At 46.8% G+C, this 72,089-nt stretch overlaps 1 long non-coding RNA gene and 1 pseudogene across 2 annotated transcripts; both read left to right on the top strand.

Annotated features, from left to right (window-relative positions):
* The first annotated feature begins 7,074 nt into the window (after positions 1-7,074).
* LOC144116197 (uncharacterized) lies at positions 7,075-23,322 on the top strand. 2 transcript variants are annotated; one of them, XR_013311777.1, is made up of 3 exons: positions 7,075-11,378; positions 17,977-18,087; positions 18,238-23,322. It is a non-coding gene; the product is annotated as an uncharacterized LOC144116197 (long non-coding RNA). The 2 variants fall into 2 exon arrangements; XR_013311778.1 differs by lacking the exon at positions 7,075-11,378 and adding an exon at positions 12,811-13,079.
* LOC144116613 (U2 spliceosomal RNA) lies at positions 17,236-17,415 on the top strand (annotated as a pseudogene).
* Positions 23,323-72,089: the final 48,767 nt, after the last annotated feature.

Consider the following 72,089-nt stretch of genomic DNA (forward strand, 5'->3'; position numbering starts at 1 on the left):
CTTGTCAGTGGCGGTCGAAACATTTTTTCTGTATCGTCTAGAAAATTTCACCGTGATTTTTAGCGAGAATCATTAACCTGTTTTCAAAAACTACAGACGGAGAAAAATTGAACATCGGCAGCACTACACAAAGGCTGGTATAAAAAGGCAAACCCGTGATCTCACACCACGAATCAGCCACTCAGCTCCAAGGCTTTCTACTAAAAATGGGAAACACATTGCAAAGTATCCCCCCGGTAACATTCACGAGTAAAAAAAACTTCCAGCTTACCCAAATCTAAATAAACTTCAAGCCTTATGCAGAATCATTTTTTTCTTCCTTTCTCTTTCCGCCTCCCCGGTTATCAGTGGTGTTTCTAGTGTGCACTATTTTTTTTGCTAATTTTCATTCTGCATGTATGCAGTTCCCTTTGCCTCAAACGATGTGTAAAACAGGCCGCTAGCTACTTTCCCTCTCTCCCCTTTATTTCCTTCTCCACCTGTGCTCGAATCGCTACGGACCCTCCTTCGACGGAGGCAGACTTCAACAACTGCCGGGGGTGCCCTGACATCGCGCAGTACAAGAGCTTCTAGTATTTCACCTCCATTATATTGCGACCGCGGCGACCAGGATCGCATCCGCGTCTTTCGATCGGGTCAGCCGCCGAGCACCGTAACCACTGAGCCACAGCGGCGGCCAGTCATTAATTGAGCTACTACTACCTGTCGTGGTGGGCGTTTTGCTAGCAATCCGGTGGGCAGCCTGCCACAAAGCACGTTTAATAAACAAACAAGCACGCACGCCACAACTAAATGTGGGGAATGGCCAATATAAGTTCTAGTGCATTAATTTTTTAAAATGAAATCTGACATGCAGTACGTTTTAGTACTGCGTCGGTAGATACTAGACATATGGTAGACAGCGCTTGTCGAGCCCATGTTCTGACTCCATGGAGTGCTGTTGTCACTGAAAACTTTTTTTCAATAAAAGGGGAGAGTTAAGGTAGGGACCCCTATTTCGGGATCACACTGGCTTGGGCTGCTCGCTTGATCCTGTCGGCCAGTCATTTGAGGCTGGGTATCTGCGTTGGGTTCACAGCCCCCCCCCCCCCCCCCTCTCACACACAGACACTCACTCTCTCTCAAAAGCAATGAGGAATCTTAGCGCCTTGGATTAGCGAGCTGTTTCGTTTTCAGCAGCGGGGCCGACCATGCCTCGAGAGTTGTCTGACTGGTCCCGCCGGTGATTCCTCAGCTCGGAAGGTGTCCACTTCCACCACCAGCCGCTCCAGAGCAAGCGGCCTGTGTCGTCCCTGCCGCCGCTGCCGCTGCTGCTCGGGTGACTCATCCGCTGACGCTCAGAGCGCCAAAACCGCCACATTCCGCACCGCAGTGGAGAACTCCCAAGCGCGGATCGCAGTCGGGAAGGAAGGAGAGGGCGCTTCGTGCGCAGCGATCCTCCGTCCAGCCATGGGCTAGCGGCCACCTGCTCTCGACGCAATGTTTTACAATCAATCAATCCGGGCACCAAGGCGCACTTGTTTCACACACAGGGCATAGCGAGAAAGGTCAAACAGGTCAAACTCAAACAGGTCATTCGCCTTTCAATCCTCAAAAACAAATTTTGTTCTTCATAGCCGCCCGAGAAAATCGCGACAAAATGACCTCCTGCAAAGACCAGAATGAAATTATTTTCAAAGTTGGCGGTTGCCGACATTTTGTAGATTCGCGATTCCTTTCCCTCCGAAGCCGCGCCAAGCCGGACGCTGCTATCGCGTCTACATCGCCCGTGAAACGGCGATTTTCCAAGGGTCACGCGTCCTCAAGTCCCGTGGCGCGCCGCCTTCCCCATTCGTCGCACCAGGGCGATGACCGGCAGGCGCCAGGGTGTCTGCAGAGGCGCCACGGTGACGGGGTCCCCCGCAGACAGCGCTTTCTCCACGCCTGCTTCGGCGCAGTGAGGGAGACGGTGGGAGGGCTGGAGTCAGTGGGCAAGGGGGTAGCAACGCAGTTTTCCGCCGAGAGTGGAAAAGCTAAGAAAAATTAAGGAGAGAGGGCGACGGGGTATACAACAGAGTCTGCCGGAGTGGCGCCCTCCGGGCGGCTCCGCTTTGAGGGGTGGCCAGTAGCGAAACACCCGAGCATTTCGATTGCTTGACTGGCATTTTTTTTTTTTAGCGCGATAGCTTTAAAAACCCTGTTGAGCAGAAAATCCGGCGTCGACGCTGGGTGAGCGAAAAACTACAGGCATGGGTCTCCGGCAGTTGGTCCTCAGAGAGCAACCAAGGAGGCAGGTAGGCCACCTACAACACGTGGCCTTGCGGCGTCATCGCAATCTGCCCACCTGATAGTGAGCAAACTGCCCACCGTGGCAGGTGGCAGATAAATTAATGATTGGTCGCTCGGGAAGAGCAACCTGGGACACACACCAGGGACCTCAGAACAAAGGGAGCAAGGAGGGCTGTCGCCCCAACATTTTTCCAGAGGGGGCAGTGCACCCCCCCCCCCCCCCCCCATTCTTCAACTGCTTGCACTTCGATCAGACTTCAATTCTAGGACTCTTTAAATGCAAATCACTCTTGGGCTGAGCTACCTAAAGCAGTCATGTCCCAACAGAAGTCGACTGTCTGACCCGTCTACATGATCATGATAAGCAGAATTTTAACTATGCACAATTTTTTAAATGCAATTGATCACTTCGTGCGTAAAGCTCCCCATCTATAAATCTCCCATTTCAATTCGTTTTATATTACAGTGTATCTTTGCACCGTTTATTCGTTCGCACCGAGAAAAACCGCCGGCACGCGGCTTTATCACTTTGTCTTGTAATGCGAGATGCCACCAGACTTGAGATATCTCGATTGATCGTGGCCACGTGCAAATGCTTCCACATTTTCCCAGATTGTAGTAGTAGCTTTTGGTTCTTTATCTCGAAGGTTCCTTGCCGTCTTTAAATTGAGCGCGGCCAAGGACTGCAGGCATTCAGTTCGATGACCGCCGAGCACGCTTGCGGCTATCGCCGCCTCCGAGTCATTCAGTTCTTATTGGGCGCGAGTCAGCCCCTTACACATTTTCTTCTGAAAGCATTTTGTCTTCCTGACTGCTGGAGCATCGTCACCACAATGTGACAGTTTGCATCAACCGTTGAACAATTGAAAAAATAAAATACGGTTTGGTTTAGGTTTGGTTTATGGGGGTTTAACGTCCCAAAGCGACTCATGCCATGAGGGACGCCGTAGTGAAGGGCTCCGGAACTTTCGACCACCTGGGGTTCTTTAACGTGCACTGACATCGCACAGTACACGGGCCTCTAGAATTTTGCCTCCATCGAAATTCGACCGCCGCGGCCAGGATCGAACCCGCGTCTTTCGGGCCAGCAGCCGAGCGCCGTAACCACTCAGCCACCGTGGCGGCTCCTTGAAAAAAAATATATATAGAATTTATGATGTAAATGAGCATTAAATAAATAAATATATAAAAGCTCGAAGTTCTCCCCCCCTTCAAAAAATAAAAAAAAGGTCCGGAGTCCCTGGCACACACGGTAGTGGCACATCCCAGCCCTGAAAATGTGAAGTTCGATGAACTTTCTGTGGAGCCGGTCGGTCTTGTGTTCGCGAGGAATGCCGCACCAGTGAAGTCACTAGAGGGACGCCCGACGGGGACTCAGCGGCGGTTGTCGCCGACAAAGGGACCCGTCCCTTCCTCCCCTTCTTGCAGCGGATGTCTGTGTGTTCTTCGCGCCGCCGTCTTGAAGAAGCTTAGGCGGGTGCGGCGGACGAGATGTGTGCGGCGTCAAGGGGTTGCCGAGGCTTCGGAAATGCAGGAGATACGTCTGGGTACGACCAAGTGACCACGAAGGGCATTCTTCCCTGGACGACTGTCTTTTTTTTTTTTCTGTAAAGAACATCGAGTGATCGTCTCTTCGGCATATGTTTGTCTCGCATGCACGTGTGCGAAAGAGAAGACAGATGAAAATGTTAGGAATGTAGTAACTGCTGTGCCGTGGGAAATGGCAGTCGTGTATGTACTGTTTGTGAGCTTGGTTGCAACATCTCCTTTCCTAAGTGTCTGGCTGCGCGAGAGTTTTTGCCTTCCTTTCCTCGACCGTTTAATCAGTGTTTTTCCCCAATCTGTCATTAGTTGGCGGAAACCTTAATTTCCTTCCCTAACCACTGATTGGTGAGGAGGGTCGCTTGTTACCTTATTGGTTGCTGTCCCCGCTAAGGGCGGAGACAGGGGTTAAAAGTAAGCGCTCCGGGTTGAACCAGGGCTGAATTTGTCTGATCAACGGTTTAGTCATGTTGTAAATAGTTTTCTCCTTGCTCGGTTCTTCTTGTTTTATTTAAGCTGTAAATAAATAGTTAACGTTCTCTCTTCCTCGAGTGACGTGCATGTTTGCGAGTTAGAACCACCGGGTCATCAAGAAACCCCGATTTCACCATCAACAAGGTGTTTCCTCTCATCGCCACCTGAAGGGGATTGCAAGTGGCGAAGTCGCGACAAGATTGCAACTGGCGCAGTCTGGGAAACCCAACTGAGAATGACCTGCATGTATGAGAATTGATCCATTACGCTATCACATCATACACTTAAGGCGGAACTTAAGTGTCTCTTCGCATTCTTTTTTTTTTTAAGAAGCAAAGTCTGCGGCGTCTGCACTGATTGGACAAGAGGAGAATGGCTGGACTTTATTAAGGCGTGAGCCTTCCGCTGCTCATGAGTGGCGTGGACAACAGTTGCAGACGGAAGTTGTCCGCGCGAACTGTCAATCATAAGTTGTATGGAAAAATGCATAAGTTCATTAAGCAACATATTCGTAATGAAATAAAAAGCAGAACTAAGAATAATGCTAAAAATATAAAAGGAAGCAAATAATAAGAGCAGAAAAAGGAACACAAATTTGAAGCAAAAAAAGAAAAGTAGGGGGACAAACAGGACAGGGAAAGGCTCTCGCATTTCCGCTCATGAGCAGACTCAAGTGCAATCCTGTAATTTTTTGCCTGCTGTCTTTGTGCCCAATATGTTCATAAGGCTTGCTGTATTTATTTATTTAGTTATTTATTTGCAGAATAGTGCAGGCCCTTAAGCAGGCCTTGACAGGAGGGGCACGAGTAACAAGAGTTGTGTACAGAATACAATAATGAACGGGTCAAGGGTAACAGTAATCAGCTCACATTTCAAAGCAGTAAAATGGAATACATCAGTCATAACAGAAATCAAGAAAAGGAAAAATTTTTAATTGCGAAAAATCCGGAAATACCGTTCAAAGTGGCAAGTGCATCAAGCAGCTCGTCAAAATTCATTTAGGTCAATGAAGTCCATGCTATTATTTGTCAGGTGAGGTGGCAGTCGGTTCCCTATTCTTCTATTGTATGTGAAAAATGAAAGAAAGAATATTTAAAAGCATTAATTCTCGAACTATAAGGAGTGTTACGTTGTTCGCGCTGATGACTCGTCAGACGGGTATCAAGTGGTTTCAGGCAGGGAAGGGGGCTCCTATTAACAGCTTGTTTTGTTTTAGCAAAAACAGGAATGTTAGTCTTTGGACCTTACGCCGCGGTGGTGGAACATAGTGCTTCTTCATAACAATTGTCAGTTGGCGAATCTTCAGGCCCCTACCGCCATCATGCACTTGCTTCGCGAGTTTCACCAACAGCGCACTGAAAAACGGCATGAAAGATAGCAGAAGGATCGAGGATGTCTGTCGCTCCCGGCCTACGTCACCAGCGAACGTGTTTTCTGGTTCGGCGGGCAAAAAACGCGACTTCTGGCAGCGTGGTCCAGCAGAATGCGACGCGAACCTAGCCGTCTCTTCTCTAATCGGGTGACGAAAGACGGTGGGGAAACGGAGATTAGCCTATCGGGCCACGCCCCTTTAACGACACGTTGCTTGCACCAGGGTGGGGGCCGCGTTTACATAAATGCGACAGCAGCGCATCGCATTCATGTTCTAGGAAAGCGCGTCGCATCAATGCGCCACATGGTGGTAGAACGAGAATGGCAAGTCGACCTTAGCCGTGAATGGAAGCAGATTGGGAGGTGTCCCTTCTTCTCTCTTTCGTAGCTATGCAATAACCCCCTCCCACCCCACCAGCCGGATAACAAAGCAGACTTCGCTCAAGATGGCGGCGACTGGACCCCTCTGCCGCGTGCAATGGGCGAAAGGTCCCTATCCCGCCAGACTTGATGCGGTAGTGTAAAGAGTAGACTCCTCGAGAACGCTAGGAAATGCGATGTGCTACTGTCGCATTCATGTAAACGAGTATTTTAAGAGACATCTGCTGACATATGGTGCCCAAAAATAGGAGAGGTGTCTGCGAAACCCCTGCATTTTTTTTAATGCGAGAGCATTACTAATACCGGCGACGTGTGTGTGTGTACTCGCAGATGGTGCAGAAAATAAAAAAAAAATGGCAAGAAAAATATGGTAATGTCATCAAGCGGCCGTATGACGCGCACAGCAAGGCAAACACCGCCACTTCACACAATCCTATGTATGTCGTTCCTCACTGGCCACTGGCCGGCCTCCATGTGGCGCCAGTTTTCCGACAACATTCGTACGAAAATTGTTTGTCGTACAACGTTCCGGGCAGTTCCGGGTGGTGTTATACATGCGTGTGCGTGGGTGTCGATGCACCAGGGGGTAGTAATGATTTCGCATTCCCACACATGAGCAGTTTCTGGCAATTTTTTTTTATTTATTTCACCGCGTTCACTTTTCGTTTGCTGTTCGTGTCTGCGGTGGAGGGAAAGGCGCTCCCGCACGCTACTGGTCTACCTTCGCATCAGAGTCTTGTTTCCTGCTGGAGCTGCGAAAGAAAAAAGAGGTGCGTCACTCCCCCCCCCCCCCCCCCCCCCTCCCTTGTTCACGTGCAAGCAGTTTTCGTATCGGGACGAAGGCGCACCGACAAGCGGTCGCGCACTTTCGGACTTGCCGAGGAAAGTCGCCGCATTGTTGCAGGGAGCGGAGGGCGCAAGGGACAGAGGAGGCTTCGGGGAGGGAGACAACTATCCACAGGCATTTTTCGCCGAACGCTCGAGCTGGCTTTGATGAACTCGCCCATCAGCACAAAGCCGGCGCCGGCGCTTTCCGAAGGCTGAAACATGAACATTAGATACGCCCGGTCGCGGGGCGAATCGGGAGAAAAGACTGTCTGGTGAGAGAGACGGGCCCGTCCAAGTGTTTCCCCAAAATCCGCACCGGCCAGAAACCGAACGGACTCATTGAAAGAGGGCTGTCACATCTTCGCAGATGTCGTTAGCGAAGAGCAGATTTCAGTCACTCCAGGGGACGTAGATTGGCATCATGCAGGTGACCGCCCGTCGGCTATCGGGGGAAGAAGTACCGCAGTCGGCAGGCCGGTGGTGCGTTGCGAATGTTACGAAACCGACTTACCCAACTTCGGTTGATTGCACAAGCCAACCGGCATGCTTGTTAACTGGCGATTGCGCGTTATATTTAGTAGTAGTAGTAGTAGTGGTTTATTTAAAATAACATAAAAGGAAGGTAAAAGATTTTTGCTAGCCCCGGCATCTGCCATCACGTGCGGCGGCCCCTGAGCTGGGGCAGCGGAAAGAAAGGATAGCAGGCAGGTGGGAGAAATGAAATAAAAGAGGTGAGGGGACAGAAGAAAGACATGGGGGGAGGTAAATAGTACACTACATAAAATAAATATACACTGCATAAAAACATTAAAAGTGAACACTAAGTTATATTTACGGCGCTTCCTTTTTCGGGCAAGACCCCATTTTTGCACCCCGAAAACATCTTAAAAACGGGTGAAACTGGGGTGCCTCGATGCCAGCTCCGCGGCGGAGCGTTGCATCGAGTCACCCCAGGTTAAACCCGATCTCTGCTCCGCATTTCGGCGCATTTTCATGCTCGCCAGTAAAAGATAGCCCTTCATTGCAGACAGGCCTGGTGGTTGCCAGGCAACAATGCTGCCTCGAAGAGGAGAGCTGTCGAAAGGGTACAACGTTTTTTTTTTTCGTAAGGGTGAGGCGATCCCCCCCTCCCTAAATTTGCCACTGTCCCCGCTAGCCAGAAGGGTCATTCGTTGTTGATGCGGAATGCATGCCCGTATTTGGACATACTATCGATAAGCACTTATAATAAACTGCACATCTCCAACCAAAAACTTTAATTTTAACCAAACGTTTCGAAGCCGGCTCGGCTCCTTCATCATGGATGACTGAGGGCAGTAGCTAGCATCTTTAAGTATGGAGGGAAGAAGGGGTCAAAGGAAGAAAAGCTGTGATGCGAAAGGTGTGGGGTAGGGGGGGGGGGGGGCTGGGGGGAGTGGGGGGGGGGTAAAGCATTTAGTCACGTCGCACTGTGGGCAGGTGGTGAATGGCGACTTTTTTTCGTTGAGTAGAAGAGCGAAGTCCCCGGGCATATACCGGGGGCAGGTTTCCTTTTGTGCGGTTGATGTTGTTCGGAGTGGTTTGAATGTGCCAGGATTCCAGAAGGAGCCTTTTGTGGTAATTTGTTTCGGTTCCGAGGATGCTGGTTTCTTCGAAGTTGACTCGATGGTCGGAGTCCTCGGAATGTTCGGCTACTGGATTGCGCTCTTTTGCGAAGTTGCGGACGTCGTTTTTATGTTGCCGAATTCTTTCTTTGAGATTTTTGGTTTCGCCGATGTAGCCTGCGTCGCAGTCGGCGCATGGAATTTTGCAGACAATGCCTTGGGCTCTTTCTCTCGGCGGCTGGTCTTTGGGAACAGGCAGGCCAAGCGAAACAGTGTTTTGGGCTTGTGCGCAATCTAGGGAGACCTTTTTTTCAGGATTCGGGAGATGGTTTCGCTGGCACCTCCCACATAAGGTAGTGCGACGTATTTTGGTGGCGCTGCTATTTGTGCGTTGATTTCTTGGCGCATGTTGTGTTTTTGACGTCGAATGGTTTTCTGAATAAAGTCTTTTGGGTAGCCGTTCAAGATGAGTTCTTCGAATACCATGCGTTGATCTTTTTTTCTGTCAAGTTCTGTGCTGCAGTGTGTCTCAACTATTCTGAACAGCGTCTTCACCACTGATGATTTATGGACTGCCGGGTGGTTCGAAGAGAAGTGGAGATACCGGCCTGAGTGGGTTGGTTTGCGGTATACGGATAATTGAAGGGTACTGTTGTTTCGGGACACGAGGACGTCCAAAAACGGCAGGGAGATTTCTTGTTACACTTGTAGCGTGAACTGAATATCAGGTTCTACGGGGTTTAAATGAGAAAGGAAATTTTGAATCTCAGATCTTTTGATGACGGCGAAGCAGTCGTCGACATACCTGAGGAAAATCTTTGGTTTCGGGTGGAATGAGTTGAGGGCTCGTTGTTCATGTGTTCCATGGTTAAATTGGCCATGACGACTGAGATGGATGCTCCCATTGGTGTTCCTTTCACTTGTCGATAAAATTCCCCGTTTGACGAGAAGTATGTGTTTGGTAGGCACAGCTGGATACAGGAGGCGGCACACATCATTTACACTCAGCGGGGTTCGTGCGCTGAGTGTGTCGCCGCGTTGTAGGGCGTCTCGGGCAGCGGTCACCGCAAGCTTCACGGGGATGTTTGTGAAAAGGGACACCACGTCGAAGGAGACAAGGCATTCGTCGGCCTCAAGGGTGGCTTCGGACACCAGTTCGATGAAGTGACTGGAATGACGGATATGGGTCGCTGTTTTTCCTGCGATTGGGGATATGAGCCGATGAAGGTATTCCGACAACGAAGGAGGGGGGGAACACCGAAAGTCAACAATCGGGCGCAAAGGGATGCCAGGCTTGTGGACTTTGGGCAGGCCGTAGAATGGTGGAGCCGTTTCGTTGGTGCTCGATAAGTGGAGGTAACAGGTTTCGGAAGTTGGGGTGCTTTTGGAAGACTTGTTTCATCTCCAACCAAAAATTGTTTTTTTTTTTGGTTGGAGATGTGCAGTTTATTGTAAGTCTTGAAACCCAACCAGACAGGCAAATTTGTCGAAATGTTTAGCTTTCTTTCGATAAGCAGGCACAGCTCTTTTCATAAAGAAGTGCATAAAGAAAATGTGCGGTCATTCAGACGCGCTTTATAGTTGCAAAGCACCAACTGCCGACATGCGTGAATTTTTGCAAGATCGGATGACCTTGGCAGACAGATAAACAGAGGAGGCGTGTTCGCACAAGCTCTTATCGATCCTGCTAACTCTTTGAGCTTGGACAGTTTTACGTGCACACATGCATGCCTTTGCTGGCGATTTAGAAACACAAGTGGAAGAGCCGCTTCCATTTATACGCGCCGCAGTGCACACTGGGAGGATTCCTGGCAAATATCGCGAAACACGTGCTCGTTTAAAGGAACTTAGAAAGCGCTGTTACATAAAAGAGTGCCTCGCTTGCAACATGCCCTCAGCAGTTGATTTAGGCCCTCTAGTGAAATAATTGAAAAAAGTAGCATTCCTATTTTCGATCCGTAAACACAAATTAGAACGCTCAATAACGAGAGGATGTTTGCGCTCAGCACTGGTTTTATGCCCCGACAAACGCTGTCCAAAACATGCATCGGAGCCAAGCAGCGCTGAGAGGGCTTGCACGATGTATGCTCATGCTTTCCACATCGCTTTCCGCCCCTTCCCTACAGGATCCCTTACAGAAAACAGAAGCGCTCCACGCACATATGCCAAACAAACGGCGGCGCGGTAGCTCCGCTGTTTTTTCACTCACTCGTTTGTTCTCAGTCGGCTAGAGCGCGGAGCACACGAGCCGGCAGGACTTTCGTCTTTTCCGAGGCCTCCGCCAGGCCCCTCGAATCCTCGTCGATTCCCTGACAGGCTCTCGCAAGCGCCTTCTGAAAGGGCCCGCCAACTAACACTCCGTCTCTGATGAGTGGCCAAAGCTGGCGACAGCTCGGCGTCGCGATCGCATTTTGTTGGCGGCCCCTATTTCCCTTCAGCAGTACTAGGGTGTTGGTGGGGGAGGGGGGGGAGGGGAGAAGAAAGAGATGGAAAGAAGACACTTGTTGCCGGCAGGTGGCCGCAGCGCATTAAGCCGAGCGCTTCCATTCGTCTGTAGGATGGGGGCTGGGCTGGGGAGAAATGGGACTCCGCGCTCTGCGGCTCAGTCGGGTTTCGCCGTGTACTGCTTGTCTGTGGCACTGTGGTTAATCACCCTTGTCGCTTTGGCGAGGTGATGGTGATGTGGTCACAGCTGTTAGCCGTGTTTGAGGTGCCTCCAAGACGCGCTAGTCGACGTTTGAGCCGTACGCTGTGTTGCCGGCTGCCAACGTCGGCGCAGAACCCAATCGACGTCCGCCATGCTCGACTGGTTGCTACAAGTTGCGTCGCCGTCGCAGCAGCTCTTTGAAGAACCTTCGGCGGAGCCGAACGTAGAGCTGCATTGCATCCAGCACCATATTTTGGAGCTGTCGGAGCCATGCCGGCTGTCGGGTGAGCGTGCTATTATGTATTTCACTTGGGTTGTCACTGTCGAGCTCGCAGCGCAGGGAAGGCAGCACGGCCGCTGCTGCCTGCGCATTGAATGGCATATATGCATCGCTTCTGCTATAGTTTAGCGAAATGTCATGATGCACGACGCGTGTTACGTGTCCATTTTGATAGTACTATGGCATCGTGATTGCAGTATATTTCTTCGGGGAAGATGGCCGACCGCGCCATGCACGGAGTGACATGTCACATGACAGCCTCTTGTTTTCCTCTTGCTCACGCATTCTCTTTGCGTTTCAGTGAACGTTTGTGAAGATGTGTCGTTTGGTTTTAAAGGTGGTTGCAGTTTCAGGCGGTTCACGTTTCGCTCCTCCTTGGCCTTCGACGTTTTATTTTCCCCGGACGGGGCGATTCGCGGTATCGTGGCGCCATCTGCGGGCCAAGCGGCCAACTGGCATATCCACTGACTGGCTCTCGCCTGGCGACTCGGTTCCCTTGGCGACCTAATTTTAAAATCGCTAGTTCGCCGATCCTTGCATTTTCATTTCTTTGCTTCAGCAAGGCTGATGCGTTTGGTACCGCGGCTTAGTTAAATAGTACAGGATATGTGCGTTGGGCAGCACGGTGCATCCGTCCGCCGCGGATCTACGGATCAGCTGTGCTGAGCGAATGTAAAATGACTAGCAAGCATTCCTTGAATAAAGAGCCACTCACACTACCCACACAAGGTTCTGGCTCTAGATTGTCGTTGTGTTGCACTCGGGATGGTAGGGCATAAATCCAAAGTGACGAGCTGCGCCCAAATGGATGGTATATGGCTCCTTGCTCACCGTGATTGATTCCATGCGTCCGCTTGAAGATCGTAGATGCGAGTTTGCCTATGAGTTTGCCCTTTGCCAATCAGTTCACTAAATTTGTTCAGTAAACCACAGATACGCGCTTGGGAGTGCTAGGAAGCTCACATTTAGAGGCCTATTAGCGCTGGAACTCGGGTACGTGGACGGCGACGTGCCTACACAGGGGCGCGGCCATACTGGATGTGGTTTCGCTTGTTATTTTAATTGTTGATATGAGTTTGAGATGCTGTTTTTGTAGGTTGAGGCATATATTACAAGCTAAATTATTTTCTTAGAGGAAATAATACACCATTTTCGTGTTTCCCTAGTGCAATTTTTCTGGACGACTTCGCGACCGCTGTAGCAGCGTTGTGCTCGGGTCCTGAGGGTTCTTAATCGAATTTTGAATTTGTTAGGCTTTAATTAGCTGCTTTTAAGTAGCGTAAACGTGCCCGAGCGACCGCAGTGCGCCGCCGGAGCGATCGCCTCGGAGGAGTGGCGGAAATCGTGGCGCTCGCCGCCGTGAGCTCACCTGGGTCTTAGGTCGGGTCTGGTGGTGGACCAGGATGACTTGGACCCCTGATTAACGCTTTATCGCTTCTCGGCCTTTTGGCTAAGATCAAAGTGTAGTGCTGGGGGCACGCCTTGCTACATCTTGCGATTTCGTCTTTCGTGCTGCGACCTGTTTTACTGTTTTTGTGTGTGTTTTTTGTGATTCTGTTTTCAGACGCTGCCGGTGGCTTAGGCCTAACTTGGTTGCTGGTGACCCGCTGCACGTTGGTTCTCTTCGAGCTTTGGCCCTCACCTGGAGACTCGGTTCCTGCTGTCTGGCCGGATCATCTTGCATGCCCAATTGTTGCATGAGCAAGTGTGCACGATAAATCTCTCTATTTTTTACCTCTAAGGTTTTCTCTTTTTGCTCGTCGTAGCGACGAGAAGTGTGCACGTAATTTAACAGTCTCTCTTCCACTAGTTCTGTTCTCTTCCTCTCGTGGCGTGCCCCCAGGCTACCTTTTTTTTCTCTCTCGTGGCTTGCTCGCCTGCGGGGCTCTCACTTTTCTGCAAATTTGTGTCGCCATTTGCCCGTCTTTCTCGCTCGCTGCAGGCACGTTCTGACAAGCTTGGCCTAACACTCAGCTTGATTGCTAACCCTTTCTATCTCTAACCACCACCCTTGTTTCTCTCCTTACTCTGCCACCGGGGACTGCCTGATACTAGGGGGGAAGGAAGCCACGTGTTCGGGACCGGCGTCGCCGCTCTGAGGGACATCCCTCTTTGTAGCTAAACGCCCGAACGGCTTCTATCATTCTTGCTTCCACAGGATGGCATCGCCAGCATCAAGCACCACCTCCAGCCCAAGTCGACCCGGATCGCAGCCGCGTCTCGAGGGAAGCACGCTCACGGTGTGTTTTCCGCTGGCGCGCACGTTCCGATGCACCGAGAAGGGATGCGCTACCGCGTATGCCCCGGTCACGTGGACGTCCAGGCGGCAGTCCCTCCTTCGACACCTGGAAAGCGACCATGGCGTGCGCGTCGACCGGGTCATATACTTCTGCACCTTGTGCGAGAAGGATATTGGCCTTCGTCCGACTCTGCACGGATGCCTCGCTGGAGGGAGGTTCGAGGAGACCGCTCCTGTGGACCATCGCCACAAGTGCTCTGAGTGTGCAATGTCTTTTACCACAAAAAAGGGATTGAACAATCACCACATGTGGCACCGCAAGAAAGCGGCTTCCGAGGCTCTGCCGCCCCGTCCCGGACCGTCAACAGCAACTCGCCCGAGGACACGCCGCTCGCCGCCGCCATCTGAAGACTCCCTCCCGGAAACGGAGCCCACAGACTCGCCTCCACCAAGAACACCATCACCGTTACTAACGCACTCTCTTTCTCTAGGTATCTTCGAAGCAGCCGACGAGCCACCGAGCCCCGCACCAGCAACGGACATCGCCCCGTCACCGATAGAGCCCGACGTCATCATCTCAACGCAAAGCGAAGCACCCGCCCGGGAAGAGTCGCCGATCCCAACTCCCGCAGACGAAGAGGAGAGCCCGACGCAGCAACTAGAAGAGGAAGACGGCGGCCACGAAGACGAGGAAGCCACCGACCCTGCGGCAAGACGAACTGACGACGACAACGACGGCGCCGGGGACGAAGCAACCACCGACCCCCTGGCAAACCTGACCGAGGACAACGGAGTTCTCGCCGAGCACGCCAGGCGCCTCCGGCATTCGCTGCGGGAGCCTGTTTCTGATGAGGGTTGGAATGACTTCCTTTCCATTTTGCAGGAGGCCATCGCGGAGGTTGCGAGGGAGGTAAAGCTGCCGACGGCTCCGGCCGGAGGTAAGCCGCGCCAACCGGTCAACCCCGAAAACGCTCAACAGATTCAGAGACTTTACCGCAGGAATCGCCGCCGAGCGGTACGCCTGATCGTGGAAGGCGAATCTTCGCTCTGCCCGGTCCCGCTGCAAGACATCCAAGACCATTTCACGGCCACATGGGGACCCAAGGAGGTAGACACGACCATCCTCCTAGACAAGACCAGCTGCATCGAACCGGCGAAATTCCCCCTCGACGCATTTACGGAAGAAGAAGTCCTCAGGAAGCTCCGCAAGTGTGAGAACAGCGCCCCCGGGAACGACCGCATCACCTACCAACACTGGAAAGCCACGGACCCGGAAACCAAGTTCTTGACCGCCGTATTCAACACCTGCGTCAAGTTCCAGCGAGTGCCCCAAGAATGGAAGGAGTCCCGGACGGTACTGATCCACAAGAAGGGAGAGGAGCAAGACATCGGCAACTGGCGCCCCATCGCCCTCGGCTCGACGATCGCGAAGCTGTACGCCGGCTGCCTAGCGTCCAGGCTGCAGCGTTGGTTCGAAGAGCACGAGACCCTCTCGCGCTGCCAAAAGGGGTTCCTGCCGCACGACGGGGTGTTCGAGCACAACTTCGTGCTGCAGGAGCGCCTTGACGCGGCGCGGGCCGGCCGTGGGGAGCTCTGCGTGGCGTTCCTGGACTTCGCCAACGCCTTCGGCTCCGTCGCCCACAACGCCATCGTCGATGCCCTGCGAGGAGCCGGCGCCGGAGACGACTTCTGCGCCATCGTAGCCGACCTGTACCGCGACAACACCACCCGCATCGTGGCAAAGGACGGAGCAACGCAGTCCATCGACATCTCTGCCGGAATTCGCCAAGGCTGCCCCCTCAGCGGACTACTCTTCAACCTGGTCATCGATCCAGTGCTACGAGAAGTTCAAGGAGACGAGCGACAACACAACATCCTGGCCTACGCCGACGACCTGACCCCGCTGGCCAACAGCCCGGAAGAACTTCAAGCCCGGATTGACAAAATAACAGCCCTCTCTTCCAGGTTGGGACTTCAACTCAACCCCGGAAAATGCAAGACCCTGCACCTCAGCGGCCGGACGCCCGTCGGAACCAGGCCGACAGTCTTCGAAATCAACGGGACGGCCATACCAACGATTAACGACTTCGAGTCCCAATCTTTTCTAGGACGCCCCGTCGGATTCAGCGTGTTCCCGGACACCGCGACCGTCGACGACGCCATCGGCGTAGGCCGCCGCCTGCTGACCTCGATGCTCGCCCCGTGGCAGAGGTTGGACGCTGTCAAAACATTCGTATATCCAGCGCTCAACTTCTCCATGCGGTGCGGGTTGTTGGGGAAGGCAGAGTGGGAGCGCCTCGACGAAGCCCTGCGACCACTAATCAAAAGAACTCTTTACCTTCCAGCAAACGCCAGCAATGACTACATCTACGGCAGCGCAGCAGCGGGCACGGCGGGAATTCCCCTGGCAGCGGAGCTGAGCGACATCTGCCGCATCGACAGCGCTTTTAAACTCCTTTCCTCTCCAGACGCAGAGGTTCGAGACCTGGCGAAGCGAGCCGTCACCGAGATCACCACCAAGAGACTGGGACGAGAAGTGACCGAGGCGGACGTCGCAGCCTACCTCAGCGGGGAGACGGAGGGAGACTTCAGGGCGCGGGCCTCGCAGCTCAAGTCCGTATGGACGGAGGCGCGAAAGGCGTCCCGGCGTCTCGAGGTCACGTGGGAAATGCGGGAAGATGGGCCCCACATCACCTGCGCCGACGTGACTCTGGCGCCGAAGCACCGAACGAAGGTCGTGAAGAAGCTGCGCTCGATCGCCACGGCCGCACGAAATCACTCTCTCCAACAGAAACCCAACCAGGGGAAAGTGATGGAGTGCGTCGCCGCCGATCCCAGCAGCTCTCACTTCATGCGTTCAGGTCTTTTCACCCGTTTCTGTGACTGGCGTTTCCTTCACAGGGCAAGGTTGAACCTCCTGCCACTCAACGGGGCCAGGCCGTGGGCACGTGCAAGCGACCAGCGGTGCAGAGCGTGCGGGCACAACCAGGAAACCCTACCCCACGTGCTCTGCCACTGCATGCGTCAGAGTGCTGCCTACACGGACCGGCACAACAAAATCGTGAACCGGCTGAAAACGGCCGCTGGGAAGCGATTCACAGTCACCCACGAGAACCGTCCCGTGGGAACGACTAACCTCAGGCCAGACCTCGTTCTGGCGCGAGGGGAGTCGGCGATCGTCATCGACGTCACTTGCCCCTTTGACAATCGCAGAACCGCCTTCGATGCGGCACGGGAGAGTAAGGTCGCCAAGTACGAACCCGTGCGCCAATACCTGCTGCGAAAGTTCCAGCGGGTCAGCGTCGAGGCAATCGTTGTTGGAGCGCTCGGCTCTTGGGACCCCAACAACGATAAAGTAATGAAGAGGCTCTGTAGCAGACGCTACTTGCGCCTCTTCAAGAAGCTGGCGGTGAGCGACACCATCGCTGCTTCACGCGAAGTCTACTCCAGACACGTGGCTGCAAAGTGAGGGGCTCGCACTTCGGTGGACCTCAGCAGCTGCGAGTTGGAAGACTTCAAACACGCACAACTGCACACTCACACCACACGGATAAAACTTACAGACGAGACTTCCGATAAAAAGGAACGAACAATAATCAGATATGCCGATGAGAAAAAGGAAATGTCCCGAAACATTTCTGAAAAAGCCTCTGTTCTTATCAGCTTAATATCTGATACGGGTCCTATTTGGGCCCAAGATATTAAACTTATTTTTGGAATGCGGCGGAGTGCTTGAAGCTTGCTTCACCTCCGCCACGGGTTGGCCCGGTATTGCACTGCCTCCGGGATCGGCCCACTCACCCCTACGGGGGTGAGACCTTTTCAAAATCCAAAATCAGACCTGAAACATTACAATTATCTACCTGCAGATGCGTGAATCATGTGCCTCCGCGAAACCTAAACCAGTGCTCGATGCGGCGCGAAACCGAAACCAGTGTTCTCGACAGGGTAGCTCTGCAGCAGCTGACTGGGTTCACATCAATGGCGAGTTTTCTTTTTTTGCTTGTCTGCTGCTCTTCGCGATTAATTTCAAACACAGCAAATCTAGGGATGTGCAGGCGAAAATTTGGTGAGACCCCGGCCCGGTATTGCACTGCCTCCGGGATCGGCCCACTCGCCCCCACGGGACGCCGCTGTGGGTGGGCATTCCATTTGCCTACTTGCCGCTGCGAGTCAGTCGGTCATTCTTTCTTGAAGCCCTCTTTCGCTGGCAATTTGTTTGTGCTCCTAGTTGCATTCTGATCTGCTGGGTTTCGTTACTCATCATGGAAAAGTAGCACAAACCATGTGAGGGAGATCCAAAGAGCAATGATGTTCCTATGTTGGGGCACTTACAAATGCCAGTTTTTTTTTCTCTCTGCAGGTGAAGCCAACACCTGGTTGGGGCTCATTGACTGGCTGCTCCCAGTCAGCTAGGTCTTCTGCAGCGACTACAGTTGAGGAGGAAATGCAGGGCCGGCTAGATGGATGGATGGTGAGAGCATTACCTTTGTGTGGTGGTGGTGGTGGACGTGCCACCAAGCTCAGTATCGTTTCCCCTTACAAAATTGTCCTGTGTATTTTGTGCTGTCTTGGAATTAATCTGACTCCTAGCATTCTGTTATGCCGTACTCCTGCTTTTCAGTCTCCCGTCCATCTGCCTTGGCAGCCCCACCCTGCGAATGGCTACTTAAACAGGCGAAAAAAAAAAAATCCCTGGAGGCACAAATGAAGCAGCTCAGAGAATCGCCACGGTGTCATGCAGGATCTAGACACGGCAACCAACAACTGGTGCGCAATACCACACTACACAGCACTATAACCACACCAGCAAGATCGTGAATCGGCTTGGCTCGACTTCACTTGCGATGTGAAAAGGGGAGTGCGGCGCTGTGCAGTGCGATGCTGTGGAGTGACGCGCAGTGGAGTGACACGCAGTGGAGTGAGACGCCGCGGAGTGCGACGACGCTGCGTTGTGCGACGACGCTGTGTTGTGCGACGCTGTGGAGTGTGACCCTGTGGTGTGCAACGCTGTGCAGTGCGACGCTGTGGAGTGACGCGCAGTGGAGTGACACGCCGCGGAGTGCGACGAAGCTGCGTTGTGCGACCCTGTGTTGTGCGACGCTGTGGTGTGCGACGCTGTGGTGTGCGACGCTGTGGAGTGCGACGCTGTGGAGTGTGAACATGTGGTGTGCAACGCTGTGCAGTGCGACACTGTGGAGTGACGCGCAGTGTAGTGACACGCAGTGGAGTGTGACGCCGCGGAGTGCGACGACGCTGTGTTGTGCGACCCTGTGATGTGCGATGCTGTGGAGTGTGACCCTGTGGTGTGCAACGCTGTGCAGTGCGACGCTGTGGAGTGACACGCTGTGGAGTGACGCGCAGTGGAGTGACGCGCAGTGGAGTGACACGCAGTGGAGTGAGACGCCGCTGTGTTGTGCGACCCTGTGTTGTGCGACCCTGTAGTGTGCGACGCTGTGGAGTGCGACGCTGTGGAGTGCAACAAGCAATGCTGTGACGTGAAATGAAAAGTGCTTGGCAACTAAAATTGATCATTTTTTAAAACTATTTAGTTTCTATCCTGTGGCACCTTGAGTACCTTCCCTGAGTTATGGGAGGTCAGGAATTTTATCTTGCTTACTTGCTTCCTGAATTTGTTGGTGGTTGACTCTATTGTGTGCTTTCATTAGTGGCTCTCTTCAGCTTCTTGAAATTAACTCTTCGCTACTGTGGGAAAGTGTATGATTTGGAGTGTACTGAAAGCAATGTTTTTTTTTACAAGTAACAAACCCAGCGCACATTGCATTGCATGAAATTGTAGCTTATTAGTTACACTTCTGAATGAAACAAACAGCATAGTCATGTGTGGGAAAGTACTTGAACATTTATTTGTCAAATATGCCTAAACATGAACAAAGTGTACAGAAAAAACAAAAATGACCGGCTGCACTAAGTCAGAACTTCATTAGAGGAAAACTGGAATATACAAACTTGCACATGTTTATAGCTGTCATTTGTCTCATTTTCAGCTCTGAGGCAAAATTATTGCTCTTCCTATGACCAGTCAGGTCGGGGATGATGGCTGTGGTGCCACTGTGAAAAGCAATCACGTAATGATGTGAAGCAGAGGTAGATTTGACAGGTGCTGCATAGTGTTTTATCTTTGTTCTTGTTTTGTTCTCTGATAGAGCTTGCAGATTTTTTTTTCTTTTTTCTTCTTCTATTGGTGACGAATGGACTGTATGGGAAAATTGTGCGTGCGGACGTTTTCTACCTCATCATACTCTAAGATATGTTGAATGAGCTGCTCCCTGAAAGCCAGCTGATCGAATTTGTCATTTTGGGCAAGCTCTGGAACATCAGGATGGTCTCTTCGGTGTGCTTGGTAGAGAACAAAAACTGTTTACGCAAGCGATGTCAACGCAGTAGAAAAAAAGCGCTTTCCACCAAAGCATGCAAAAGCGAAAAACAGACTTCGGGAAATGATATACGAGGCCAGAATATATGTGTTATGTATTGTAGTAATGCTGCTCGGCACACTATACCGCTCTGCTGCCACTACGAGCGCCGCTTCACGTATAATGCCTACTGTCTGGCTCGAGCACCATATTTCGTTTAGCACCTCATCCCCGCGCATTCCCGTGGCTCCGGGCTACATGAGGACACTGAATTCTCTCAACTCCCTCTCGTCTTTCTCACGTGACTGCATGTCTACCCTGCTTTTATGCTTCTCCTCTAATAGACAGTTTTACCCCTGACTCCAACTGGAGAACACTTCAGTGTGATTCCTTTTTTTCCAACAGAGATGTAGTCTCTGCAGGTTGACACTTCCCATGTATACTTTAGCTGATTAACCTCTTCCCATGAGCAGTCATGCCGAGACCTGTTTCCTTGCCCGTCCAAAATCTTCATCCATGCATACTTATTAGTGTTCTCGCACAGGGTCTTCATCATCTCGGCAGTGAAGAACATCAACAAGATGTTGAGAGGCCGAGCGAATCTCCAAGCGCCGCTCCACAGGGATGGGCCGATTGAGACACATCGCTGTCGTCTTGGTTTTAACCTTGAGCATTTGGCAGACTGCCTTGGCTATATCTTGCGAAGACCCTGAAGCACAAAATAAACTACTGTTGTCAATTACAAACCGCATGCACCACAGAAAATGCAGAGCAAACAAAAACAAAACTTACGTACGAGTACGCGGCGACGTTCCAGGCCCCTGAGACGAAGTCTCGCTGTCGGAACTAAAGTGAGGAGTTCATACGTCATTGGCTGATTTATCACCGCTGCTGTTGTCGCAAAACACTCCCCTGGAAGTGGCCAAAATCTGTCGGATTTCACTTTCAAGGAGCGCCCGGCGATGCGGACGCCATATTCGCTGACTCACACTGCTGTGTGAGCCAGCGAAACCAACACTGCAGTAAAAAAACTAGTTGTATAGCTAGAAAATATATGCCACAGCACGTCCACAAAACTCCGGATTGAGCTTCTTGCGCGGCAGTTCCAACATTGCACGGACAAGTCCAATGGCTTATGGTGCGGTGGCGAAGATTTAACAGCACAGAGAGCCAAGACTAGGAGAGCAGGAGGAGGACATACTAAGGGTTCTTCTGTGTTGTGGGTACTTTTCCTTTCCCTTCCTTAATTGTTGCGTGTCCTGACCTTGAGCTCAGTGTGTCTGTCCTTAGCTACCTGTTGAGATTAGAAAATGAAAAGGAAAAAAAAAAAGTGCCACTGCTGTATGTGCATGGTGTGTCCTATCACCTAAAAAAGACAGGTTGCAGAGCAGGTGTGGAGATTTCAACTCTATAGAAATTAAAAAAATCAGTGTTGATGTTTTAGATATAACCCTTCGTGAAGCTGCCAGCTGCGCATAATACATTTCCAAAACCATATATAGAATGCATGGAAGCTGTTGTGTGCTCTATTCCTCTGACATGCGTGAAAGAGCGTCATTGTAAAATTCAGCTCTAGAAGTCCGGGAAGCCACAGCAGTTGTTGCCTCTCTAAGAATTGCACAGCACAATTTGTGCGCTGCAAAATGCTTTAGCAGTTCAGAAGCGGCAAGAAGTGAGCAAGTGGTGCGGAATTCATGAGGGTGACGGGAAAGCTAGACTGCGTGACCAGTGCGTACGCACTCCTTCCATATTGCTAACAAAGACTATATCTTTTAAAAGTATCTTAATGTTCACGGTTTGCTAAATTTGTTTCGCATGTACGATTTTCTGTAATGTGCAGTGCTCGTTATGTACGATTCTCCTGCCACGGTGCTTCCTTCCTGCGCTAGGATGACTTCAAAATGTAGAACCTACAAGTCTGTCACAGATCTCCCCGGAGAACACTCGGACCGAAAGAATGGACTAGGTGACAGGTGTACCGACACAGACACACATTTAATACACCCTACGTGACACACACGCTAGTACACGAAACTAACTAACAAACTAACACAAAACACAGACTATAAATACACCCGACCCGGGAACACTGCTACTAGCGTTCTACTGTTAGCGGTCGGCGTTTGTGCTCACGGTTGGTTCGGTGCGGCTGCGGCGTTGTATGGGCCCAGTAGCCGGTGTCGCTCTCTTCCAGCTGAAGCGTCCCTGACCCACCGGAGCCTCAGCTTCTCTGTTCTTTCACCCGTGCCTCGCTCTCCCTCGCGCTTTTATAGCCTTGGGTTTAGGCTTTAGTCCACGTAAGCCTTGTTGTCGTCTTCTCTTTCTTCTTCTCCACCTCACGGAATGCTTCTTCTTCTTCAGTCTTCGGTTAATCCACGTCATCCTTATCGCCAACCTCTTTGTCTTCTTCACACCCCTATCCTTCATCATTTTATTTTAACAAAGTCCAACCTGTTGTTCTGCCTTCAGCTTTTGTCTGCACCATTGTTGCACGCCTGTTGAGCAGTGCCTTATTGTCCTTGGAATTTTGTTTCCAATATGAAAGTTATATAACTTGCATCGGCAGACAGAATACTGCATCATTGGTCTCACTGCAACAGCGCGTACAGACAGATCTCACCCTGCACCTAAACGAAACAAGTTACCGGTAAAAAAACGAACATAAATTCCTAGGCATAACTTTTGACAGAAGACTCACTTTCCAGCTTCACATAGACGTGCTGGAAAAGAAAGCCTCCCGGTCCTTGAAAAGTACTCAAAGTACTGTCGCGAAAACACTGGGGGCTGGCTGGTAGGGCATGTCTTTTAGAAATTCACTGCTCTATAGTACGTTCTACCTTGCAATATGGATATATCGTGCGTGCCGCCGTGGTGGCTCGGTGGTTATGGCGCTCGGCTGCTGATCCGAAAGACTCTGGTTCAGCCCCGGCTGCAGCGGTCGAATTTCGATGGAGGTGAAATTCTACAGAGTCCCGTGTACTGTGCGATGTCGGTGCTCGTTGGAAGAACCCCAGGTGGTCGAAATTTCTGGAGCCCCTCAATGCGGTGTCCCTCATAGCCTCAGTCGCTTTGCAACGTTAAACTCCCAGAAACCAGGATGTATTCTGTATGGGTCCGTGATACCATCATAACTTAAACGACTGGATCCAGTACATAATTCAGGTTTGCGTCTTTCCACTAGCGCATACAGGACATCGCCCATAAATGGCCTTTATGTAAAAACAATTGAACCATCACTTACAGACGGAACTGTGCTCGATCTGCTCATGCATTGTGAAAATCCGTTCACTACCGAAACTTGTCTATTACCCAATATTTTCTAAGTGCCCTCCTAGAAGACTGTTTAGAAAGAAACCTCAAGCTACCAGGCCACGGCTGTTGCAGTTTGAAGAGATGTATACTGCTGGGAAAATAGCGCAAAAGACGAGGACGGCAAAGAAAGGGATCAACAGGACCAGTGCTAACTCACAACTAAAGGTTTGTTCACAGGAAGCAAGGAATACAAAGAGGGCAAACAATCAATTAACACGCGCCTAACTGAGCATGCTAATGCCTTGGAAGCTAATAAATCTACTAATCTAGTCGTCCCATGTTAGAGACTGCAAATCTTGCTTCCCTACTTTGCATCACAGTGATGTATTGTACAGTCACCCAACACACTTAACCAGAGAGATTATGGAGCCATTTTATATGAAGAGAAAAAACTACATTGTGCATTAGCAGCCTGTCTGTATGCCTGCATGACAATGAGATTCGGTTACACGTAGCTACACACGTGTTTGCTTTGCTTTCTTGATTGTCTGCCGTCTTTTCATTCCTTGCTTCCTGTGGATAAACCTTTAGTTGTGAGTTACCGCTGGTCCTGTTGTTTCCTTTCTTTGCTGTCCTTGTCTTTTGCACTATTTTCCCAGAAGTATGCATCACCAACTCGACCGTCTTGCCATTGTGCTGAAGAGATGTGCCAAAATCTTGCCGTACTGGACTCATTTACCTGGCACTGCGCGAAGACTAGATCCATTAATGGCCTCCACAGTTCCGCAAAAAAACAAACTCCAAAGCAATATATTATACCACAATTCCTTGCACTCGGTGAAAAGTACGGTGGCTTTATTATACTGATGGTTCAAAAACATGTTTATGCCAGAAGCGCAGTGGTATGGGAAAATTGGGAGGAAACTAAGACATCCACAGTGTGCATCCATCTGCACTGTCGAATGTTACGTTGTCTATGTAGCCGTAGAAAGAATAGTGAACGAGAACCCCACAAACGGTATTATTTAATCACTCCCTAAGTGTGCTTGCACCTCTCCACTCTAGGAATGCATTCGCTCCGCTACTTAGTGACATAAGGCACAACATAAAATTAGCTCAAGGACAAAACCTAAAACTCTGCTGGGCACAGTCTAAAGGCAACCAGAGAGCCGGCCTCTGCACTGATTAAGGTTGTGGCAAGCAAATAGAGAAAGTAAATATACCCTTTAAAGATTGTATGCACATAGTATATCCTAAAGTGAGGAAAAAAAAATGGAAAAAATGGCGGTCTGCTTGGAGCAATGAAACAGATAACATACACTTTGTAAAGCCTGTTTTAGGTGAATGGAAGTCTTGAACCCACCAGGAACACTGCAAGGAAGCGATTACCTTGCGCCTATGTCGCACTCGCACCTCAGGCATACCTTCATACTGACAAAACAAGAAAAGCCCCAGTGTGAATTGTGCAGAGATGAGCCAACAGTAAACCATGGTTTATTTGCATACAGAAAACTTCAAACACTAAGAAAAAAGCATTTTGCAGTTCTTTTTTTTACAATGAACAGACACCATTCTATCCAACATCGGTCTTAGGTCAAGATGAACTCGTAGACTTGTCATGTGTCTTTAAGTTTTTAAAGAGAAGCTGTTTTAAACAAACTGTAGATTTGAAAACTTTCTTTAACCACACCTACGCCACTTTCTTGTTCCTGACAAGGAGGCTGAGGTCATTTGATTTGTTGGGAGCCTCGAGACCCATGCCCAGTGAAGGGTGGTCGCTTAGATTACCTGACCTTGTTTAAAACTTGTACTAAATTTCTTGTTCTCTGTCATCACTAGGTAGTACGAAATGACTTATTTAGGCACTGTTACACCATTGTTGTTTTGCCCCCTTTTTATAAATTCATGCACAAAAGATTTCTACACCTTGAGTTTGGCACATGATAGCTTAGATGCTTATGCACCACTAAACCCAACACAACACGCATCACTGCAGTCTTGTCACCAGCTGCTACCCTTCTTCTGTGATGGCATGCAGAGGTCTAGCAAGAATGTGCTTGGGGCAGAAATGCATTGTCACTGGTAGGGACTATATTGAAAAGTAATGAGCTCCTGGGAGAGAAGATATTGCATACATTCGTATTACTGCATTTCCCTGCAGAATAGGCATACATTCTTTTTTTCTTTTTTCTCTGGAAACTGGGCTCAAACTTCGCGGTGCACCTGTTATGCGCGGAAGTAAAAAAAAAAAAGTTTTTCCGTGACCAAACTGGGGGTGTGCATGTTACACGACCCGCTGGGGTTTGTCTAAGATAACAAATGAAGCGCTTCATAATAAAACAGTTTGAATGGGAGAGCTCAATTACGGGCAAAAAGAAACTCTCTGAAGCTTGACTGTAAGCAGTGTGACAAAAACTACAAGCATGTGTGCATTGCATGACTATAAAGCCAGTACCTGGACCTGCTCCTTTCATTTTCTTAGCAGAAAAACAAAATTGAGCATCGCATTAAAGTTGGTGCGTGCATGTTCTCGGAGTGTGCACCGCATTTTTCTTGCATGTGCTGATATCGTTGATAGTTCTTCTGGCAGTGTCATTTATTGCTAAAGCCTCGCCTACATTGGCCAGAGCGGTGGGTTGCAGTATGTAGGACACAAATGCGCACTTTGCTCAAAAAGCACAATAATAAAAACTGCCCACTTGTCTGCATATACATTGACATAACTTGAAATAAGAAGATCCCATTCTGCTGTTTATTGAAGGGGCAGCAAAGCCCGTAACTTTAACGTCCCAAAAATTCATTTCTGAAAATTGTTATGCCGCTTGTATGCTTCGTTTCGATATGCTTCCAGTGGTTCATTGCTGAAATTGACCGGGAAGTGCTCTAGAAAAATTTTCGCTACACTTGGCAGCTATGCACATTGTGGAGAAATGCTTGTCCCCGTTATGGTTTTGTGCCTAGATACTTGCCTTTCGGTGCAGATTTGTTCACGACTGCTTGGTCTATCTTGACCCCATTTCTTTTGTAGCACTCCTGGGACCATATGCAGGTCAAGATATGTACGAAATTTCCTTCTCTAGTTATGTCAACGAATACTGCATTGCAAAAATTGAAAAGCAAAATTTGTGCTTCACAACAAAAACAATTTTATGAATGTCTTGACCTGTAGCACGTCAGTATAGGAGCGCCATGAATGTTGAACCAGCCTTACGCTAAGTTTCCTTAGCCTTTTCACAAGATCTGGAGGAAAAGCATATAGATTACATAATTTTTTTGTAGATGCAGCAGTGAGATTTTTTAAACGGTTATAAAACCGTTTCCGGTATGCTACAGAAATTTCATGCCGGCAGCTGTTACATAATTGTGGAGGCATTCGCAAACTTGCCTCTTTGTCTGTCACATTTTCAACTTCTCGGATCTCAACTTCCTCCTCTTCTCTAAGCTTCCTTCTTTCTCATTTATTCCTTCTTTTCTTATTTTATTCCAACCTTGTCTCTTTATAGAGACCCATCCTTGAGTATGGCCGCACAGTTTGGAACCCTCATAAAATATACCTGAGCAAAACGCTTCTAAAGAATTCATAAGGCATTTTTTTTTTATCTATTCCGGATACTTGTGCAGTGTCGGTGCAACTGCCTTGCGGGCACACGCATTTATCCGTAGCCTGAAATGTCGGCAACATTTTCCTTCCAATAAAATTGTCTTCACCATGGCAGAATTAAAGTTTATAAAATGAATTTGTCAAGCCACCCTTTCATCTAGGCAGTTAAACCATCAAAACTGCATCAGTCTGTCTATTGCTTCAGGTAATGAAACCACTCTTTTATTTTTTCGCCTGGCCGCACAGGTGCAGAATAGGTTGATCATCAATGATATCTTACTTGTTCTCGAAAAACTTGTCGTTTTTTGGCAACTGAAAATTGTACAATGAGGAGGTCAGTGATTTACAGAGTGTGTTCAGTCTTTCAGTGCCTTTGTTCTTGTTGGCATGTTGACGGCTGTTCTTCCCAGTGCTTTTATTGTGACGAATGGAATCTGCTAGGGGGGAGAGGTGACAGCGACTGGGCAAGAGAAGACAGTGTTTCATGTGGGTGAAAGAGGAAGGGCAGTTTGGGCAGTGGGGCTGCATACAAGTTTGTATAAATGTAGCCTGGCAGGAGGTTAGGAGCAACTTGAATTTATTTTTGCAATGTGGCAGAGTATGTTTACCGCAACAGTGTGCACGTTTCCTGCTTTTTAAGTTGCTTCTTGGCCTTCTAACAATTTTCTTCCGAATCTTGGTTGCTCAGCCTGCTGTACACTTCATATATTTGTTTCAGCTAGTTTGCCCTTTCCTGCAAGGGCCCGATTATGCCTTACAGTATCCTTAAATAAATATATGAGGCAGCGTTTTTACTTCACATTGTGCTGCTGTATTATTTCTAACACTTTTTGTATAATTCTTCTCAAGGTGTTACACCGGTCATGTTGTTAGATTTGGATGCTGAATTTTTTTAGACAAGACTTGCATTTCTATTTGCATTTTTATTATTGTGTTATTTAGCATACAAACAAGTGGCGGGCAGAACTTCAGCGACTAGGTTTATTCAAACCCACAGCCAGAGACGCGCCCCAACCAAACAGCCCAAGTGATGACCATGAGTATACACAGGCGAGAAGGATCAGGTCTCGTACAGATAGGCGAAAAGAACGAAGCCACATACAGTGCTCCCTCTATCCGCATATAGCTGGCAATGCAGATAACAAGTCACTTGCAACAGTTACCACTTTGTTATACTAGACAAAACACTCCCTGTGCTATGCGTGCAAGAGAGACATGTTGCTCCCCACTCGCAAGGTTAGAGGTTCTTAACTTTGTCACAGTACAAAATTTTCATATTTTTGTGACTGAGTGTTCAGTGATACTGCTGTTTTCAACTCTGCTTTTTAATTCGATTCTTGATACCTGAAAAATGAAATAAAACAACAAAAGATATGGGCTAAGATAGAAATAAAAATCTTTCATTGTTCTAGCAATATTAAATGGCAAAGCCTTCCTCAATATTATTCCAGGGCTCGTATTCTTGAAATGAGTCAAAACTGGCCAGTTTCCCAAGCACAGCTGATTAGGTAAAGCAAGGAAGGTACATTGTACATTTTGTACAATGCTGGCAAGTTGTACTCTGTGCTGTTTAGGCTACATTTTTCCTCACGTTTTATACAGACAGATAGCTGTCGCATGCACTTGAAAGGCGCGACACTGTGTGCGGACAGACTGTGCAGCCTAAATGCCTGCCCAGACGAGTTCTTCACGCCGTGAAGTCTACCTAGTACAGCCAGAGCTTCCCGGGAAGTGCCTCTGTGGGTGGATTCAAAACGCCGAGTCGTCTAGGTACTGAATCGTGTCCGCAATATCTTCACAGGATCAAGGCAGCCGCATTTCTGCACGTTGTCTAAAGTATCGATTTCGAGGTGCATGTGACCGCTACTCGATAAGCATGATGCGGGTGAACACGCACCTAGCCCAAGCTGAAATGCCTCCAGGCAGCAGGGTCTCAGTGTCAGTTCTCACAGGACGAAAGTTCCGCGCTGAAAAACCAAGATGCAAAAAACACGGAGTCTGCGCGCTAACAATGACGCCGTGCGCTCACAGGCCCAGCTGAGCAGGCGACTGTCTCCTGGTTTCGTTCTTCGTCTGTTCCGTCACTGGTTGCCCACGCGCCGCTGCATGCGCGCTAACGCAGGGTTCACCACTGAACAGAGGGGATACCTACTAACCCTTTACGCAGTTCCTGGGGTCAGAGCTGAGTGTCCGCTCTTTATGAATTTCTTTCTTTATAGCAGCAATGTAGCAGCCATGTGTAACATCACTCGGGTGTTTATTCCAGTAATGGCTACCATGTCGACACAGGTGAAATTGTATGTCTGCTGCAGTCACAACTGTTTTTGAACAATATAGCTAATAAAGATAAGGATATACCCTGCAATTAGGCAAGCTACCTTGGAGGGATATGCAGTCGAAGTGATCAGATGAAGTAGGAATTGATACATACTTATACAGCTGAAGGCGTAAATTCGATGTGAGAAGCCACTCATACCAAACAAGTGCTTAGTGAGACTTTTGCGGCTTGCAGTCAACACATCTGCTGCAACCAGCAGCCTGGGCACTTTGTGAGTGGATCTGAGATATGTGAACAAAACTGAGCTTTGTGTGTGTAATGAGCCTGAAAAAAAGCAAAGCAGCTCTTTGAGATGCAAATATTTTGCTTTAAAAAAATGTGAGGGGACCAAAGAAAGCTACCAGTGCATGAATGTGTTCCAAAGCTGGCAAACAGGATGGCAACTTTTGAGGAAGGGCTGCAGTGCAATGATGAGCAATATAAAAGGGAGCACTTGCTTTGATTTCAAGAACAGGATTTGTTTTTACTGCTGCGCTGAACCTAGAAAGGCCTGAAGTAGACTGTGCATGTAGAGGAAGGCTACAAAGAAAAATGTTTTTTCGTACCTTGGATGAGAACACTGCATATTTTGGGAACAGTGTGCTGTCTTGAATGATGTGCTTGTGATCTTTTTTTTTTTTTTTGCAAGGTTAGCTGAACATTTTTCTTTCCAAATGGACTCATGACATGGGTTAGCATCCAGATAATTATTGGCCACAGCAGTGTTCTCCGAGTGCATTATTCAAGCAGCAAGTGGAATGAAAAGTGCCACTTCTCATGGTCACAGAAGTGGCAAAAAGTGATTCGCTCTGCAACTTTGTAAATGGAATAGACCCAATGTTTCCTGTAGTGCATTTACGATAATGCCTGAACAAGTATAGCTGCTTTCAGTAACATGCTTTGTTTTTACTCCTAATGATGCGGATATAAAAACCTTGCATTTTGGTCTCCTGGGTTTAGTTACTTTTCATGAGAAGGTACCATAAACTATGCGTGCCAATTTTTAGAGCCATGTAACGTATGTCCAACTTTCCTACTACCCTTAGCTTCCTGAACAGATTTAGAACTGTGTGGGAGGGAGACCCAAAGAGCATTGATATTTGTCGGTTAGTATGTTGGAACACTTGCAAGAGCCAATTTTTTCTCTCTGCAGGTCAAGCCAGTGGGGTGTCTGCCTGCAATCCAGGCCATCTAGATAAGGACCCATTGACGTCTGCAGCTTACGTGGGCCATCCGGATGAGACTGCTGACATCAGCAGAAGCTGCTTTCAGTCAGTGCAGACCTGCAGCAGCTACCGCCGAGGAGTGAATGCAGGTTACTTCAGTTCTTAGGCACCAAATGCTACACAGCAGTTGAAAACAAGCACACAGTTAGTGTTTCAGTTATTGCCAAAAGCCAGGCATGAGAGAAAGGCCATGAAATCCAAAGCAGCCTTGCAAGCTCTGGGATGACTAAAAGGCCTGGTGGAAGAAGGCTGACTCATAGGAGACATAGGAGGAGATTGTGGACTGACTTCACAAATTTTACAAGTGCAAACAAAATTTTGATATTCGCATTTGAATATTTGGGTACATATTGTGTATGAGTATTTCCTTTGATTTCTTCGAAATTTAGGCGTTGTTTAATCTGCCTTTACATTGCTAAGATTTTAGCACGCGATGACCACATACCACATTGATTTTAGGAGGTAGCCCCCAGACATGCCGGCTGATGAGCCCATCATTGGGTGTGGTTGGAGCAGTGGCATCCCACATGTCAGCCCACAGAGGCGGTCCTGTTCTGTCGCTTCCACCAGCTGCTACGTTCAACACAATGGTGGACCCGAATCACTACCGGACTGACACGCCTGGTAATTAGCAATTTTTTAATTGTCTTCGTGGACTTCAGCATGAACTTTTAAGTGTGCTTTTAAGGACAGACATGTGAAATCAACTACTCAATTTATTTATTTTGCAGAACACTGGTACACAAATGAACAGACAGAAGAACACATAAGATGTTTATGCTACAGCCACATTCCTGCAGGTTGCTGAAAGTTTGTGCAGGATGCGATTTCAAAGGATGAATGCATCATTTCGAGCACTTATTGCCTGATGGGATATGTTCGTTTAAATTTCTCTTTTAGCTGCAAAAGAATGTCTTTGCCTAGCCTGACTGAACATTCATCAACAAACAATATTCTACTCTGTAAAATGTTGGGTCAGTTTTGAATACTGAGTAAAATTGTGCCGTAATAGTTCAATTGATTACCTGCGAGTGTTGTGCTCTTCAGTGCCATTTGCCATGAGACAAATTACTTTCTGGTACATGCATTGCAATTTTCTTTGTTTTAAGTACTATGATCCAAATAGCTATCACAATGCTTCATGCCTGCAGCTGTTTACGCATGGCATTTAATCGTCTAATTAAATGCTGCTTTTTTTTTTTGTCACAGCACCTTGTGCATGTTACCTTTCTTGTACGTTTAACCGTCTAGATTATTTGTAAGGTTTACCTTTTTGCTGATTATGGTTAAGAGCATACATAGATAAATGAGCAAATAATAAAATGAAAAAAAATACCACAACCAAAATGACAAAGATAGCCCCTGTGCCTTTTCTGTGCTCTAGTCTTGTTGTTTTCGGTTCTTACCGTTTTGAGAGAAACTGACTTAGCTGCATTTATATACTGAAGGGTATTCGTATGTCGCTTGTCAAACAAGTGAATGTTAACCTATGATCCTCCCCTCTTTACTAGCTTAACAGTTAAAAGCTGATGAACAGATCCGAACGGAAGGGAGGTATTATCCAAGCTGGTTCACAACTCCGGTTCGTGCAGTGAAGACCCAGATGACTACAAGTAACTTCAGTTGCGTTGTGGTAAATGGTGAGGCTATTATAAGTCATGCCACCAAGTGGTGAATACCACATGCACCAAACATATTTTGAATCATGTTGCGTGGCACAAGTGTGCATTTCTTTCACTCATTGTCCACTAATTATGTGCAGTCCAGTGTGCTACACTGGGGTAACTTGACACCAGCCTTGTCTAAACGAATAACCCAAGCCTAAAAAAAGAATGTCAACCGGAACTTCACCAGCCGGGGCCCAAGGTGACAAGCATCCGTCAAATGGGTGAAGCAAAAAGTGATGAGAGTCTGAAATATATGTGCTCTTGCATTTGAAATGCATAGGAAGACTGCCTGTAGATGTGTAGATATGTGTGAAGCCCTGCAGTACATTTGTTTGTGTCAAGCGTCGCTTAAACAGCTCAAGAGTTTTTTTCTAGAAAGAAGCCACATAGCTCTGGAGCATTACATGACCTGCGCAAGCATTGATATCATGCAAGCACATGCTTCCAAACCATTCCATGTGCATCATCATGCTAGGAATGATGCAACAATTGTGCTGCAGCCAGTCTTGAAAAATTCTGGTTAATGGGCCTCTGGTTCATCTTTTTCAGACATAGGCAATCAGTTTTCACCCACAGTAGCTTGAATGAACAAAAATAATTTTCTCTTTTTCTATGCTTTGTCTTCAGTGCAGCTATGCAGGAAAGCAAGATTTGTAATATTTTCGAAGTGCTTTTCTTGCATTCACACTGGCTTTTGTTGGGACTCGCATTCACTCTTAAATATTTTTCCATTAGGCTCATCATGCTGCGACAGGACACCATCTCCTCTGGGGTCCATTTCACCATCTGGGAGGCCTGAAAACGCCACCCGCTGCCAGTGTGCGGACCGCAGGCACCAATGTGGTAACTGCTGCAGAGGAAGGCAGAACTGGGGCCCGCGTTGCAGCGTTCAAAGGTTAGCGTCTGTGGCTGAGGCCCGCTTTAGGAGCTTCGAGGAAGTGGAGGAAAGAAAGCGGCAGTTGCACACACTGCAACGGAAGTTGCTGCAGGGAAAATTAAAACTCGCCATTGGAAGCATGAAGTCAAGACAAAGCAAAATGAAGCTTGAATTTGAAAGGCAGCAAAGGGAAGTGGAGCTCAAACAGCTGCAAGATGGGGAAATAGAAATAAAGGCGCCGGAACTTGCAGTACAATAGAACCCTGCTATAGTAAACTCGGTTATAGTAAAAACTCGTATATAGTAAAGTGAAGCTGCGGTCCCATTTCGCCTTGCTAGATGACTAGATTTTTTTTCGGTTATTGTGAAGATTTTTTTCGAAAAACTGCAGTAAAGAGTGTCTAGTCAGGGCGATGTACTTCCCTACTTCCCTCGGAATGATGACATCGCGGCACACGTGAAGTCTAGGATCGCGAAGCCCGTAAACACCGAATACATTAAAAGGTCCCTCTTTGAGGTGGCTTCGCCACTCAGCTTGAAAAACACGAGGAGAAGCCAACTCTTTGAAGACCTTGAGGTAAAGCACGCGGTGCGTATAGAAAAAGTAAAGCTGGCTATGAACATAGAAAGAAGGCGGCGCGGGTGGCTAAGAAAGGAAAGCCAGTAAAAGTGCAGTGAGGGCTAGAGAAGGGAAGTAAAGGGGTGTGCGTTCTTAGCACGGGGAAGCGGCTGCAAGAAGCAGAGGTGTGGCGCCACTGCGTAGGGGATTTTGCTGTGCGTCGCTGTGTGCTGTGCGTTTCTTGGCGACTACCTCTTAAATGATGCTGAGCAGTGGAAGACTATGCCCTGACCATGCAAAGCTTTAGTTTTCACATGGAATCAAACTGGCGTTATATTTGTAGCCACCTTGTATCCGTGCAAATGCAGTAATTCCACAAGATCTAAACCAAGCCGAAAACGTGATAACATGTGATAACTGAAAATAAATAATTATCACATAAAGGGACAATAAGGGTAGGATGCAAGGTATTTCTATGTTTTATGAGCCAGCGCTTCGTGCTTAGTAAGCAGCCAGAGAGCATAGTCAGAGCCATGCCATGACGACCAACAACTGATATAGCAAAGACCCTGATATAGTAAAGATTTTTGCTGCTCCGAGCTTCTTTGCTACAGAGGGGTTCTACTGTATTAACGACCCAGGAATCTGCTTTCTCATGGGCATGCATAAGAGCACAGAATGAATGTTTGGGACCCTCCTTATGTCATTGCTCTTGCTTTCTACGATTGTTTTTTTCTTTTTTTAAGGTACATATGTGTATAAACAGTCTCATAAAGCAGTTTTATATATCAATGCATCCAGAATATGGCTGGGCCGCTGTCTTCCCACTGTAATGATTTATACGAAAGAAGCTAGCAGTCATTAATATCAAGAAAAGCGTAGGAGAATCTTTGTTCTATTATTTATTTCATAGGTTAGACCTAAATGAGAAGTAGATGGAAAGACAAAACTACATCTAACTGGTCCCCGCAAGGGGGACGTCTGCAGCGTGCAGGCGTTGGTGAGTGGTGACACCACGGGTTCCTGAGCATCCGCAGGGATCCCCGCATGATGGTGAACAGTGCATCACCACGGACCTGAGCACCCTTGCCTAGCCATGCGTGGCATCGCCGTGTCCGGGGAAAAGGGGATCCTGGTGGTTGAGCCGATGCCGAGCGTTTGGACCTTCAAGGCCCCTCGGCGGAGGCAACACACCACTTTGGCCCCCACTTCCTGCAGACGGCACCTCCGACCTGACCCAAACGGGGGAAATCGGCAGTCGCCTTTTCCTGTCCTCCCCTCCATCTTTCTCTTTCCTATCCCTTTCTCACAACTCTCCTGTCTCCTCTCAGATTTTTCTTCTTTCAGGCGACGAGGGTTAACCTTGTGTGGCTGACCACCCTGTGTTAGGCCATATTTGGTTATAGTTATAGTGTACAACTGTCGTGTTCAGGACTTTTTTTCCAAGTTCCTGTCCCGTCCCGTTGTTGGGCTCCGTCGTGGTGGGTGGTTGGCACGGTAGCCGAACAACACATACATCCTATGGCCTCCAATTCTTCAAAACCTGATCGCCCCGATAAAAGGAGGCGGACCGAAGCCACAGCAGAGTTCCTGCAGAGAACCAAAAACACTTTCACAAAATATTATGTGATCCACTCTGAAATCCAGGAAAAATCGGACCGAATATTGTCCCCATTTCTCGTGTCAAAGTGCTTGACAGAATCCTTAGGGTTAAGGTACAAAGTCAGCAAAATAGCCAGTGCAGACCTTCTACTCGAACCTAACAATGAAGCACAGCATGCAAAGCTCCCAACCATTCAGTCTATTGGGGATGTTCCTGTGACCGTCTGTGCACATCGAACCTTAAATATCGTCCGCAGTGTAATATCTGACTCAGACTTCCTCCACATCACCGAAAAGTAAACGTTAGATTGTATTGCTGAACAAAACATGGTCAATGTCCAGAGAATCAGCATGCGTAAAGACAAGAAATGCCTGCAAAGCACTTGATCCTAACATTGTATGCAAGCACACTACCTGAAACAGTAGAAGTGGGATACGTGAAAATCCAAGTCCGACCATATATGCCCAACCCTTGCAGATGCTTTAACTGTCAAAGATATGGCCATGGGTCAAGCAGCTGCCGCGGTCATAAGACCTGCGCGAAATGTGCCTCGAAAGCGCATGCAACGGAGAACTGCAATGCAGTGGTGTCCCTCTGTGCCAACTCGGTAGGCGACCACCCTGCTTGTTCCAGGTCTTGTCCAAGATTGAAAAATGGAAAATAAACCATAAACATGAAAACAAACAAAAAACATATCATTCAAAGAAGCAAGAAAAAGGTTAGGCACTCACAAACTCATTTCTATTCACAGCAGACAAACTTCGTGGATGTGGTGCACAAGGGTGGAGCACCACACCCAGCTCTGGCCACTGCCCAGGCAAAGCCTCTGGCAGGGCCATCCCCACCCTCGGCAGATGCAGCGAAGGCTGCTCTGCCACCAGTGAAAAAGGGCCCGCCAGCATTTTGGCCGCCTGCAAGGCTTCCCCCAATTGGAAGAGGCCTCTAAACCGCACACCCCCAAGTTCTCCGCCGCCGTCCAGGACCTCTAGTGAGGCAATGGACACAACTCAAAATTCGCCCCCGCTACAGCGGTGGCACACCTCTCTTGAGCGAAAAAGAAAAGACTGCCCCCATTACAGTACCCTTAAAACCTTGAACAAGTTTTTAAATTCCTCCTTAAACCTTATCCAACATGACATTCCTAATTAGTTGGAACTGCCGGGTACTTTTAAAAAACTAGTGATGTGACAAATCTTCTAAACTCTTTCCCCTGTGGCTTTATGCCTACAGGAAACTAACTTGGGTTCTAAACATACACACATTTTAAAAAAGTATAAAAGCTTTCGGTGCAACCGAGAGCAAGCGAGTAGGCTCTCTCGATGTGTTGGGATTATCATCCATCTGGTTTTGCAACCTGTGAAATCAAGTTGAAAACCAAATTTGAAGCTGTTGCAGTCACTGTTGTCCATTTTAAAACTATCACATATGTTTCATATATCTTGAGCCACACCAAACAGTTACACTTCAGGACATGCAAAAGTTTCTAGAACAGCTACCAGAACCATATCTCTTAGTCGGGGATTTTAATGCGCACTCCTCTTTCTGGGGAAGTGAAGACACTAACACTAGAGGCCGCGCAATAATGTCTGACTACTAAATTCAGGAAAGCACTCTTATTGCTCCCCGAGCACTGGAAAAATGAGCTGTTTAGATTTATTGTTTAGTTCACCATCTGTTTTTACTGATTTTAGATGGGTTGTTCTTGATAACCCATGGGGAAGTAATCATTTGGCAGTAATTATTAGCCTGTCATCCTCTTCGTCAATCATACCGAGCAAACCTCGCCGTTGGAAGTTACACTTGGCCGACTGGGCACTGTTTAGTGAAAATGCTAGTTTAAGAAACTGCTTTCGGATGATCTAAGTGTTGACGAACTAAATAAGATTTTCACTACCTGTATAATTCTGCACGCATATCTTTTCCTCAGTCGTGAAGCGTAGTGACACAAAGTAAAAAGACTTGGTGCTCACAAGAATGTAAAGAAGCAAAATGGGAACAAAATAAACCATGGGTAATTTTTCGTAGGTACCCTACTCATTGAAAGCTTGTAAATTTCTAAAAGGCAAGAGCCAAAGCGAGGTATACCCATAGAAGCGCAGAAAAAACATCATGGCCGAACTATATAGCATGTATAAACAGTTCAATAACATCGAAGAAAATGTGGGAACAAGTTCACAAAATAAATGGGAGCTACTCCCCCTTCCCAATTCCTTCTCTCGCAGGCCCAGGCACACAAACAAGTATTAAAGAACAGGCAGATATTCTAGCTGAACATTTTTCTACAATTTCTAGTTCTGCACATTACACAGTCATTTTTAAAGCACAGAAGCATAGCTGAAAAACAGACTACCAAAAAGTGGCGGTTTGAACAAGCCATATAACCTAATCACACTCGAGGAAATTCATAAAGTACCGTCGGCTGGTGAACAGACAGCACCCGGCCCTGACGAAATACTGTATTTACACGATTGCAAGTCGGCTCAAATGTAAGTCGATCCCCCCCCCCCCCCCCCAAATCACATTTCCGAAAAATAAAACTTCAGAGGATAGCATTATCCAGCGGCTGCCATTTATTGCCAGCCGCTATTGGCTGCCGCGCTCGGGCGTGCTCGCGGGCACATACCAAAACGAAAATGTATGTCACTGGACTAGTTGTCCAAGCTTGCGCCATCGTCCTCGCTAGTGCTGCCGTCGTGATCGCAGCTGCTGCTGCGTCCAGCGAAACCCCGCACTTCGCAAACAGCCACATCACGACATCGCGTGGAACAGCTGAAAATTTTGCTTGCTGCAGCTGCCACACCTGTATCACACGTTGCAGACGTCGAACTTGCGGCCCGGTGCGGCTGTTCGTTTCTTCGGCGTAAAAAATGGCAGCCATCTTGAATGTAGCCGTAAATGAGTGCCGGTCGGTTGCCGGGCCTGGAGCACAAATGATGACTGACGAAGCATGCACTACATTAAAAACTTGTGAAACGCTAGCCGGCAGTAGTCAAATGCGTCAGAGTCAAAGAGAAACTATGCGTGAATGGCGTTGGCTCTTCCACCGGCTACCGACACTCCCCGGCACCGCTGCCGTTCCGAGTAGGGGTGCTGCCTCGATTGGAACAGCGCCCCCTTCCATCAACTATCAACGCTCCCTTGAGCGCCGAGCGCGCATTTGCAAGTAAAAAGAAAACTTGTTGGATGCCTGAGCTTCCCATAGAACGCGATTGCGTTATCGGGCTGCTGCCGTTTATCAGCAACTGCAGTCAGCAGCCACGCGTGGGGTGCCAGTTTGCTGCTTATCGATAGCCGCCATTAGCTGGTACTCGTGCACACGGGGAGGGTATGCCAGTTCTGTGCGTTGACATAGCAGCTACTCAAGGCCAGCACCAAGAGTGATGCGACAGAGCCGTGCAGCAAAAATGCAACCATGCTCTAGCGTGCCTGATATCTCGTTTGTCTCGCCTTTACTTATAGTGCGATGTTTTCGTTTCGATTGTAATCGAGCCCCCACTTCGGATTTTCAAATTTGAAAAGTGGGTCAACTTACAATCGTGTAAACATGGTACATTATGAGATGCTGGCACACCTTTCTGAAGCCTCAGTAGAAACACTTATAATTTTTTTTAACAATATATGAAAACTAGGAAAAATACCAGAGGCTTGGAAAAAAGCAGTTATTGTGCCATTACTGAAGCCTAGAAAGCCACCCACCTCCACTGCTAGCTACAGACCCATAGCACTCACAAGTTGCCTCACCAAATCTTTCGAAAGTGTGTTGAATATCAGGTTAATGTTTATCCTCGAAAGCCGTGAAGTTTTTGACATCCACCAGTGCGGGTTTAAAAAAAGATGCTCGACAACTGACCATCTAGTGTGCCTCGAAAACACTGTACGAGAATCGTTCATACACAGGCAACACTGTCTAGCAGTATTTTTTGACATGGAAAAGGCTTACGACACTACCCGGAGGTTTGGCATTCTCTGTGACCTAGCAGACCTAGGTATCCGCAGAAGGATGCTGAACGGCCTGAACGATTTCTTGTCTGAACGTTCATTTCATGTACGCCTGGGTTCAACAGTTTGCGAAAAATTCGCTCAAGAAAACGGGGTACCACAGGGGTGCATTCTGATTACCACGCTCTGTATTGTAAAAATGAATTTCATATTAAAAATAATTCAAAAGTGTATATGTCGATGACCTTCAGACTGCATGCAGTTTATCAACCTGTGAGAGACAGATACAGCTCACACTAAACAGCTTAGTGGTTTTGGCAGACAAAAATAGGTTTAAGTTCTCCCCACAAAAAACAGTGGAGTTCTTTTCTCGCCCAAAAGAGGATTGCACGACCCCACCCTACACCTAAATAAAACCATGCTACCAATAAAACGAACATAAATTTTAAGGCATAACATTCGACAAAAAACATTTCTGCCCCACATAAACACACTGAAAAAGAAAGCCTCCCAATCTTTAGACATACTCAAAGTGCTTTCATGGAAGTATTGGGGATCCGGTAGAACATCTCTTCTGCCGATATGCCACTCTTTGGTACGTTCCTCGTTAGATTATGGGTGCATTGTGTATGGTTCAGCAAGACAGTCATACCTAAAAAAGTTGGATCCAGTGCACAACTCAGGCCTGCGCCTCTCATGTGGCACATACAGAACATCTCCCATAGTTAGCCTCTATGTAGAAACTAATGAACCTCCTCTTGAAGTTAGAACCACTCTGACTTGTTCATGTATCCTTAAAATAAGATTTCTACCAAAACACGTCTGCTATCCACTTGTTACGAGCTGCCCTTCCAGAATAATATTCAACAACAAACCACAAGCCACCAGGCCTCTACTCTTGCGATTTGAAGATATGCGCCAGGATCTTGACGTGCTGGACATATTACCTGGTGTTGCACAAAGGCGAGATCCACTATTTTCATGGTACAATTTTCCTGGAATCTGCAATTTTACTCTTGCACAGTTCCTAAAAAACAGACTCCACAACAACGTATTATACAAGAATTTCTTGCACTTGAAGAAAAATACGGTAACTTCAGATTTTTATACTGATGGTTAGAAAACGTATGTTCACGGAAGCGCAGTGGTGCGAGGGAATTCGGAGGACACAGACTCGCAGTAAGACTTCCACAGTGCGCATCTTCACTGCAGAATGTTACGCAGTCTGTGTAGCTATAGAAAAATAGTAAACGAAAACCTCACAAACAGTGTTATTTACACAGACTCCTTAAAGGGGCTCTAATAAAGTTGCGGTATGCCTGGGATTGCTTCACAAATATTGTCTAGGAAGAATTTTTTAATACGCCTTGTAGAAACTGAGTTATCTGTAGTCAAAATTTGAATTTCAGCGTCTTCGCGCCTTTCCTTCTCGTCTCGTCAGTTTTTGCACATTGGAAGGTTGGCGCTCTTCTGCCAGCCCCACCTCTGGGGGAGACCTTCCTGACCCGCCGGAGCTACGCGGCTTATTGGCCGCGGCCTTGGTAGCTGCCAGATGTCTGAAAGGATCTAACCAATAGCCATCTCAACATGTATACGTCGATATGAGTGACGGAGGAGGGTGGAGCATGAAAAAGTTGCCAAGAAGGGCTTGCCAACTTTCGCGCGTGATTGTGGTTCTCTGCTGCTTGTAGAAGTGCATTGTTTGGCTCAGGTGTTCATGACAACACAATGCAGTGATTGAGCAAGTTGATGTCCTCTCCTTGGAAGGTGTTTCAGAGTCCCTTTAAGTGTGCTTGCAGCTCTTCACCATGGAAATGCAATCACTCCGCTACTTGGTGAAATCGTACTCAACATAATAACAGCCACAGCTTGAGGACAAAACATAAAACTGCTAGATCCCGAGTCGTCTGAATAAAAGGCAACGTGAGAGCAGATTTGTGCTCTTCACAAGCTCGTGGCAAGGAAATAAAAAAAGTTAATATACCTTTTAGAGATTGCGCAAACTTAGTACAGTGTAAATTAAGAGAAAAATGGCAGTCTTGGAACAACAAAGTTTATAACATATTACACTTGATTAAGCCGGTTTTAGGCGAATGGAAGTCTGGTGCATCAAAAACTTTTCAAGGAAGTGATTCTTTGCCGTCTCTGAATAGGCCACACACACCTTGCACAACTTCCTGCTAACATAACAAGACAAACCTCTTTGCGAAAAATGCGGAGATGAACTTACGGTTAACCATATCTTATTCTCTTGTGTGAAACTCGAAAAACAAAGAAAGAAGTACTTTAATAAATTTTATAACAAACATTCATTTCTATCCTACACTGCTTTTAGGAGATAATGGAATCTTAGACACGTCTAGCGTTCTTAGCTTTTTTGAGAAAAACAGGATTTTTCGAAAAACTATAATTTTTAACCATTGGTCTGTGAATTTCAATACATCTCAACCACTTTCTCAACCCTGAGAAGAAGGTTGAGATCTTTGTTTTGTTGGGAGCCTCGAGATCCTTGCCCAGCCAAGGATAGCTACTGAGGTTACTGACTCTCTTGAAAGCTTTTAGTAGTAGCTATTTCTAAAACTTCCCTATCTGTTCACTAGATAGCACTAACGTTTTAGGCCCTCTACACCACAGATGATTTTCATATTTCTATAAAATTCAGCAAAAAACTTTTGATACCTTGTGCTTGGCGAATGATGGCCTTAGTTGCCTATGTGCCATAAAACACACCACCACATCCAACTGATGCCATGTGGTTGTCTGTTCTGCTGGTTTCTGATTGTCTTCAATAAGAAAATAATTATGGTACTTATCTCACTTGCAACATAATCATTAAAAAACAAACCTTCTTTTGATATGTTGGTATGTTGGCCTTTCATGTGTATGTTGTAACGAGACTCATTTCCCGACCTTTGTTTTTTCAATACCCTACTACATTGTGCCAGACGCTGCTTTGGATATGTCCTCTTTGAGTCTTTAGTCCTATTTATTCTTGATTGCAATTGGAACACTGGATATTAAATTCTCCTGAGGTGTTTCATTTGAATCTTATTTTTGCATTTTGGATGTGTATAGTTTCTGGCCATTGTCATTTTTCTATATGTATAATCTGACATTCTGATCATGCTGCGGCTATGTTCCTTGCTTTTCTTAACTTTATTCTGCTGTGCGATGTAGATAGGTGTTCACATATCTTTTTATTAGTGTGTTGCTTCGGCTGCGTCATGACTGCTTTTTGCATTGTGTATTTGGGTGCTCCTGTTGCAATGTCTACCGGTTGTTTTTATATACCATCTACTAATGGTTTGTAAAAGTGGAGTGCCCATCGAGGACCCTTTGAAAGAAGAGTCAGTGCTATGTGAAGTTTTTTCTCCGCTGCAATGAATTTGGCTGTTAGTGTCGTTCCCGCATGTGCACAACATATTCTGTTCCCTAAACAAGACTGGTCGCAGAGCAAATGTGGATTTGGTATTTTCAGCTCCAGAGAAAACGAAAAATGCATACTGACATGATTAACCCCTCCAGGAAAGACCCATGTATGGACAACAAATCTCCAAAACCATGTAGAATGCTTGGAGGTTGTTGTGTACTTCATTCCTTTTATAAGTAGGCAAGAGTATATAGGGCGGACAGGCAGGTGCACAAATGAGACTTTGGTGGGGACTGTATTAAAAAGTAGTGGGTTACTGGGAGAGAAGATATCACAAGCATTCAGTTTATTAATGTCTCTTGGTTTTGTCACCTAGATGAAGGAGTTAGCCCAGGAGACGGTACCTGCTAGAAATCTCTTTCATGAGTGTCAGAGTGAATGGGTGGTGTATTGGTGCACATTAGTGTTTTCGTTTTCCTGTAGTAGTTATATGAAATAAGTGTTCTGTACATACTTTTCTTCTTTGAAGTCACTGAGAAAATTAGTGAAAAGTGGCCAAGAGGAAAGGGCAGGTACAGCTGTTTCACTCTTCTGGGACTGGTAAAAAGTGCCCTGAGCAAAGGGACAAAAGGAGAAGGGGCACAAAAAGGAAGAGAGTGAGATTCACTGTAGCTGAGAGCTACAGATTTCAACCACCCAGTTCTTATAAAGTGCTCTGATGCAGATTGCATGGTACTTGGGCATCTTTTTGCATTTTGCCACCACTGAAATGCAGCCACTGTGGATGGGATTTAGTCCAGTGTCCTTATGCTCGGTAGTTGGGTACCGCAATCCCTGAGCCACTGTGGTGGTTCACAGATTAACTTGTGAGACGCTCGTTTGAATAGGAAAGCTTATTAAAGGGGAAAAAAGCTACTCATCGAAGCTTGACTAAGTGGTGTGACACAAAATACAAACATGCATAGCATGACTATACAGACGATAGTTAAGCCTGTTCTTCCAATTCAGTTCCTTATTAGGCGAAATATTTTGTGCTCCAATAAATTTGGTGTGCATGTTCTCAGTGCACATCACCTTTCCCTTGTTTAATTTGCTAGTGTTCAGATAGTTATTTTTGCCTTTTCATTATTTCAAAACCACTGCCTACATTGGCCAAAGTCGGAAATAAGTCTTCCTGTTTAACTTGAAGCATGTTTAAGTTTAAACAAGAAAGTGCCTTTTCTTTTATTTATGCGAAACTGCAGCTAAGCCTGGACCTAAAATTTTGTAGGTGTTCCCCTTTCGTGTGCTAGCATTGTCAGCCTGTGAACCTTTACTTTTTCTTTGAACTGTTGAGAAGCTGCTGCTCTGGGGAGCAACACTCAAGCAGTGCTGCAAAAAATGGCTAAACTTGCTACAAAAAGTACTACAAGGCAAGTTTGACCAAAACCTGCTAGCAGTTTACTGTAATACTATATCTCATATCAAGTGCTAATGCGAACTGAGCACGCCCCTTTATCATAGGGAGATACAGTAGCCAACAGGTAATTTGGACTCCAATAGTTCGGACTTGTAGGATATTTTGGACCTTGATGAGGCACCGTCACTCACTCCATAGAAGCGCATAGATATTCGCGACGGATATTTCGGTCTTTAAAAGTCCGAAAGTTTGATTTTTTGGACTAATTTCAGTCGCCTGCGGGCCAGAATCGGCCATCTTAATGGCTTTCAGCTGGAGCAAAAGGCGCCTTCTTGGATTGAGGTGGATTTACGCTGCAGTTGGATTGGCTTGACATACTTTCGGTACCTCATTGTTGCCAGTAGAGGTCCCTGCGCTCTCTGACACTTCGAGATGGCAGCTGGATTGTCATCGCCGTCAATTTGTTTTTGTCGCCGACGTTGTCGCGGGCAGTTGTTGCTTGTCTCATACTGCCCATACGTTGAAAATTGGTTGTTGTGGGAAGGAAGTTGTGTAGGTGCTATCTCGCATCTCGGCTGGAAGGGATAAAGGAGGGACTGAGAGAAGAAAGGAAGAAAGAGGTGCCGTAATGGAGGGCTCCAGAATAATTTTCACCACCTGGTGATCTTTAATGTGCACTGACATCACACAGCACACGGGCGCCTTTGCGTTTCGCCTCCATCGAAACGTGGCCACTGGGGTCGGGCTCCAACCTGGGTACTCCGGATCAGTAGCCGAGTGCCCTAACTACTGAGCCACCGCAGCGGGTTTCATACATTCGCCGTTTCGTCACTTGGGTTTCTCTGACCGCTTCGACCGAGTGGCGCTCAGTCTTAACGAAGTTACATCTGTTCGCCGTTTTGTGATTGCGTCCGGCAGTTCTGCCGCTTTGAACGAAAAGTGCCTTTTCTATGTGTGTGTTTGACGAGCAGTGTGGTGCACACTCGGGTTATGGACAACAAGGCCCCACCGGGTCCGTCAAAGAAACGTGGGAAGCATTCCAACTAAATGCGGTGATCTTGCTGTCTAGCGTGTACAGTGAAAGCACAACTTTGGCGCAAGTACAGGTGCAAATCGTCGCCAACAAGAGAAATTTTCCGCAAGGTAAAATCAGTGACGTTTTTAAGCCAATGTCATCTCAATAAAGTGATTTTTTTGTACTTCACGGATTTTTCGGACTGTTCGATTATTCAGACCATTTTTTGGGTCCCTTCGAGTCCGAAAAATCGGTTGGCAACTGTAATAGCTTCGTTCGATTCAGCTGTGGTTCTATGCACCTCCGGCACCAGCTCACGGTGCGCTGCACCAAAGCCCTCGATTCACAGTGCCCCTGCACCACTGTCCGCGATTGATTTGGGTCCAGCCGTGGTGTCGCTGTGGTGCAAGGAACCTTGGCACCATCCGCGAAGGAGGTGCAGGAAAGTTGTGCACATACAGACAGCTTTGAGCAGACGACGTTAACATGCTCATAAGTATTGAAGGTGAGTTGAGGGAGGTCTTCGCTGTCGTCGGCGGGTCCTATGTCATTTTGCGAGAAAATGACGCTGAAATATACGCAACAGCAGGTAACTTTCTGTTTTTTGTTGTACCTGCTACTTGTAACACATAGCTAAGCCGCCGGTGTGCGTGCAGGTTCACACAAAACATTTTTTTTTTCAGACGGCGCAACAATGGCATGTGGGCTGTTGGAAAAATACGAGTAGGGCGAATCGCGGGCGTGTTTTGCCGGCCCCGGTACCTCTGCCTGCTGCGCTAGCATGCTGACAGATGCTGCATGCTGGTTCGCTGTTGCCTGGACATTCATTCTGCTGTGGCTGCGGGGATGCCGGGGCTCACGCAAAGCAGCGAGGTAGCTTTTAAACTGCTTATAAAGAGCTAAATGAGCGAGGCGGGCTCTCGACGGTAATTTGTGGGCACCCTCCTATAGGCATCGGAAAATATGCAGGGCGTTCAAGCGCATCTAAAGTTCTTCGAACGACTCTGAAGAGACTGAATTCGAAAATGAAGTAGCAATTGCAATCGCGCTTTTACAGTACTTTGGAATTCGGCCGCAATCGGTCCAAACACGTGAGTTGCGGCAATTAAGGACAGCACTGAGTTGGTTTCCTGGTATTCGCTGTCGTAAGAGTAGAACTATTCCATAACAAGGAACTATGTGATGTCCCAATTGTCCACCATGGCCAACTCCATAGATGACGCAGTCTCATGCACGAAAGCGACCGCACACAAAAAACACGCGAGAACTGCACCACTTAACACCTCCACGGTGAGCAGACAAGAGCTGCCTGCACACGTACGATTGAAAATTGTCGCACATAAGGTGCGGCGCTGCTGACGCGCTGCACCTGCACCACACAACTGGTTCTGCACTATGCTGGCACCAGTGACACTTTTCAGGACTGGTGCGAATCGAATAAAGCTAGTGCAGATTTTGTCATAAAGTATTGATTTCTTTAAAGTGAAGAACTACTTTCACCAATAATGTTGGAGGAGTCTTGCTGGCAGGAGCTGAAGAATTCCTCACTGAAAAGCATGTAGCTGAAAAGCGTGCTGCAAGGCAGGTTTTGTAACTAAACGCAGCCTTTTCTCTAGCTCTGACAGCTTGGCCTGTGTCTGCAATATGGGAAAAGCTTTGGAGTGTGTGCACTCATCTCCATTCTGGTTGAGTCTTCCGAACTTGCTGAGAGTTTGTGGCTGACACGATGAGGGCTCTTGTCATACCAAGGATTCCGAGATGATGTAAAGAGCAACCAGTGTTGTAGGCGCTACTGAAAAAAAGTAACTAAATACGTTACTCATTACACAAAAAAAAAGGAATACATTACAGCTGTACATTAGCTACAAGAAAAGGTAACTCCTTGCCCTTATCGGAAAAAAGTGCCGCACATTTCTTTGCTGTTACTCCATGGCCATACATTTTAATCAGTGTCTTTGCTGGAAGGACCCGCGATAACAATTTTATAAATCTTATATTTCACATTAACTTCTAGCCCAAATAATGATTTTACACTGAAATCCTGATTTAACCAGAATATTTTGCACAAATGTGCAGGAGCTTAGCAGTGTTATAGTGGTTTAAAGTTGCCTGTAGAGCTAAATGGGATGGCTTCTAACTTTGTGGCACATGGTGAAGCCATTTTATGAATGTGACAACACAAAATGACACTTCATCATCAATTATTACTTCACAAAGAAAACATCGCTAAACACTCGACAATGTTACAGTAATTCTGAAAAATGGGGATATTCCAAAACACACTGTGTGCTTCTAACAGAATAGACGTGCAAATTGTATAGCAATAAATAAATGCTTAAATGGCATAGTTCCGGAAAAGTAAATTTTTTTCACTTGAACCTGTATAATTACCGCAAGAAATGCGAGTGCTTATGTGAAGGTGGCCAAGGTCAGCCTCACTTGCTCAGGAATTTAATAGCCAGAAACAGTCTCAGTTGCAGATAAAAATGAGCAAAATTTATTTTGAAACGAAGTTGACAAACAGCGCTGGAGTATTGCAGCGACAACTTTCTAATAACTACAACTTGCTGTTGAATTTAAGCAACAGTTGCATTTTAAGGCTGTCATCGGACAGCTTTCCTCACTTAGTGAATTCATCTGCATCTGCGCTAAATGGGTGCTTGACTGACACACTGAATGGTACTCCTGTATTCACTTTGAGGAAGTGCTGGTGAACACGTGGAAAGTTTTTCTTGAGCCCACTCAGCGCAAAGTTATACGGCACCAATAGCATCCCCTGTATCTTGCGATATCGTACACTACCTTCAGAAGATGAAGTTAAGTGATATTCCCCGACTAACACGAAGTAGGTTCTTTGAAAAAAAAATAAAGCAATATGGGGAAATGTCAAAAATATAAAACATTTGAATATTACGAATGTTTGCTTGATGTCCACAACACGAGCGTGCAGTTCTCACTGGCTTCAACTTTTAGATATACAAGCAGTCCTCTAAATTTTCTTAATAAGCCTATGACACACGTTAAAAACTGACCTCTTGTGGATTCCATCCAAGAATAAGCTAGAGGCTTGCAGAAGTGCAGTCGTGAGATTTTCTCGTACTCAATTTTTCTGGTGACAACATAGAGTGTTGCAAGTAGGCAACTGCTGTACTAGTTGTTACCTTGAAAGATGTTCAAGGCACAGCACACGGGCTTCATGACATGGAGTGCAAAAACCATATGTTGAACCAGAAGCCGCGAGAATATGGTAATAATTCTCCCGGCATAATTCATGAGCCTAAGAAATATATACACCGGAAACAAAATAAAATATTGTTGGATTTGAAAGTCAAACTTACCTTTACGTGTTTTTTCAGGTTGGAGTTCGAGGGCTTTCCACAACTCAACAGCTTCAGTTTTGACAAACAAAGGAGGCACTTGGAAGTGAAGTTTTCATCTTTGCAGTTCTCTATAATAAAAATTTATTTAATGCAGGCCATGGCGAAGAGTGCAGAGTTGTCGCGGCCATCGTTCCAAGTTACACGAAGGTCGAGGTGGGCAGATGACTTACTTAGACACTTCCACACTACAGCGACCTACTTCCCTCCTTGCATGTGCCTGGCATTTTTCCTTTCTAAGAGCACTGTGCTTTCTATTGTCCCTTGAGTCCCCTCTTGATTTTGGGAACACGACTATAGGTCGAAGGAAACGGCCAAGGCCTTTTGAAAGCATTGTCCTTAATGTCTTCAGGTCTTGGCCACCAGAAACCGGATGTGAGTAAATAGGCTGAAGTTATTTTCCTGTGAGGCCCTCGGACGAGGCAGAGGTGCCAGCAATCCACTTGCAGCAGTCCATTTCTACAAATCTACTTCTAGCGTGTCCATGACGCCTGCTTGGTGGACTCCGCGGCTTTCGTTAAGCTTTGAATGGCGATAGCCCTACCCTCCCCACCGGGAGTATGCGCTTCCGTGCCACTTTCCCCAGAATTGGTCGCTCTGCATGCTTCCACTCTTTAGAGTTGTGTGTGTTAGTGGTTTGGGAAGGGGAGGCAGGGGAAGGCAAGTGTGTGAATATGTGTTCGTGCACTTGTTTCGTGCTTTATGGGTATTGTCTTTTTTTTTAGTTGAGTGCATCATCAAGGGCAGATGTCTTCTGGCATGCATGCGAGCTGCAACAAGGGTCGTCGAGAGCACCTGTACATTTTGTTTGTTTGAAACATCACTTTAGGTGCTCTGCACTTTTTCTTTTTTTTTTCTGAAAAAAGGGTGGAGGGGGGGGGGGACAATTGGAATAACTTGACACCTCACATTACCGAAAAATGTTATTGTATGTTATCCATTACAGTTCCAAAATGGTAGTGAGTGCGTTACTAAGTTACCGAAAAAAGTAACTCGTTACTGGAAACGCAGTTACTTTTAACGCATTACTGCCAACGCTGAGAGCAACCCATAAAAGATGGTGCCACACAGACAATGTTGTAGAATGTCTATTGCACCACACACAGTGCCAGAGAAATGGTTACTTTCCTGTGTCAACCACACTAATGTCTAACTTTGCTGTGATTTACTTTTACCTGGTTTATTCCTCTCAGTCCAGTAGGCAGTGCAACTAAACTGTCGATAACACTTTCTCATGTAAAGCTAACAGCTTGTAACGCCCTTATAAGACGCAAAGTTGGCAGCATTCTGCACAGGAGTACCTTACAACCTGAAGATTAAAGGTAACTGATTGGATTTCACGAGAGCGTAAGTGCAGCTGGGGGCGCCAAAGAGGAACGCCTTTTTGTGCAGCCCATTATTCACAAAGCACACATTCGGCCAGCAAGCCACAGAAATAAACACCTAACAACATGGTCAGACCTAATACCTTAATCTAAAAAGCCTTGAAAATTGGCTCACATGGAAAAGGCCACCGTGCACTATTTTGCTTTGATGAAAAAAAAGGTACCTGGCACTGGTGGCGGAGGGCCTGGGCAGAGGTGGCAGTAGCTCTGCACTGGCGGCTCGCAGCCCTAATTGCAGTAACGGAGGATGGAGACCAGCAGGTAGCCACGTCAATGTCCCGGAGGCTTTTGGAAAGAGATGACAAAGCCAGTTTGCTGCCTTGTTCCGCCACCTACCGCCCTTCTGTTTTGTCAGCTCTTTCGTATTATGCTCCTTGGTTTATCTTTCTCTTCAACCAGATTTTCTACATCTTCAGTCTTGCTTGGTCTTACATCTCCTCTGCTGTAAGCTTTCTTCTTCTTCTTCTTCTTCTTCTTCTTCACCCCTGGTATATGGCTTCTTTCTTGTCTTCTTTCTTTGCTTACTTCATTCTTCCATCTTTGCCCTCTAACCCATTACAAAGACCAGTCCTTGAGTATGGCGGCATATTTTGGCACCCTTGTCAAATATACAAGAGCGAAAAACTATAAAAGCATTCAGAGCAGGTCACTTCAGTTTTATCTGTTCCAGCTACTCGTACTAGGTCAGTGCAACTGCCTTGTGCATATATCAGCAGCACATTGCTTCCATGAAATATTTCTTTACTATGTCAGAATCAAAATTAATGGGCATGTTCAGATAAGAATGGTAATCGAGGTCCCATGACCATTTTTTGTTTTCAATTAAATTTTTGTATGTGATGAGTAAATGTGTCCACACATAGGAATGAGCCTTAGTTTTGCAAGAAACTTTGTAGTAAAAAATCGTATGTCACAAGAGGTGGAGAATGTCGTTTTCGCCTCTTCGCAAAGTTGCATGTTTGGAGCATCACTGCATGCACAGTAAATTGTTTCCGCTCATAAGTATTTTTTGAGTACCTCATTACAACTTGTACTATACAAACAAACGTTTTCTTGCTGTGTCAATCTTCTGAGTAAAAAATCGCAAACTTCGCTTCTGGAGCTATGCGGTGCTAAAAAGGCACATTTCAGGGCAGGCTTGGGGCAAGATGCGTAAAAATCTCCTCACTGAATCTTTTTCTCTGTATTTTTCAGCTACATTTAATCACTTCCGGCAAGTTCTGTAGCTCTGCACTTGACCGATATTTTTCAATATGGCCTCAAAATTGGCCAAAGTTCAAAAATGTCAAAAAAGATAACTTTGACTTGGATTTAAAAATTACCCACCGAATTTCATTAAAATTTGCCTGAATTATCCTCAATACTTGATAATTTTAAGGCACCAAAAAGTGTTGCATTATATTGTTCTAAAGTATGAAAATAAATACAAAACTGAGTTCATGTTTTTGCTATCTAGAATTGCTTATTACTGCCTCTTAGTAACTGTCAAAAATTTGATTTAGCACTCACTGAACATGGTTACATTTCATTTACGACAATATGTGAATCATTCTGAATGTTTGTACAGCTTCTACTCGCTTGTTAACGGCGTTCTTAATGCGTAAAAGTGGGAATAAATTTGCTATTTCGCTTGGTGTGTCAAGAACTGGCTGGTGGCGGTGAAATGTTTTTGTATTCTCTAATTTATCATCGTAAAGTACATTGGTATGTAATCGATTCTAAAAATATATTTCATCTTAGAAAAAATTTTATATATTGCCGCGAATATTTGCAGTGTTTGTTCGTTTTTCAAATCTGCCGCGACACCACCTTATCGCTTTGTTTGCGACGCAAGACGCGACTAGATTTATCTCGATTGATCGCAGCCAGGCAAAGCTGATTCTACGTTGTTCCGGAATGTTCTAGTAACTTTGCGCCCTTTATCTCGAATGTTCGCTATCAGCTTTAAATTGAGCACGGCCGACAGCGGCGGGCATTCTGTTCGACGACCGCCGAGCACGCTTGTCGCTTCGCCGCCGCCGAGTGATTCAGTCCATTTTGGGTGCAAGTCAGCCCAATAAACAGTTCTTTTAGAAGATCCTTCGTCCGTATTCATCGCTGCTTCGACTGCCGTCACCACTACGTGACATCTGGTGGAGGTGCGGGGTAGACGTCCTTCTTTGTTATGTTGTTCAAGCGGCGGTAATCCACGCAGAATCGAAGTGCGCCGTCTTTCTTTCTCACTAGAACAACCGGTGCCGCCCATGGGCTGTTTGAAGGCTGGATGACGTCGTCGCGAAGCATTTCTTCGACTTGGTCCCGGATGGCTTGTCGTTCTCGCGGAGACACACGGTAGGGGCTTTGACGGAGAGGTCGGACGTGTTGATCCGTTATAATGCGATGCTTGGCAATTGGCGTCTGCCGCACCTTCGGCGATGTCGAAAAGCACTCACTGTAGTTTTGAAGCAGATTGCGGATCTGGTCTTGTCTGTTCCGGTGCAGGTCTGGGTTGATGTCGAAAGTGGGCGAGTTCTCTTGGTCAGGCGGATCTTCTGCGGAGGGGTCGGAGAGGGCGAAGGAATCTCGTACGTCAGATATTTCGTCGTAGAAAGCAATCGTCGTTCCTCTGTTAATATGCCGGTATTCTTCGCTGAAGTTAGTCAGCAGTACTTCGGCCTGGCCATTGCGGAAATGTGCGATGCCTCTTGCGATGCTGATTCCTCTGTCTAGTAGCAACTGCATGTTCCCCTCGATGATGGCTTCAGTGTTTATGGCTTTCGTGGCGCCTACGGTCACGATAACGCTTGAACGGGGTGGGACGCTCACTTCTGCCTCCAGGACACTTAGGGCAACGTGATTTTCCCGAGTTTTCATCGAAGCGATGGCTTCGTCCGTCGAAAGCGTGATCAGCTTGGATCGCAGGTCGATGATCGCCTGATGCTCATTAAGGAAATCCATACCCAAGATCACTTCGCGGGAGCATTGCGGTAGCACAACAAAGGTCGCAGGATAGGTATGTCCTTTGACAGTCACTCGCGCTGTGCATCGTCCTGATGGCGTAATGAGGTGGCCCCCAGCGGTGCGAATTTGTGGGCCGTCCCAAGCCGTTGTGACTTTTCTGAACTGCGCAGCGAATGTTCCATTCATCACCGAGTAATCGGCTCCTGTGTCGACTAGAGCGGTAATTTTCCGGCCGTCGATAGTCACTTCTAGGTCGGAGGTCCTGGCTCTTGCATTGCATGTCGCTCTCGGCGTCGGGTCACGGCTTCGTCGCGTATGCGAGTCACGGATTGGGCGTGTGGTCGAAGCTCCTCTGGGTGGCGGCGTCGATTTCAAGGTAGCTTGCGTCGTGGTCGAGGTTCTCATTGTGTGCGGCGTCGGTGCAGCGAGTGTCGGTTCTTCATGCGGCGTCGCGGGTGCAGCGTCTTCATGGGGCGTGGTCGGTGGAGGATCTTCGGCGTTTAGCTCGTGAGCAACCTCACCTCCAGAGGTTGCTGCCCTTAGTTTCCCCTACGGGGGCTGGGCGACTGGCCTCGTACCGCGGCTGCGTAGCTGCGGCGTGGCGACGCAAAGCGCGAGGTTGACGGCGATGGTGAGCGCGAAAAGCGGTTTGGCGTGTACTCTTCTCGACGCAGGTACTCGTCGATTTCGTGCGGACGTTGTCCGAAGCGTGGTCGTGGGGCGTTAACGGCAAATCCTCGAAGACCGATACGTCGGTACGGGCAGTGACGAAGAATATGGCCGGCCTCACCGCAATGGAAGCACAACGGCCGGTTGTCGGAAGTCCTCCAGGCGTCGCATTTCCTGGGGCTTGAGGGTCGGTCATAGGCTGGGCGGGCGGGGGCTGGGAGGCGGCGTTGTGGACCAAGTGGCTCATATCGGGGAGGACGTGGGGGTTGTCGTTGGGGCTGAGCAGTCCTTACTGCAGCGGCGTAGGTCATGGCCTGGGGTACTGTGGCCGTCGGGGTGCCAAGTGCCTGTTGCACTTCTTCCCGTACCACGTCCATCAGAGTCGATGCTTGTGGCTGTGGGGAGGATGGCAGCAATCGGCGTAGCTCCTCTCGGACGATTTCGCGGATAACGTCCCGCAAGCTGTCGCTGGTGGTGGCCGGCGTGTCCGAACGGATTGCATAGGCAGAGGAAGGGCGGTTGTACTGCCGAGCTCGGACGTCGAGGGTCTTCTCAATCGTGCAGGCTTCCTGCATGAATTCCTCGACCGTTTTTGGCGGCTGACGGACGAGGCTGCCAAAGAGTTGTTCTTTTACGCCGCGCATTAAGAACTGAACTTTCTTTTCCTCTGTCATCCCGGGATCGGCGCGGCGAAATAGGCGCTTCATCGCCTCGACGTAGCTGCGGACGGGCTCATTCGGAAGCTGGATCCTGGACTCGAGGAGTCGTTCGGCTCTTTCTTTCCTCACGACACTGGTAAATACCTTCAATAGTTCTCTCTTGAATAGCTCCCATGTCGTAAGGGACGACTCGTAGTTTTCGTACCACGTGCGTGCGGAGCCATCCAATGAGAAAAAAACGTGTCCAATCTTTGCCGCATCATCCCACTTGTTGAATGACGCCACGCGCTCAAATTCGTCCAACCATTCTTCAGGGTCTTCAACTAGGGATCCACTGAAAGTTGGCGGCACCCGCGGCTGCTGCAGTATGATCGGTGTCGACATCTTCGGCGAGGTTGCGGTGCTCGTAGCCGCGTCTTTTCGCTGTCTTGTGCGGTCCGGCAGTTTCCCGAACTCAGGCTCCTCTCCCTGGAGACGTCGGCTGGCTCGCTGAGCTGCTGGCTCGTCCTCGGGTGCGAAGCGCTCAGGGCTGGCTTCACGACTTGAAGGGGGCGTCCGGAACATGGAAGGCTACCCCGCACCTCCACCAGATGTCAGAGCAGTGCGCAGATTTCTCGGACTATGCGCATATTACCGACGATTTGTGAAAAACTTTTCGCGCATCGCCGAGCCCCTAACCCAACTGACGAAGGCAGACGTGCCGTTTAAATGGGAAGCGCCGCAAGCAGAAGCCTTCAAAGAACTTCAGCGTCGTTTACAGTCCCCACCGATCCTTGCGCATTTTGATGAAAACGCCGATACTGAAGTTCATACCGACGCAAGCAGCGTGGGACTAGGCGCCGTTCTCGTTCAAAAAAGTGACGGGCTCGAGAAGGTCATCGCATACGCTAGCCGTTCCCTTTCTAAGGCCGAGGCTAACTATTCGACCACTGAGAAGGAGTGCCTTGCCATCATCTGGGCTACGTCGAAATTCCGCCCCTACCTCTACGGACGGCCGTTCAAGGTGGTCAGCGACCACCACGCGCTCTGCTGGCTTGCCAATTTGAAGGATCCCTCTGGCCGACTCGCTCGATGGAGTCTGCGTCTCCAGGAGTTTGACGTCACCGTCGTTTACAAGTCCGGACGCAAGCACACTGACGCCGATTGCCTCTCACGAGCCCCTGTAGATGCACCGCCGCTGGACGACGATGAGGACGCCTTCCTGGGACCCATCAGCGCAAGCTCTTTTGCTCAGCAGCAACGCTCGGACCCCAACCTAAAGGGCCTCATCGAGTACCTGGAAGGCAAGGTTTCTTCACCCCCCGCTTCATTCAAGCGAGGACTGTCTTCTTTCTGTGTGCAGAATGAGGTCCTTGTGAAGAAGAACTTTACAGCGAACAAAACAGCCTACCTCCTTGTTGTACCTACTTGTCTCCGCGAAGAAGTTCTACAGGCTTCACACGACGAGCCGACAGCTGGACATCTCGGGTTTACTCGTACCCTCCGCCGCATTCAAGACAAGTATTACTGGCCCCGACTGTCTGCCGATGTCGCACACTATGTGAAAACATGCCGAGATTGTCAGCGACGAAAGACTCCTCCCACACGACCAGCAGGATTTCTGAACCCCATTGAACCTCCCTCAAGACCCTTTCAGCAGATTGGCATGGACTTGCTTGGCCCTTTTCCAACGTCAACATCTGGAAATAAGTGGATCATCATAGCGACCGACTACCTGACCCGCTACGCCGAGGCGAAAGCCCTACCGAACGGAACAGCAGCAGAAGTGGCCAAATTTTTCGTGGAGTGCATTCTTCTTCGACACGGCGCCCCCGATGTGCTCATCACGGACAGAGGAACAGCATTTACGGCGGAACTCACGCAAGCCATCCTGCGCTACAGCCAAACCAGCCACCGGAGGACAACTGCATACCATCCGCAGACCAACGGACTGACCGAGCGCCTGAACAAAACCATCGCCGATATGCTCGCTATGTATGTCGATGCCGAACATAAAACCTGGGATGTCATCCTGCCTTACGTCGTTTTCGCCTACAACACCGCAGTGCAGGAGACCACCCAGATGACACCTTATAGGCTCGTCCATGGCAGGGATGCCACGACCACGCTAGACGCCATGCTGCCCAACATTACAGAAGAAGAGAACGTCGACGTTGCCGCCTACCTTCAACGCGCAGAAGAAGCTCGAAGGCTTGCCCGATTACGGATCAAAGATCAGCAGCGGTCCGACGCCAGACGCTACAACCTACGAAGACGCAACGCGGAATACAAGCCAGGAGACCAAGTCTGGGTGTGGACGCCCATTCGCCGCCGTGGATTGAGTGAAAAGCTTTTGCGCCGCTATTTCGGCCCGTACAAGGTTCTTCGTCGGCTGGGTGAACTGGATTATGAAGTCATCCCTGACGCAATGACTGCATCCCAGTGACGCCGCGTACGACCAGAAGTTGTCCATGTAGTCCGTCTGAAGCCGTATTATGCGCGCTAAAGGCCGCTGCATTTCCATGCTCTATTTTCGCAAGATCCGTTTTTTTCCCTTACTAGTCGCATTATTTGTTTTAATGCATCGGGTCGATGCTTCTTTGAGAGGGGAGTAATGCCGCGAATATTTGCAGTGTTTGTTCGTTTTTCAAATCTGCCGCGACACCACCTTATCGCTTTGTTTGCGACGCAAGACGCGACTAGATTTATCTCGATTGATCGCAGCCAGGCAAAGCTGATTCTACGTTGTTCCGGAATGTTCTAGTAACTTTGCGCCCTTTATCTCGAATGTTCGCTATCAGCTTTAAATTGAGCACGGCCGACAGCGGCGGGCATTCTGTTCGACGACCGCCGAGCACGCTTGTCGCTTCGCCGCCGCCGAGTGATTCAGTCCATTTTGGGTGCAAGTCAGCCCAATAAACAGTTCTTTTAGAAGATCCTTTCGTCCGTATTCATCGCTGCTTCGACTGCCGTCACCACTACGTGACAATATAAAATTAATGTTAGTGTGTTTGTGTTTCTGAAGCCGATGTTTCCGTACCTGCATCTGTTTACCTCTGTGTTCAGTGGTTCTACAGGGCGCTGTCAGGAAACAGAACACCCTCTCCTGAGAGGAACACTTTATCTGTAAGGTTTTTAATCAGGAGGAGTTTTAGTCGGGACGTAATTTAGAAATGGGATGCCGCTTTATGTGCAGATTGCAATTCAGAAAATCGTAACAACAAATAAACGGCAACAGTTGATTTCGGTATGCACACAGTATATTGTCCAGCACGAAGCACAAACCAGATCACAGTCTCTTCCATTCCGAAGCAGCGGTGCAGGCCACGTAGGATGCACTGCCTTCATTTGTTTGAACGTACTTCCACATATGGAGCGTCTGAACTCCAGGCACTTTCTTTTCTGTTTTCCATTCTTTCTTCTTCGTTTTGCGAAAGTCTGCAAGCTCCCTCTGTGGGAGCTCCAGAATGAAGATGTTCTTTAGCGTTCCTTGAATTGTGTCTACGAAGCTGCTGGCTGTTTGTATGGCCTCACTTGTAGGCTTTGCCGTGTCCAGTGGCTGAAAACATCCATTTCGTGCCTTGACATTCACGTTGTTGTAGCTCATGAAACTGATATTTATTCTTGAAGTGAGTGGGAGCCCCGTCGCTCACATATGTTATCTTGGTGTAGATTGGCGCGTTGTCTTCGAGGTGTGCTTTGATTTTTGACAGAGCCAAGCATGCAAGAGCTGAATCATGAGACATATCGTCGGAAATAACGGCGTAGTTCCGAGCCGATTTTCTTGACGTGACAACGTAGGTAAACACGGTGACCTGCTTTTTCTGCCAATGGTACGCTTGTACTGCGTCTGGAAGCACAGCTGTCCAGTTTTCAGTTTTCGGCTAAATCAAAATGCAAAACAATTGCACCTACCTTGCAGCTGTGTTTTTCTTCATGTATTGCTCTTGCTTGCACAGATCTAATATAGTTGTGGGGAATCTATTTCATGGTCATTCTTTGAAATTCTCTCATACATGAAGCGGTCAGAGATTTTTAACTACCTCACCGTATTCCCATGAAGCAATCAACACTTCGTCCTCGCTGCTGATTTCAAAATTTCCTGAAGTGAAAATGCCATCTTGTGGACTGTGCTCCCAATTCCTGAGGAAACATATCACGCAGTAGGTTCCTGGCATACGCAGACTCTGCATATCTTCAGGAGAAAGCGACCTTCCAGACGCGTTCTGCAGTCCCACGAGGCACAACTAAAAGTTTGCACAGCACAGGAAAACACACACTTGCCGCTGTGGCGAGCATTTTACCTACTTAGGACGCAAGGATATGAATTTTGTGAGGCCAACCTGGGAGGCAGGGTGAGCTTGCTTGTAGAGGCAGAATGCTTCTCGCAAGGACCGCGTCATAAAGCGTTTAGGTATCTATTCTTTCTCTCCCTCCTTTTTGATTCTCACATCCTTTTTGTTCGGAGTCTGTTTAGAGCAATCGAGTTCATCCATGGTGTAATATCCTAAAACGGTGGTAATGTCTTCCTGTTGTAGTTTACATCTTGTATATCTTTCCTGTGTTGACCATACGCCTTCTTCATCCACCATTTTCTTCTATTATTGGATAACGTACCTCGTTGCCTTTGGAATGACTTCCTGCATATATTTCACGGTTAGGTTGGGTGGTAGCAGTGTCAGCAGCTGGCAACACTCTTGAAATGACGTACACCTATTGTAGGCAGCATGCAGGTTGTCTTCCCAGCTGCTGCACTGTGCACACTTCTGACGCACGCAAAGTCTCTGGAATATTATATGCTGCCTGTATCCCCAATCAGATTTTCGTCGCCATAGTTCTTGCCACCTATTCCTGCTTTCGCTTTGCATAGGAAAGTCTGAGGCATTTTTTAGAGCGCTCGGTGGCTTTAGGGGCGAGATTTCGGAGGGAAGGCTGACACTGGAGTTTAAATTTTCCACGATTTCTTCCCCAGTGTGGAATTCTTAGAATGTTGTGGTTGACTCTGCCTGCATATTATCTATGTCTTCCTTGAACCGACGGTAACAATTCTGACAGATGAAGTCACTTTCTCGTACTCGGAGAGCTTCTTCGGGAAGTAGGACTTTTTTGAGAGCAGCGACATTGGGTGTCTTTACACTGCGAAAATTAAGTCCTTTTTCAATTCTCTGTTTGTGCCTTTTTGAGTAGTCGACACAAAACGTTTGCCGTGGAAATCTCTTCTTGAATGAAAAACCCCCACCGCTTCCGAAGATTATTGCGGGACAGAAGAGCAGGTGACCGATGCAGGGCCCAAGGCTACTTTTCCAAAAAAAAAGGAGATGGACAGATGGATGGATTTTTAACACGGGCTGCCCACCGTCGACACTGATGCTGTTTCGGTCTAGCGTATGAGCTGAGACTGAAATACCAAGTATGCTTGTCGAAAGAGCCCTCCAGCGCAGAGAAAACACGTGAGTACAGAAAATAACCCCACCGGGTCTACCAGGCCTGGAAAACGACACGCAAAACTCGAGATCCGAACAACATCCGCTCACCAGGGCTATCTCGATCGAAGGCTGAGGCATAACTGCCAGGCGTTCGGTGTGGCGGCAGCACACATGGTGCTATGAAATTATGGGTCGCGCCGGGCGTTATATAGCTATAGGAGCGGCTGCCAAGCGCGGTTCATCCCTGGAGCGGCGGTAGCAGTTAAAGGCATCTTGAGAGTGCTACGGGTGCATTAATTGTTTGCATAAACTACCCGTATACACACGTCACTCCAAAATGACTTGCTAAAATATGCTTACAGTAATTTAGGTCCCACTGTTAGAACAGTATGAAAGCGAATAGGAGCTTTAGACCTTTGTATCAGAAAAAATTCACCCACAAAAAACCAATACTAAATCCAGCTTCTGACGATTGCGCATCCTAAGAGGGAATACTGAGCAGTCGTAGGGATTGAAATCATGAAGTCTGTTTTGTATTTATTTTCATACTTTAAAACAACATAATGCAACACTTTTTGGTGCCTTAAAATTATCAAAAATTGAGGATAATTCAGGCAAATTTTAATGAAATTCGATGATGTTTTATTTTAAATCCAAGTCAAAGTTGTCACTTTTTTGATGTTCTTGAACTTCTGCCGATTTTGAGGCCATATTGAAAAATATGTCAAGTGTAGAGCTACAAAACTTTCCTGAAGTGAGCAAAAGTAGCTGAAAAATACTGAGAAAAAGATTCAGTGGGGAGATCTTAATGCATCTTGCCCTAAGGCTGCCTTGAAAAGTGCCTTTTTTACACCGCATACCTCCGGAAGCGAAGTTTGCGATTTTTTACTCAGAAGATTAACACAGCAAGAAAACGTTTTTTTTATTTGTTTGCGTAGAACAAGTTGCAAAGAGGCAGTAAAAAAATACTGATGTGCAGAAACAAATTATTGTGCTTGCAGTAATGCTCCAAACATGCAACTTTGAGAAGTGGCAAAAACGACATTTTGCACCTCTTGTGACGTACGATTTTTTTCCGAGAAAACTGCAAAATATCTTGCAAAACTAAGGTTCATTCCTATGTGTGGACACATTTACACATCACATATAAAAATTTCATTGAAAACAAAAAATGATCATGGGACCTCGATTACTGTTCTTATATATGAACATGCCCATATGAATTTATTAAGCTATCCTTTCATATAAGCATTTAAACCATAAAAATTGCATCGTTGTTTATTGCTTGATGCAGTGAAATCACGTTCATTTTTTTTCTCTGGCCATATAAGTACAGAACAGCCTGCCTCATGAGTTCATGAACAATATTGTGCTTGACTTGTTCTTGAAAGACCTTGTCATTCTTGCCAACTGCCGCCGCGGTGGCTGAGTGGTTACGGCGCTCGGCTGCTGGCCCGGAAGACGCGGGTGCCGTCCCGGCCGCGGCGGTCGAATTTCGATGGAAGGCGAAATTCTAGCGGCCCATGTACTGTGCGATGTCAGTGAATGTTAAATAACCCCAGGTGGTTGAAATTTCCGGAGCCCTTCACTATGGCGTCTCTCATAGCCTGAGTCACTTTGGGACGTTAAACCCCCTTAAACCAAACCAAACCTTGCCAACTGAAAAAATTGTGCAGTGATGTCACTGATTCACTGCAAGTGTTCAGTTTTTCAGTGTCTTCATTGTAACTGTTTACTTTCTTGTAAGCATGATGTGCTTTTACTTCCCAGTGTTTCTATTACGATGAATGGAATCTGTATCGGAGAATGCATGGCTGCTGCTTATAAACATGCTTCTTGGCCCTTCTAATGACATTTGATTATTTTTTTATCCTGTTGCTATTCATTGTACTGCAGTTTGCATGTTTAGCGTTCTAGCATGTTCAACTTTGTGCATTCTTAATTCATATAATTGTTTCAGGTAGGTAGCCCTCTTCTTGAAGGCCCTGCTGCGTTATTATCTCGACACTTTTTGTAATCACTTGGAGGTGTTACAGGTGGTCATGTTAAGATTTGAATACTAAATTTTTTTTGAAAGGAGACTTAACATTTATATTATTTAGATCGGCACAGATGCCACTGAAGATAAAGAAGTTGCTCAGAGCGGTCACCACTTTTGTTAGTAGAAAAAACACTACCTGGTGCTGTGTGTGCAAGTGAACTAGCTGTGTTGCTTGTCAGAGGTGAGGTTGGAGGTTTCCAACTGTTCCTAGGTTTATTCCTAGTTCTTGTTTGATAATCTTTTATATTTACAAATAAATGTTCATAGTACTGCTGTTTCATCTCTGCTTTAATTTGATTCTTGGTTCCTGCAAATATGAAATAAAACATTGAAGTAGGTATGATCAAATAGGGAAAAAAACTCATTTTCTATCAATATTATATGGCGACGCCTTCCTGGTTAATATTCCGTGACTGGCATTCTTGGCTGCCCTTTAGTAGAGTCAGAACAGTCGTTATAGAAACCAAGTGGTGTATGGGCGTGATAGACTTCTCCGGAGCTTGCACTGAAATGTTTGCGACAAACAGATGTCAAAAACCAAAACTGGGAAGTTTCTTAAGATCAGCTGAATCTATTTTGTCAGCTGTTAGGCAAACCAAGAAAGGGACGTTGTATGTTTTGTAGAACGCTGGCATGTTGTACTCTGCACTTTCCTTACCATGCACAAAGCATGGGATTTCTTCACTCCTGTGTGGTTATTTTGAAACTGTTAGTTTGTTTTTAAGCTGGAGACTTGGAAAACATGCATGAGGCTGTTTGGGATACATATTTCCACATGGTTGATGCACACAGCAATATCTGTCGTATGCAGTTTGAAAGACGATGCTTTTATGTGTCTATGTGTAGACAGGAACCCAGCAAACCTCGGAAAAATCACAAGAGCTCACTCAAAAAAGTTTGATAAACCTACGGACTCACTCGAACTCTCACTCGGAGAAGCTCTGGCTCACTTGAACACATGAACGCAAACTCATTTAGGCTCACAAATCACTTGGGCTCACTCAGACTTGCCAGTTATCAGGGGTGAACCACTCGGAGAGACTCATGTCTCACTTACTTTTGACTCATCTAGGCTCACTCACTCATTTAAACAGAACTCGTTTTGACTCCCGGCTCATCTGGGCTCACCCAATTCGACTCGCGACTCACCTGGACTCACTCTTTTTGGCTCGTGGCTCAGCTGGACTCCCTCATTTAGACTCGGAACTCATCAGCGTTCACTAGTTCGGTCTCACTTGCATATTTCAACTCATTCACCCAGGCTCACCTTGACTCGGGACTCCTATAAGCTCACGCATCGGACAGCAGAATTGTTTTTGTGCCCAACGGCCCAAGTTACGCGCTTAAATTCCCCAAAAAAGTTGTTAATAATCTGGTGACGCAGTAAGCTCTTAACTGTAGCTATACTCCGTTTCAAACATCATGTGCAACGCTGTCAAAGCTAGCACTCTTGTTTGCGGTGCCTGCATCTGCGACCAAAAAGTAGTGCGTTATTTGTGGTGAGCGAATGATAGTACATGCTTTGCCTGTAGGCTTACCACATGATACATTTGTCATGATCTTGATTAAATGCACTGTTCATGCTGACTACATGCTGTCGCTTCCTCGTGCCATAGACCACTTGGGCACAGAACAAGTGCGTAGTAACACGCTTCCCTTTATTTTCCCGTCCAGACTACTTCCGTACCTTTCGCAGCGTTACACTTGATGTTTGAAACGGAGTATGGGCTCCGTGTGCTGGTATGGTGGCGCCAGCAGCGACCACATCGCCAGCGCCGCCTCGTGGCACTCGCCGCGTTAACCGGACGCTCAGTCACGGCCGGTCTCTCGAGGGGAGAGCGCCCCCCTCCCTCCCCCTCGAGACGCCCTGGTGTCCCTACGCCTTCCTCCATGCCCGATGCGTTCACGTCAGCCCGGCCCCATTGCAGACGCGCACTGACCGCGATGCCATTCTAAGTCAACACCTGCTTTTATGCGGATTTCAATGCATTGAAAGCCTTGACGGCACCGCTGCTACATTTAGTTTCAATTGCTTTCAGGTTGGGCTGATCACTGATTCCAAACAACCATGATTGTGTTGCAGTCCCGACTATGATATCCCGACGGCACTGCAATATCCGGCAGCGCAGTTGAGCTTATTGAGATTAAACACCTTTACAGTTTGAAAAACAATTCTCTCATTGCCTCAGATAATGAAATCAGCTATGTATAATTTGCATCCACTGTGACATCCGCTATGGTCGACTAGAATGGCGAAAAACGCAAACTTGCTGCACATATCAGATGATAATGCTCCACTGCAGGATTGACCCTGCTTTACTTTGCGCATTCCCCAGAGAAAAATTACCACAGCTCTAAGCATACAAAAAGACGGGTTTCTTGCTTAGTGGCTGAAATTATCTGGAACCTCCTACTATGGCGTCCCTTATTGACTGATTTGCATTGGGACGATAAACCCCATTAACATCAAAAGATTAATTCCATAAATTAAAGGTTTAGCGATGTATTGGGAAATCCAAGGAATATATATATAGGGAGATTTGAACCACTCTCTATTTTTCTGTTTACTCGTCCAGGACAAGATTTGAGACCTCAGAAATGCAACAAATAAAGATACAAAATTTTTAACCACTGTAGGAAATAAAATGATGCAAATAAATACAAAAGAGCTTGGGTACAACAATGTGAAAAACGACATAAGCACTCTCAGAAGTACGACGTCGCTTCCATAGCATACACACACGCACGAAAAAAAAAGAAACAAAATTGACATGCTGAACCACAGAGGAGCATAACAAACGAATACAAACTTCAGATGCTAGATCCAAGAACTGCACCGTAGACCATATCCTGCGACTGACTGAGCGAATTCCTTCCCTTTACATAAGGACATAAAACAACTACCAATGATGGCACGTTCAAAACACCCCAGTCGATGTAAACCCTTTCCCAGTTCGCACTCATGAATTTAATTCCATAGTACACCCATTTTCCAGCAGACCCTCTGTGCAGGAGCGAGCCTGCACGATGTCCAAGGAAGCGTTAAAATATATTTGGTACCTTGACTGCAGCGTTTTTATAGTTGTTATGACAATGGTAAAGACAGCAGTAGGTCGAGCACCCATAATTATCCAAGTTTGTTTTCGCCTTCGAACGCAACACCTCACCGCTCGCCGCGCTCACTGCAAACTGAACCAGAGAGCTGCGTTGGCTGCGTCCGCCTTTCGCCACCGCGGTTAACCAGGTGGCGCCACTCGCGCACGCCAAACTGCAGCGCACTGAGCCTATAATCTGTAGCCAGGCCTGACTCGGGCATAGAGGCCCGTAGCTGCCACTCGCAGGTCATAAATATCTAAGGCCGCTGCATGTGTTCTGCAACCAATTCAAAAACTTCAAAGAGAACTAGAACAACCGTGATACAGCAAGCAACAGCTTATATCGAACGAGACCAAGAGTGGAGACTAGTCAACTTTTCTCACCTTTTAGTAATGTTCCAGAGTGCAGCAGCCACAAAAATTACGAACCATGAGACAATCAAATTTCTCGTCATCTTCACCAAAAGCTATTTAGTATTCAGTATTACGAGGGCACAGGAAACTTTTTCTGAACGTTAGACTCGTGCCCAGTCAGCATCATGGATTCACTTGGGATCATGTCATTGTTCAACCTCATATCATGGACTTATTTGATTTGATAGGCCTATGCTCTACCGGACTGACCAGGAGGACTGGGGTCACAGTCTGAATGTGAGCCCACTCTCGCCACGATTTGGATCATGATCTGCATGTGAGCCTAGACTTGCGACTCAGATCATGATCTGAATGTCAGTCCGGACTCGCTCACGACTCAGATCATGATCTAGATGTGAGTCTGGGCTCTCATGACTCAGATCATAATCTGAGTGTGCATCCGGACTCACAACTCAGATCATGATCTATGAGCCTGAATGAGTCCTTTCATGAGCGAGTCCACTGACCTATAGAACCCAATGACCAAAATGCATCAAACTGTGCCAAACCAGACAAACTGCACCAAACCAGATAAGCTGCGCCATCCTGATAAAAACTGGGACAAATTGCTCCTAACTCGCTGCTTTCAAATTGGACAGTGCTGTGTGCCGTCTATTCAGGCAGACATAGCTTTAGATGTTTCAGCCATTTCAAAAGATTAATTGAAGCCCACGTAAAACAAACATGGCTCACGCGGCATTCATTCCTATTTCTCAAAATTTGCAGTAAATGGACAGAAACTAACATCACAACATGGACTTCCATGGTAAACTTTCTATGTCATATGCATGTGCGAGCCGTCTTCGGAACAGCTTAAAAAACACAAGCAGCACACACGTCTAAATGGAGGCCGACCAATGTCCTCGTACCTTGCATGTCTTTAGAATGTACCTCTCATCAGCGTAGATCATGATCATAATCTTAATGTGAGTCTGGACTCACTCATGACTCGGATCGTGATTCGAAATTAGCCTGAATGAGTCCACTCAATAAGGAGTCTTATGGAACCTATGGAACCCAGTGACCAAACTACGCCAACCCAAAGAAGCTTGCCATCCTGATAAAAATTGCGACAAATTGCTGCTAACTCGCTGCTTTGCTTTGCTGCTAACTCACTGCTAACTCGGTGCAGTGGGCAGACTATCCAGGCAGACATAGCCTTAGATGATGTTGCCATTTCAAAAGCTCAATGTCCGTTAAAGCCCACACAAAAATGAGCATGACTCATGCAGCATTCATTCCTATGTCCCGAAGTTTTCAGTAAATGGACAAAAACAAACGTCGCAACGCAGACTTGCATGGTGAACTTTTTGCCATATGCCTGTGCAAGCAGTCTTCGGAACAGCTTACAGGCTTGCGTGTGTTTAGAAGCTACCTCTAATCAGCGTTCGCGATGTTGCGATCAAGATCGTGGCTGCACAGTGCATTCGTGCACGCATGCTTGTGGCGCCTGTGTCTTTATACTACAACCTACCACTACGTCCGGGGACTTTTGATCTAACTCCACTTCACTTTATTCCCTTTTTGCCTTTTTTATTGCCTTTATTTAAGGCCCCCAGGATTGGGGGCATTGCATAAGGGGTGGGTTACATGCTGTAGACCAAATTATGCACACAAGTAAGACACCTGAAATGCACATATGTTCGCTGTTAACTCAGTGCCGTAGCCACAATGAGCATTGTAAATGTCGTGTCAATCTCATTCATGTAGGCCAGTGTTCATTATAAATGAGCGTAGCTGCATTTTGTTGCTGCATTTGCATTTTGCCATTCACTTCAGCTGTAGGGCATGGTAATCCTGGAGCTCTGGCATTTGTTAAAAAAATTGCTCTATACATTGTGCAACGTTAGTGCAGGCTTTGTGTGCACTACAGGCAGAAATGTCAACAATACTTCAACCATCCCTGGTGCTGATCAAAACTGGCTTGTCTTATGAGGATAAGGAGGTGACCGACTGAATAATTATTTTTGAAAGAAGCAAGCACAAATGGGCATGAAAACGTGACTGAACTGACTGAAATAAATGAAAAACTGAGGTTTTGATGTGGAAGAGATATATCAAACTTTTCTAATCTTTTTAGAGAAAGGTCAGAAGAAACATATCAGCACATTTGAGCTACTGTACTCTAAAGTATGTGCAATGTATGAATGGGCTGTTCAGCTAAACATTGTGTAATATATATTCTGCAAGGGTGTCTCCTCCTTAATTATACAGCGTAAAACTTCATGTTGATGACCTCTCAGGTGTGACTATATACCAATAATTACAATATTAATGGTGTGGTGCATCTTGTACTTACTTTTCTAGTGTTGTTTACCAACCTAAGAGAGTTTGAAACGAAAAGCTGCATACCCCAGCGGGCTTCTAAACCAATGTTTTAACGATCTAAAGTGCTCCAGATTCGAAATTTTAGTTCTCTAAAACTGCTCCCAAATCAATGTTCCTCTGCTTCAACATGCTCCAAGCTGGAAATTTTAGCACTCCAAAAGTTACTACAAATTGCAATATACCAGTAGCATCACTAGGAGCCCTTGGTGCCTAAATACTTGCCCAAATCAGCCGTAAAACAACCAGAGCTTCACGAGAAGTGTGTCTGTGGGTGTACCGAAGATGGCAGGAAGTCATTTAACCATGAAGATTGCCACAGCAATCTTTTACAAATAAACCCAATTAAAACAAAGCTAATGATATTTCACTCAGAACACAAACGACTTGTCAGCGCTCTAGATGTATACCTAAATAATCACATTATTCTCCCATCAAGTTCTGTAACATTTCTCGGTGTGGCGCTTGATTCACATTTAAAATTTAACCTTCACACTAAATCTATTAGCAAAAAAGTTGCACTCGGTATACGTATACTAATTAGAACGCGTTATTATTTCCAACAGCATATTCTTCGCTCACTTTATTATGCATTCATTCATAGCCACCTCAATTACTGTTTATCATCGTGGGGTAACACGTACTATACCCATCTTTCTTCTTTGTGTCATCTTCAAAACCAATCTGTTAGAATAATGACATTCAGCTCATACACCGCATCTAGTGCTCCCCTTTACCGCCGGCTCAATATCTTACCTCTCCTTTGTTCACTCCAACTGAAACTAGGTTTATTAATTTATCGCGCCCGTCACAATAGCACTGCTCTCCCTATATCTACAGGTTCCTGTTTGTGTAACGTTAATAATACTAGATTCGCTGAACAACATAATCTTTTGCTTCCGAATGTCAAAACTAATTATGGCAAACTGTCCGCTTTATTTTCAGCAATCACTGTCTGGAACTCGTTACCCGCAACCATCAAATCATTCCGCACCGAAGCACAATTCCATAAAAACTTGAAAAACTATGTACTGCATAATTGCCTTCAATTGCCACGCCAGTGAAACCTGTTAGTATTGTGTACAACTTCTATTGCCTGAGTGCTTGTTCTATGTTCTCTTTTTGTGTTTGCAAAATGAGTTTTAAAATTTAGCATGACTAAACTGTTATTTCAGATCTTACTTTTCATTGCACCTGTGTTCCGCTATGTAATTGCTATCTGCCATATATTTATCCTACCTCAAATATTCAATTAATTACAGGAGGTCCCCCTGACAGTTTCCACTTTGGGACCTCCTTCTGTAATAATCAATTTATGTACATCTTACCTATACATCTTTTTCAATAAACTTTCAAACTTTCAGTGTGCACCAAAGAATTCATCCCTTTTATGCGCATCTCTTAATTTCCATCTTACATGCAGTGCTAGTCTTACATGCATAGCCCGAGTTAATGTCCTCTGACATTCCGAGTTACATCCCAAGGTATTTGGGATATCGCTGGGGTGGTACATTTGGATATGGTTGCCTGAGGTTGACTGTCATCAAAAGTGCTTCAGTGAGAAAGGTGCGGAACAGGTAACGGGAGTCTACAGAAGCAAACAGACAAACAAAGAAGCATAAAGTATACACTGGCACTAACTGCATAGATAGTAGCTAGTCACTAAAGTCTCTGTGTGTGTTGTTTTTGCCAAGAAATTGAAGTAAATATGTATTTTTTCTTTGACCTGAAATATCTCAAGATGGCAATTTTTGTTACTTTTGACCCATTATTGGAAGGACAAGATGATAGAAAGCCGATCTTTTTTTCAATCTACAGAGATGCAAAGCTACCGAACTGGAATGGTACACATCTGCTCTACGACTTTTTATAAGGGAGTTTATACTGCGAAAACGCCAGAAATATTTACGGTTTTGGAAGAAATGCTGCAGAACTGTATTTGATACAAAACAACAGTGCTGGCGGCTCATTTCAAGGGCGAGGAAATCGATAATGAAATAAAGCTAACCTGAATGACCTAGGTGGTATATTTACTGAGAGAACAGGTTTTGGACTAGCCCAAAAATGCACTGGAAATGTAGGGCCTACCCTGTGCCCTTGGGTGGTTACTTGCATGCAATGTGAAAAATCTGAATAGAAACTTCTTCTGGCCGCAGTGCAGCAGTCATGATCACCAGCTGTTGTTAGACAGGACAGCATTGTGGCTAGGTTGTCAATTGCAAGGCCTCCTGTTGTTGCCATGTTTGTGTCATCCAAGATTTTAGGCTCTATTTCAGTATATTCTGAAGGCTCTGTTTACCTGTGAAGAAGCCTCTTCAGCCCCCGTTAGTAAATAATAATTAGCAAGGATCATATTTTATGTTTACTCGGAATCGTAAGACCACACCTGCATGTGATCACTTGGCTTCAACAATAAAATATTCGGGAATTCATCTGAAGGTATTCATCGCATCTTGTCAGCTATTTTTTTTTGCAGTCTCTTGTCATCTGGTTTAATCTCATGTTAGTGGCGGATAGCTGTGGTTGTGCCAATTTTCAAGTCCAGCAATCGCTCATCACCACTCAGTTATCAACCTATTTCATTAACAAGCATAGTTTACAAAATGCTTGACTATGTGATTTATTCGTAGTTAGTTAACTGCTTGGAAGAAAATAACATTATCTTAAGTACCAACACAGCTTCTGTAAAGGTTATTTCATGCGTGATCTACATTTATCTGTTGATGCTGGTATTGAAATCGACTTCAGATTTCTTTTCTAAAGATTTGATCAGGTGCCTCACAACACGTTATCAACCAAGCTATCACTGCTTAATATCAACCTTTGTCACATATATGTAAAGGATTTTCTAGGGCTCAGTTTACTACAATCAATAACCATATTTCATCTTTCAGCCAAATACATTCTGGCATCCCACAAAAGAGTGTGCTTGGCCCTTTACTTTTTCTTATGCAATAAAACCCCGCTGTACTAAACTCAGATATAGTAAAGCGAAACCCTGGTCCCATTTCTCCTTCCATAGATGATTGCACATTTTTTTTCCGGTTGTAAAGATTTTTTTCAAAGAAACAGCTATAGTAAAGAGCGTCTGGCCGTGGCGCCATGCTTTCTGCGGAACGATGACACCGCGGTATGCACTAAGTCAAGGATCGCGAAGCAAATATTTGGGGGAAAATGGATATCTAAAATGATAAAACGCCACTATAAAAAGACTCAGAATACCTTGCATCCTGCTGTTATTGTCCCTTTATGTGATAGTTGTTTATTTCAGTAATTACATTTTATGTTCTTGTATTTTTGTTCAAGTCTTGTGGAAGTACCGCATTTGCAAGAATACAATGCAACCACGAATGTAACAAGAGTTTGATTCCATGTGAAAAACAAAGCTTTACATGCACACGACACAGTCTTCTGCAGCCTCGGCATCATTTAAGAGCCAATAGTGATGAAACGCGTGGAACACAGTCAAGCGCAGCAAAGCTGTTCATGTTTCTCCATGTTTCCCCGTGCTTCGCGCTGCCGTGCTGCGAACGTTCACTCCTTTTCTTCCCTTCCTTACTCCTCACTGCACTTTTACTGCCTTTTCTTTCTCAGCGACCCAAGCCACCTTGTTTCTATGTTCATAGCTAGTTTTACTTTTTTTTTTCCCACGAGCGCCGCGCTTAACCCAGCGGCCCTAATTATTCAAAAAGTTGGCTTCTCCTCGCAGCTCTCAGAAAGTGGTGGTGGTAGTGGTTTTTTTAATTAAAATAATAGTAAAAACGAAGGAAAAGATTTTTGCTAGCCCTGGCATCTGCCATCGATACTGAAGCACCTGAGCTGGGGCAGCGGAAATATATTTCCATTGCCCGAAAGATGCAAAAGACGCTGACCCGAAAGATGCGGGTTTGATCCCAGCCGTGGTGGGCGCATTTCTATGGAGGCGAAATGCTAGAGGCTCATGTGCTGTGTGATGTCAGTGCACGTTAAAGAACCCCACGTGGTCGAAATTATCCGAAGCTCCGAGCCCTCCACTACGGCGTCCCTCAGCCTGAGTCACTTTGGGACATTAAACTGCATAAACCAAACCAATCATTCATATCACATGCAATAGCTGTGGGCTGTAAGTTTCGCTAACCCTAAAAAATTTTGTAATCTTATGCCATCTTTACTGCTCGACTTCCTTGCATACTTTTATTATTTAACTCATGCATTTTGTTTCCTCTTTATGATTGTTAGGGTTTAATGGCTGCTGTTAATTCTGATCTCAATTTTTGACACATTCTCTGGTTTCCTGTCACTCTGTTTGCACTTTTTCTTGTTTTTGAGCTTGTTACAACTTTTTATTGATGAATTGTAACCTGCTAATGTTTATATTACCAATGTCAATTGGTGTTCTTTCTGTTAACCTTGCTCCAACGTTTTTATGTTGTTCATTGTCTTTTGTGGTTACATGGTATTTTATTTTGCTGTGTTGCCTACCCTTCTTATATAATTCCATGGAAGTCCTTAAGGGTATTTTGAAAAAATGAATGAAATAAATGAACAGAATAAAACCGTTTCCAACAAAAGTAATCTTTGTGCAGTCTCTGGTGCTTTGGTCTTTACGTGGCAACAGTGAGTGACTATAAACTGGTCATTCCCAGAAAGTGCTTGGAAGCCTGGTTCAGTCGATGGGAGGTTATTTTGCTTCGAATGTGCACCATCCTGTCTGTCCCATTTGCCATTAGTTTTAGTGCTGAGATGAGTTTGAAAGTGGTGGTTTATGCAACATTAAAACATGCCCCACCACACTATGGGATGCTTCATGTGCGACTCATAACAGGCAGTTGAGGAGGTGCACTTCCCAACTCTACCCTGTGTTTGTCGTGGGCAGTTCAGGCCACGGCAAGTTGGTTGGAATGACTCTTTCACGGTTCTTAAGTGCCGCTTGAAATCAAGCTTCTTTTTGTATATGTATTCTGTGGGTACCAACCTGTGCCGGG

This window comes from Amblyomma americanum, chromosome 1, assembly GCF_052857255.1.
Source record: "Amblyomma americanum isolate KBUSLIRL-KWMA chromosome 1, ASM5285725v1, whole genome shotgun sequence".
Lineage (NCBI taxonomy): Eukaryota > Metazoa > Arthropoda > Arachnida > Ixodida > Ixodidae > Amblyomma > Amblyomma americanum.